The sequence below is a fragment of the Lissotriton helveticus genome, chromosome 11 (genome assembly GCF_964261635.1).
Source record: "Lissotriton helveticus chromosome 11, aLisHel1.1, whole genome shotgun sequence".
NCBI classification, from domain to species: domain Eukaryota; kingdom Metazoa; phylum Chordata; class Amphibia; order Caudata; family Salamandridae; genus Lissotriton; species Lissotriton helveticus.
In genome coordinates, this window is record NC_136072.1 from 654,492,974 (window position 1) to 654,565,062 (window position 72,089).

A 72,089-nucleotide genomic window follows, 5' to 3' on the forward strand; every position below is an offset into this window, starting at 1 on the left:
GTAATCCTCCAACAAAGAAGAGTTAGCAGAGATAACACTACCATGAGAGGAGTGCGATTTTGCCATAAGATAAACCACCAGGAGCACCCCATATCAAAAGACGCAGTTTGAGGTAAGTATCATTGTCCAAAGTTGTCAGGAGCTGAGAAGAAAATAATTCTTTGTGACAGGGTATTTCCTCAGTAAAAGCTAAGTGCTACAAACCATACATGAGGGAAACATAAGATAAAATAGACACATTGTGAAGGAATACTCAAGGTTTGTCAGTCAGCAGAGGGCAGAAGGGCAGAAGGCATATGTGGCAGAAAATCCAAAACAGGGAGTCTCAAAGGAACTCAAGCGGTAAAAACTGCATAATTGGGTTTAAAACAACATGTGGAGAATGTCCGGTCGGTGGCAATGAAACAAAATGGCAGCCATGAGTATCGGTGCGGGCCGTCCAGTGAGGAGAAAAGTATTTTAGCGCTTCCCACAAATAACGTAAAACAGCCCAAAATGTGCTGCAGGGCTTCATGAGCAGAAATATATGCAGCTGAAAGGTCCCAGGAACAGGAAACACCCCCAGGGGAGAACTTGTCCCCTCACGTCATATTGGAGCTCCAAGGCAGAGCGGTCATCTTCGCTGGCGCCGAAGCCATGCCCCCATTTTTAACGTTTTAATAACGTGGATCAAATTCACCTTTTCAATAAAACGTTTTTCAAAACAGCGCTATCATCTATCATCGGGGATAAATTTAATTTTTTCACTTACTTTTTTACTGTTTGGATTATTTTGCAGTAAACAAAGCAACATTAAATGAATGACTTCTTTAAAAAAATCACTTGCTATAAATACGTCCATTGTTCATTGAAAATATTTCCATGCTTTAAAACAATTCTTATGATTATTCATTTGCAGTGCATATCATGATTTGTATAACATGAGAATATGCATTTTATCCTTCCAATCTATTAAGGTTGATATCGCTAAAGATGTCCATTTTTGTGTAATAAGAGAGTTAGCGTTGAAAGCAGCAATGAATATAAACACCCCTGAATTATCTAAACTTTGTTAAGTTTTGAGCAATTTTGGGGGAGGGTATAACTTGACAAGCATCTTGCATAGAAATGTTATACATCTAAAATTAGCACCGCAAAATGCTTAATTTCTGAAGTGGTAAACCTCTGTCCACATCTGTTTGCAAAACTCTGACCCTATAATCTTTGCCCCATTTTTGAAAAGGTCTTGATCAATATTTTGTAATGTTATTGTGGGGTGGACCCAAAAATTCATTTAACAATTACATGGGAAAAGGGCCTTAACCATGTACAGGTGGCACTTCAGAAGCCTTTCATCTGTTGGAAAGTAACCGGTTCCAAAAACACTTATGGTGAAAGAAAACCCTGGTTTGTTTCCAAGTTTTCTTTATCCCTTCTGAGACAAAATCTGGAACCCAGCTAAAGCTCATTCCCTCAGTGCTCCTTGCTCCAAATTGAGAACCATGAGTTTATTTACAAGCCCCGTGTACCGTTGGAACGTCATTTTTCTTGACATTCCGGCAGCACACTGGGCTTACCTATATCTATGAGGTCACAAATACACTCAACCTTCTATAGCCCTGACTGGTCTCCAGGAAGCAATTGAGACTACATCTGGACTTCCAGGGCAGCTGGGATGTCCACTTCATGTCCCTGCATGCTCTGGGGGAAGGTAGGCTCGGAGGAAATGCCTATTGGGCAGGGATGGGAGGCAGGCACGGACCTGGGCTCCAGGGGGCCCAGTGGGCAGGTCCAGGCCCTGTCTGCATCCAGCTCAGAATTGCTGGAGCTTAAGGGAGTCTGAGGTAACATCTACCTAGTAACAAGAAGGAAAAATATCACCCTTTCATGCAATCTGTGCATACTGAGTGACAGAGGGGACCAAAGGCGGTAATGCCTAGACCTCCTGGTGCCCTGGCTGGGATCGGGGAAGCAAATAAGCCCTCATCAGGACTTCTCGGGCAGCCCAGCCCTCTTGTAGTGCCATTGGAAACCATTGTGAATGACCAGATAGCCAAGGGGCTCGACGCGGCCAGATGGCCGGGCCCGAAGAATATCCATCAGATCGCGCTGTGCCTCAACACAAGGGCTTCTGCTTGTTCCTATGCCAAGCAGCGGGCTCAAAGAGGTAGTCCAGGATGGGAGGGTCCGAGGAGATAGCCCAGGATGGGTGGGCACCCGGAGGCCCTATCCCAGCAACATAAGGTGCCTCAGTCAAAGCTTCTGAACCCAGCCAAGCAGGAGAAGACTCCCCGGGCCTGATGTACCCAAGGCCCAGGCCATTGGCAGGGTGACAGGCCTTAGGATGGATCCTAGGGTGGAATAGCCTGCCCGGGGCCCGGTCGGAGCTCCTCGACCTGGCCGAGCAGGTGAGGCCTTCCCAGGCCTGCAGGAGACCGTCCCAGGGGCTTGGCCATGCAGTGGGCCAGAGGACGGAGCCCAGGATGTGGATCAGAGCTTCGGAATCCAGTAAAGCAGGGGGAGCCTCTCCCGGCCCAATGGACCCACATCCTGGGCCCTTGGCTGGGCGGCAGGCTGGAGGACAGAGGCAAGTCGGGGTGTCCACCCTGGGCCTGTCATGGACCCAGGGCACAGTCGGAGCTTCTAGACCCAGCCAAGCCAGGGAGGCCCCGTCAGGCCAGCGGGAGCCCATGCCATGCAGTGGGCCACAACCGAAGCCCAGGATGGTGGTCAGAGCTCCAGAACTAAGCCAAGCAGAGGAAGCCTCAGCCCTTGGCAATAGAGCAGGCTGTAGGATGGAGCCCAGAGTGGGTGCACCCACCCTGATGCCTGGCCTCAGGGTGGGTCAGAGGTCCTGGACATGGTCGCACAGTGGAGTCCTTCCCTGGCCAGCAGGACCCTGTTTCGGACACTCTGACACACGGTAAGCCTGAGGACTGCAATCAGGATAGGCCAGTCCCCTCCCCAGGGCATTGTGGACCTGGTCTTGGGCCATCTTGTTGCTGACTGAAAACCGTTAGACCACAAGTGGGTCCAGGGTACCCTGTCCCTAGCAATCCGAAAGAAAGCAACCCTTCTTTCTTGTAACTGTACACGCAGTCGGAGCTCCTGGACCCAGCCACGTAGGTGTAGGCTCCCTGGGCCTCGAAGGATTACAAATAACATTTTGGTTCCTTTAGATTTTGAACCCTATCTCATGGAGGCACCCAAGGAAACATAGCCAGCCTAGGGCTATCCAGGGTGGGCTGGCTTATTTCTTTCTTACCAAATTACCTTGCAAACCTAAAACTTTGACTATAAAACACATTTCTGTGATGGAAAAGTTCAGCATTCTGCAGGGAGCCACAAACTTCTTTTCAACTAGCATTTCCCCAGGTCTCCTGATACAAGTGGCAGGGGAAGCACTTCCCCTGCTCCAGAGGTTGAAATAAAATAAAATGAAATCCCACTGATGTAAACAGCAAAGTGATTTCCTTGACATGTGCAGAGGATGTAACAGTTACGTATACCGGACACGGCCAACGAGGTGGAGGACATAATTGTTACATGGAACAGAAAGGGTTAAACTGATCTTGATTACCTTTGTTTGTATTTATTGATTGTCTCTGTGTAAAATGGTGAAAAGGAAGGCTGCACAACTCCCCACTTCAGAATAGTCATGCCAGTTCTACCCTAGGCGATGTCAGTTTACTATTTAAACCACTTCGTACAATACGAGCAACAGGTCTACAATATGTAGTCCAAAAGACTAACTGGCTCTATTCTAAGCTCTTCCCTCACAAACACGTTCAAAGTAATATCAGGCCAGAAGAATGCTTCTAGTAGCCTAGGTATAGGAGCTGATAATATAGAGGTATTTAAACATTTACATATGTTCTTGTGGAATGCTGCAGGTTTTGCCACAAAATTGATGATCCATCTTTGGGAGTTTCATCAATTATTTTTATATAATTTTGTTCAAGGAAAATATGGGTGCTGAAAACCCATATTTCAGGGTTTCTAACATTTACCATTGAAGTGACTCCATCTAGAGATGGACGGCTTTCCTGTGGTCTTCCAATTTGGCTGAAAATATCTTAAAATTGCTCCATCAAAGATTTAGTGATTAATAGAACAGATGTATTTGGGTTAAACACCAGGAAACTAATTGCTTTGAAGTGAACCTTAATAACATTTACAACCCTACAAAACCTAGGAACAAAGAATCAACTATCCTCCATACCTCTGACAAGCATATGTCCAAATCAGGAGTAAGCACACCCATATGGCTTGGTGGAGATTAAGGGGCTAATTAGGATGTTGGGGGGGCAATGCGCCCAACTTCATCTCAGTCCTGGGACCGACCGACCTCTGGTCAGCGGTCCCAACCGCCAAGTTAGAATGCGACCGAACACTATTAGGTCGCATTCCTACATTTCCCTATGAGAGCATGCATTACGGCTGTAAACCGGCCATAATACATGATCATATAAGGAAATGAGAGGTGCTGTTCATCCCTGCACCCCGTGGCAGGCACCTCAAGGTTCCCACCACAGGATACAGGGTTCAACAGGGGGCGCCCCCTCATCCCCCAACTGGAGGCCGCACACACAAGGGAGCCCTGCTGGGGGTTCCCAAACACACTTTCTGACATGGTTTCCATGTCACACAGGCCAACATAGAAGCCATGCCGGCAGCATGGAAACCATGCTAGAAACCGTGCATTGTAACCCCAAGGGCATAAAGGCCCGAAATTTGGGATTAAGAGCCGGTTCTGACTGGCTGACAGGCTCCTTGAACCCATCAGAAGCTAGTCGTAATGACCAGTCAGTTTAGTTTCCGACCGCCAGCATTGTAACGCAGCGGTCTGAAAGTAAACCGAGGGGCCAATTAAGATATGGCCCAGAAGGCTCCGACCATCAGTCGGAGCCTTTAAGGGCCACATCGTAATCAGCTCCTAAATGTCACATGGGAGCTATTAGACTGTATGGATTCTATCACATATTTGGAGTTGGAAGCCAGGGATATACAAAGATTGGATGTGGATCCAATCAAATTTGTCATCAGTCACTATCCAATAGGCATTGATTACTTTCTTATGACCTACGCACCTGTATTGGTCACACTGCCTGACTCACACAGATCCTAGACGTACTGAATGGGGGGTGTGTACTGCAGAATAGATTGTACTATTTTAGACCTAGGGCATTGGCACAAACTTGTCAATTTCAGGTTTACACCAAGAACTGAAATGAACTATAATGCACTTCATCTACCAGTCTGAGAAGACATGATGATGTCAGAGCAAGAAAGTCTAGTATCAGAATCCGACATTTCCCAAACTAGATTACCAATTGAAAAAACACAACAACCAAGCACTTCAACCAAAAAGCAGTCTTTTTTAGACATCAGTCCAGCAGCCAACGCACCACCTACCGTCGCAATAGGAGGGGTAGAAGAATCACCAGAAGAAATAGCAAAAAGAACAAGGAGTCAGAAGACACCAAAAACGACTTAGTGATCAACATTTCATCTAAACATGTAACCCCAGCTCAACTGGCGGTACTAAACAAAGGTACATCTTTTGTCCCAACATACAAAACGAACTTGGCTGAAACAGAAATTGCCCTATTTAAATTTTTCAGAATCTTGAAATTGAAATATTTTTTTAAGGATGCACCAATCACGTCTATATCGACGCAAAGTCCATTTAAACCAAAAAGTACATTTTGTGCACCGTATACACACAAAACGATAGAAGTATTTGAAAGATCTACAATCTCTGATATACAGAAGATCAATTTCAACAAAAACAACAAAAGCAATTTGTCTAAGACCGAATTAAGCACGATCTTAACATTAGCGAAAGATCCAGAGCTCACATTTCAGAGAGCGGACAAAGGGGGAGCTCTAATTATCATGGACACGATCTTTTACCACAATAGTGTTAATCAACACGTGAGTGATGTTAACACATATATTCCTTTAGACAATGATCCAACTGAAGAGTACCAAAAAATACTCACAAAAATTCTAGAACATGCAATGGAAATGAATTGGATTGATGAAAGAACACTACAATTTTTGGCAACCAAATACCCACGCAGACCAAGATTATATATGTTACCAAAAATACATAAAGATATCAAGAAACCACCTTTCAGACCCATCGTATCAGCCTGTGGGTCTATATCTGACAGTATTGGTAAATATATAGATCATTTCCTTCAACCAATCGTACAAAAAAGCAAGACCTACATAAAAGATACGACAGCGTTTCTCAATATGCTCAGAACGATACATCTTGAAACTAATATTGAATATTGGTTATGCACGATAGATGTTGTGTCACTGTATACAGCTATCCCTCACAATGAAGGCATAGAGGCATTTGAATGGAACCTACTTCAAGATGAGCAATGCGAAGCCAATAAAGTTTTTCTGATTGAATTGATGCAATTTGCGCTTCATCACAGCTATTTTGAATGGGACTCAAGATATTTCAATCAATGCAACGGCACCTCCATGGGCTTTGGGGGGGCTCCCTCATATGCCAATCTATTTATGTCGAAATTTGAACATGACAACATTCTCAACAACTCGAATTGGACAGACCATCTAGTTATTTTCAAAAGATATATCGATGACTTATTTTTGATTTGGAGAGGGGATAAAAATGTGTTACTTACTAACATCAGTGTACTTAATCAAGTGAACCCCAGAATAAAATTCACTCATACCATTGAAAAAGACACGATCTCGTTTCTTGATGTACAAATCAATATCTGCAACCAGCAATTGAAAACTCAAGTTTACAGAAAGCCAACAGATCGAAACTCGAGCTTACTATGGCAAAGTTTTCACCCAGAAACTTTAAAAAAACATGTGCCAACATCTCAATTCATGAGGTTGAAAAGAATCACGTCTGATTCACATACACTTGACAAGACTCTCAAAGAGCAAGAACTTCAATACAGTGCTCGAGGATATCCTAAAGAAATTCTTGACTTATCACTTAAAAAAGTGGAAAAACACTCAAGAGAAAGCTTATTAACATCGACTACAAAAATTGAAGATCAAAAAACAGTTTGCGTTCTTAAATACTCAACAGCTGCGAATAAAATCAAGAAAATCAATAGCCACCACTGGAGGCTCATCAAAGAAGAACCAGACTTAGAAAACTTGTACAGCGAGCGACTGACATTCGCTTTTAAAAGATCAAGAAATTTAAAGGAGATTCTAACTGCGAAAAGAATAGAAGAAAAAACTCAATACAAAGGAATGTCGAAATGCTTGAATTGCGTACACTGCAGCAATGTCATAACGGGAAACTCATTCATGCACCCGACAAAAGGCCATCACATAAATTTACAGCATAATGGCACTTGTGACTCTAAGAACGTAATTTATGCAATTAAATGCCCCTGTGGCAAAATATATGTAGGCCAAACGGAGAGAAAGATTAAAGTAAGAATATCAGAGCACAAAAGTAATATCCGCATGAAAAACACGAAATCAGCCGTGGCCACCCACTGGCTTGAAAACAACCATCAAATTGCTCAATTGAGATTTACCATACTGGAGATATTACCACAGCGTTGTGACATGGACCCGGTTAAACAACGCCTACAAGCTGAATTTTTTTGGATAAAAAAACTTAATTCCCTACAAATGACAGGGATAAATGACAGAATTGAATTTTCATGTTTTTTGTAATATGCAACCACAACTTGGATCCTTGAGTTCCTTTCCATTCCCCTGATCACCTGATCACCTAAATGCATTATATAGTTCATCATACTGCTGTGTTATACATGATTGAATTACTACAGCACAATTAACTCTATTCATCATCATAATAGTTTTTGAATGTTCAATTTGTATACCTTTCTAGTATTATGGAATTCACAGTTTTGACTGGTTAAATGTATATACTGTCTATACATTCTGTAATCCATAGCCTTTTAGATATCCACCTTACATTGCCACAGATCATTCTATTTTCCTCCACTCGCATTGCTTTCGACTCATTGCAGTTTGTTTACTTTTTCTTCCGCACCACGTGACAGAACCCTTTGACCCATTAGGAACACGCCTCGCTAGCCGGCAGGTTTTCATCACCGCCTTTGTTACTTAATTCTATTTTGCAATTTTTTATTTGATTGTTTTTAATTGATTGTATTTTCTATATTCGTGTTTGAACCACTTTTGTTCATTCATTTAGAGCACCATGGGTTTCTTTTATATATACTTTATCTCGTCATTTAGAAACCACGTGACTTGTTCACGTAGCAATATCACCAGCACCGATAGGTCCCGCTCGACACAGACCCGGTTCCGTGTTCGAGACGCCGAGAAGCTTAAGCGTTCGTTACCTAGTAAGTTCACTTCCCTATTTTCTTTCCCCACTTATCTTTACGTTTCCTTACTCGTGATTTCCATGAGTTTGAACACGATTACACCGCAACTCAATAGGCAATTCACTTTATGTATGTTTAATGATGAACTGTTCGCTAATACCTTACCTGTAGGATGCATTTCACAATCAATTGTTACTTAGTGACTTTGAAGTTTTAATTTAGACGAATTATTAACTGGGCTGGTACTAGTCACGAAATATATGATATATAATATATGCTAATAACGTGGAACCTAATTTAATTGAATGTTAATGTTTTCGTAAAATTGCATATGGTTCTTTCGCTGATTGCTAAGGTCCTGTATGTTCCCATTGTTCACAGGCCCCTGAGGAAGGGTTATTCCCGCAACCCGAAATGCATCGGGCATGACGTAATGCTTTTGAAATGATATAACTTAGAAATGAAGTTGAAAAACATCGTATCAAGAATGCAATAAAACATATAATGAATTCAAGATATGGATCAAGCGTTTTCAATTAAACAAGAACATCAAATTATGTTTTAAAAAAGTTTAGAAACCTTGGTTTCATGTTGAATCAGCGCGTCCTTCGTGATTGACATATCACATATTGTCTTGATTAACCAAGGCACTGTTAGACACAGTGCGACAAGGTCAGCGCAGACATCAATCTACTAGAAAAACAATTGTTTACTGAAGTGAGTGCTCGGAGATAACCGCCATTTGTAGTCAGAGCAGTTATGCCATACTGATCACTCTTTAAAATGACCTACGCTGATTTCGAATCCTAACATCATTGAGCAGATTTATACATTTTTTTGCAGTGTTTTAGCCCCTTCCATATTTTGTTCTATTGCTGATATTCCAATTTTGCAATTCCACCTTCCATTGTTTAAGAAACTGAAGAATCTTAGCGCAATGATTAGCAACCCCCCAAATACTTATATCAACAAATTTACACCATTGTGTATGAACGAATGTCTTAAGGCAAAAACCCAATTGGTTACAGCTATCAAATTATATAATCCCTCATCTTTAAGAGAGGCCAGGCGCATCTATAAACTCAAACTTGCCAATAGCAAGCAGATTTAGTTGGATGCTAATTGTTAGGCTCTTCAAGATGCAGCAACAATCGGACAGTGCTTCTATCTGGCATATTATATCACATAATAGTTTAGCCAGTAATAATGCCACTGAACATTTAATTTAATCCCACACTTAGGAAAATCATTTTGCCAGGCTTTATACCAATGTAAACACTCATATTACTCCATTAACCCATGCTCTGCAACCCAGGGGGTCTGCTCAATAAAAAAACCCTGAACCTTTAGTTTTCTCAATGTCAAAGACCATTAAACCAATTGAGTCTCTGGAACCGGGAAATGAGCTTTGCCCTGACAGGGTTCACATGAAACTATATGGCACAGAGGCCAATGTTTGGGGTCCTTATATTAACCATCGTTCTAACAGTATAATTTCTGGTGCCAGTGATCCGGATTCCTGGTGTGGTGCAGAAATAATCCCTATTTTCCAAAAAGGCAATAGCTTTGATTCAGGGAACTATAGACCCATCAGCATGATCAATCATTTGCAAAAAAAACTTTTGAAAACAAGTATTGGGTAAGCTGTTAGGATGGGTCAATGAAACCCGGTTATTATCTCCTTTGCAAGAGGGTTTTAAACCAGATGTAAGCATGGTTGATCACATTCTTCATCTCTCCTTATTAACATTTAATACATACAGCACAATAATAAACAATTATTTAAAGCCTTGCTGACTTGTGGAAAGCGTGTGATCTTGTGCCCGGGAAAAGTATGTGGGATACCCTCAAGTCAATGTGTGTACAAACGCCTCATATTGAATATTGTAATAAAGCTCCCCCTAGCATAATTGTAACCCAGTCCCATGGGACAAACAGGATGAGCTTACAAAATGCAGTCCTGTATATCCAGGAGTACGATACGGCTGCACTTTGTTCTCATTACATATTAATGATACAATGCAATTCCTTAATGAGTTTGTCCATTATAGTCCCTCACTTAAGTTATGCTTCATCCTAGACACCCTCTTTGCGGACAACACAATCCTTACTTCAAGAACTCCTATTATTCTTCTTAACTTAGGTGATACTTTTCTAGACATCAGCAATTAAAGAGGCATGGAGATTACCATCCCAGAAATAAAATATATGACCCATAGTCCCCAAAAGTTCAATAAAGGTTGTATTAGCAGGGGGATCTAGCTACAAGAAGTTGATTACCTAAGTGTTAGGGTTGATGGTAACCCCATATTCAGAAGTGTGGTTAAATATTGCTTCATGGATCTGCTGCAGTCATTTAAAGCTACAACTTCCAGATCTGCATCCTCAGCAATTGAAGTATATATTGAGCCAAGGCTCAAAAAGCATCTTTATTTAGGGAGAGATTTGGGGACTGTGGGATGTTAACAACATGCCCGGGAGAGAGACATACTTCCTTAAGTCCCTGTTCAATCCGCTACAAAGCACACCAAGCCTACCCCTTTACCTAGATCTGGGTCTCAAAAGGATAGGGGACATGGGTGTTTTGAGAACCCTAATTCTATGGATGAGACTGTGCACAACCCCAACAATTATTTCCTAAAGGAATGTTCTTTTTTAGGTAATGAACCTCGACACGGGCCATAGTATAACATGGTTGAGACAAGTCAAATCTTGGTTAACATTTTTGGGCCTGGATCATTTTTGGCATAGCTCCCATTTAATTAATGGTGTGCCACAGGCCACCATAACATCTGTTTCGTGAAATTATGTTTTAGAACAATGGCATAGAACTATTAAACAAGATAGTCTTACAGATAAATTCCTGGTCAACCACCCAGTCCCTAATTTGGGCTATGAATAGAGGAGACTGTTCCCCTCCAGACCAGAACTTTATAAATCAGATAATGAATTGGAAACGTATACCATAACAGTTTCGAATGTAAGTGGAATCTCATGTCAACTAGTTATGGATTCTGCAAAACATTTAGCAATGTACTAGAAAATATCATGTTTTATTCCTTTGCCAAGCATACAGAACAACAACAACAAGGTGGATAAGTCCTCTATGTTTGAATGTGGGCATAAGGCATTACAGTGATTCATTGAGAATATTTAAGTCTGATTTAAGTAGATTGATTGTTTTAGTTCTCACTAACTTTTTGCACATAGGGTGGATCTTAAGGAACCGTCAAGGGTTTTTGTTGTGGCAACCTGTTAGCATGATATCTCTGATTATATATGTTCATAATTATCCATGTATTAATGTACATCTTTTTACCTACTGTTTTTTTTTCATTTAGAATGTGTCATGTGTTTTTATGTGTTTTATGGCGTCAAACCCCAAAATAAATTTAAACTATGAATGAATTTCTATCCACTTGGTAAATAGCCACTATGTTCATAGTGTATCAAGTCATGGGCAGCCTTGGCAAGCTGATAAAAAAATGTTGTAAATAAAATTGTAATTATGTAAAAATAATCATGATTGCTTTGTAAAGTGAACGGCAAATGGAGACCACCAGTATCAGGTCATTATATAGTGAGCATAAAACTTTTTTAAAATGCGACGAAATTGCTTAAAACATTCTGATGAAATACCAAAATTACCATAAGCTATCCCATTATTGAGACCATCTAAGAGTAATTTAGGGCCTGATTAGGATGGCCAGAAATGAGACCACTGGACTAGCTGTCAGCAAAAACGCACCCTGAATCATGACGCTGCCGCCTTCAAGGTGGTCGCAGAGTGCATATTTTGTATTGCGGTGTGTGCTACAGGCTGCAGCACACACCTCAGTACAAAATATGCATCTGTGAATATCCCTGCACTATGTGGCAAGCACCCTGCGATGCCTGCCACATGGTGCAGGGATATGTTGGGAGGCACCATAGGTGCCCTCCAGGGGCCATGTTGGAGGGTAAGGAGGAAGGGGGGCCCTAAGAGATGGCGGAGTGAGGATCTGTGCCGAGCAGCTCACCTGGAGGCTCCTCTCTCTCCCTCTTATGGAGTAATGTTCGCGATGCAGAAGCTGTATTAAACTCAGTGCTTAACCCCAGAAAGACAGCGGGAGTTTTTTTCGAAAAAAGAGAAAGAAACATAATCGGCTTCTGGAGCTTTAGTGTGGCGCTGTCAGTGGCGTTCCTTACCGATGCTCAGGCTCCGGGACACGGCTTGGCTTTTCCGGCGGACGATTCGAGGTCTGCTTGGGAGCTCGGGGCTCGGCTGGCTAAGCCTCAATCTACGTGCTGCTTCACACACCTGGTGGCTAAGGAGGATGTCTCCGAAGAATCCGCCACGAACAACGCGGAACAACAGACAACCGACAGGAGCTGCGGCGCCTCCTCCTCCTCCCCCCCCCGGCTGCAATCTTACAAGCCACAGCAGTAGCAGCGCTTTCCCCAGTCACCGCGGTTACAGGAGATGCCGGAAATCCCACACTGGAGAACGATGCACGTCCTGCCATGGAAGGGGAGAAGACGGAAAAATCGGCAAACAGGTACAGAGACCTTCTAATTTACCACCGGGCACGCACATTAAGAAATCTGGTCAGACTATAACCAAGATTATAACCAAGACGGTGGCTAAACCAACGGCAGGAAGGGGGGCCGACTGGGGGTGAAACAAACTGTGCGCCTTACGCTCCAGAGGCTGGAAAAATATATGACACATCGGGGCGCAAGCAATTAAACTCATATACCTGCAACACTCTTGCAGGCTCTGAAGGGGCACATAGTAGCCCCTCAACAGAACAGACACTGATACTGACTGATGAGCCAATCACTGCCGAAAGGGTTGAAACAATGGAAAACCTATGTTCTGACTTAAAAACAGACACACAGATCTCGACAGGAGGGGTGAGCGCTGCCATCACGGGTTTATCACCTCTCACTGAACCCGCTATTCCTTGCCTCGCAGCCGAGACAGGTGGACTAGTAGAGGAAAGTGTGGTTCTTATCGCTAGCGGAGGTCAGGCGTTTCTTCAGGAACCTTCCCGCCTTAAGGTCATTAAAAACGGACGCACTTATTTCTTTACTGATGTAAAGGAAGCTGAAGCATATCTAACTAGCACCAGTGCGGGCAAGAGCAAGACTTAAAATTAATCTGAAGAATTAGGTCTAACTGCACGCGCAAAGTGCTAATCACAATTGGAGGGTTCGGTACTTAGAAACACTGGTTGCACGGGGGGGTTTCTTTTTCTGATGCATTACTGAGAATATGAAAAGTATTTATTTTGTTTGGTAAATTGCTTAAAACAGAGGGAGGGCGGGGGCCTCTTAAGGTGACTTGCTATGCATGCTGCCTCTCCAGCGGCAGCTGTTGCTGAAGGGGGGCTCTTCCCCGGCTGGGGTAAGAGCTAGGGGGGGGGTTCTTTCTCCGCAGGATGGGGGGTTGGGAGGGAGGAAAAATGTAGCAAAATTTGCTTTCAGGCTGATGGGGTAGAATGTTGCGAGGACATTTTAGTTCTTTTTGTTTTGTCTACTAATGGTATGAGGAATAGGAAACTCACCAGGATACCTGGACACCTGGAGATGGGTTTAAGGTTTTTTTATTATTTATAAAAGTATGAAATAAAGTGCTTAGCTTGGAACGTAGCGGGGCTAAATAGCAAAAATAAGAGCTATTCGGTTACAGAAGAACTAAAACTACATAACCCTCATTTTGTTCTCCTATCCGAAACACATATTTCTGGGAAGGACAAAAAGTTACTTAATCAATTGGGATACGACATTGTGGTTTGCTCCACCTTCGGCTATTCCATAAGAGGGGTTGCTATCCTTAAGGATAGGCGATTTAGGGCTGAAGTAATACAGACCTCCTGTGGCAAGGGCGGCAGATGGGCAGTAGCGCAGATTTGCTTCGAGAGCCACAAATATGTCCTATGTGTGGTGTACGGCTCCAATACAGATAAACCCATGCTTTTTGATCAGCTGAATATTAAACTTTTGGACTGGGAGGGAGAACTTATCATCATGGGGGATTTTAATTGTATCATGGACTACAGAATAGACACAACTAGGTCTGGTAGCTATCAAAGGATGCACAAAACCAGGTCGTCCATCCTTGACCTATGCCGTATCCACAACATTACAGATGCTTGGCGGCATTTATATCCAAAAACACCGGGGTATACTTACTATTTCGCGCCCCATAAACTTTGTTCAAGATTGGATATGGCATTAACAAGCGATAACCTACTGAAGGTCAGCTCCATGGTTTTATGCCCCCAAATTTCTTCGGATCACAATGCAATAATGCTGATATTTACAATAACACATACTAGGACTTCTCCCAGACCATTCTCCTTCCCTAGACATTTAGTTTCAGACACATTCTATATGATGCAGCTTAAATCACATCCTACAGAATTTATAGATATTAACATAGACTCAGCTGCATACTGTATGGTATGGGATGCTTGTAAAGCAAGTATTAGGGGTTTTACTCAGGCTTATGTGATTAGACAAAACCTGGAACGCAAAAAGCACAACGATTTGCTGATCTCAAAAATAACCACCCAAGAAGAGTTACTGGCCTCAGCACTATGATTAAATCTGTCAAGGACCACAGAAATCAGCCTTAAACTTGGTTTATTAAAAAGTGAAGCAAAGACTAAGTTTATTCAGAAGAGCAGCTCTACTATACATAAATTTAAAATCGCACAATACGAGGGGGGGGTAAAATCGGCAAAATCTTGGCCTATAGAGTTGCTGAGGACAGAGCAAGCTCCACGATTACAAATATTCGGGGGGCCGGTAACAAGATTTATAACCAGCCACTAGATATACTAGAACAATCTGCTGATTTCTATAGAACATTATATACTCCAGAAACTGAGCCTAACCTAGACGATATACGGGAATACGTCGAAGAGCACTTAATAAACACACAGAACATTTTAGAGATGGACTCATTGTCTGACGATATAACCATGGCAGAATTACATCAGGCCATCACTTTATTACCTGTAGGAAAAGCGGCAGGGGAGGACACAATACCTATGGAGATATATAAAGCGTGTTTAAAAGAATTAGAATATTTGTTGCTGAAGGTTATGCAATCTGTAGGGTCAAATGGAAAAGCTCCTAAATCATGGAATAGGGCGAAAATAATCTTCTTTTTGAAGAAAGACAAGTCGAAGGAGGAGAGAGGGTAATATCGCCCTATCTCTCTGATAAATACGGACGCAAAAATATTTGCAAAAATGTTAGCATTAAGACTGGCCCTTATCATGCCTCAAATTATTAACCCACAACAACATGGGTTCATAACCGGGAGAGATACCACAATACACGTCAATATGGCCATCACGGCATTCGATGTAGCAGAGACTGAATCCACCCCACTCAACATGATCCTATTAGATGCTGAGAAGGCTTTTGATCGAGTGGGGTGGGACTACCTCTGGTGCGTCTTGTCCAAAATGGGGTTTGGGGGGCTATTCTTGCGGGGCATACAGGCGCTGTATGATAATCCAATGGCCTGCACCAGCTATGGGGGCCTGACCTCCCCAGATTTTTCAATCCTACGTGGCACTCGTCAGGGATGTCCCCTATCACCTCTTTTATTTGCCCTCTCACTAGAACCTTTTCTGTTTGCCCTTCAGTCCCAAGCCCAGATTGTACCCTTTAGATCAGGTTCACAGGTGCTAAAAATAACAGCATATGCTGACGATATCGCGCTCTACTCACAGGATATTGTGGAGGCACTACAGGGAATCCCCCTAGAGGCTGGCAAATTTGGGAAGGTGTCTGGTTACAAACTCAACCTACAAAAGACACAAGTTTTAGCTAACTACACTCCAGCCGTGGTGGTTCCTGAGATCTGCAAAATTGCTACATACTTAGGGGTCAAAATAACGGCCAAAATACAGGAAATCAACAATATAAATTACAATGAACTAACTAAATCTACTATTCTACTATTAAAAAAGTGGCACGGATTACCCCTGAATCTAATCGGCAGAATCAACCTAATTAAGATGAAGGTACTGCCTAAATGTGTGTACTTATTTCGATCTATCCCACTGGCACTAAATAATCAGTTTTTTAAACAACTCGATGGAGCACTCAGCAGCTTTATCTGGGGCTACAAAAAAGCGAGAAGGTCGCTGAATCTTCTGAAAAACAATACGAGTGAGGGAGGGCTAAACTTTCCCGATTTTAAGCTGTACTTTTGGTCTGCTTTTGTTATTCGCCTCCGTTCTCTACTTAACAGAGGAGGGGCACTGTTTTTCCACTCTTTTATGTTAAAACTTGATTCAAATATGTTTTTGCTACGAGCTAATGACCCTAATTACTACAAAAGGGTAAATTCAAGACCGCAAGGGAATTAATAAAGATTTGGGGCAATATACTAACTTTCTGTAAAACCACTTTTTTCCATTAAAAGCTACCGCTGTGGGGCAATCAGGGGTCTTCAGGGAATCTTTAATGACAACATCGCACATGGTTGGTCTAGGTCAGGAATTAGCGTTTTAGGGGACCTATATGGCACACAAGGGTTCTTAGACTTCAACACTCTTAAATTGATATATGACTTACCTGAAAATAAAACATGAGGTACAAACACTTACAGTTGCACGACTACCTGATCAACAAAAAACAAGTTCAGGAGGATTTTGATTGTGATATATGGACTTGTCTATATTCCCTAAAAAGCAAGTCAGTAATTAGCGAAGCTTATAGACTTCTAATCGATCTTAAATCAAATGACTGTCCTAAATTAGCTGACAAGTGAAGTAGATTACTGGGTTTAAATATAACATCAAAACAAATAGAGTGTTCCTTGATAAATATTAATAAGCGAGTACGGTCATCTAGTCTAAGGCTCCAACAATTTAGAACAACTTGCATGCTATACTACACGCCCGAAAGAATCTCCAAATGGTCCCCTAATAACTCCTACAGCGATCGCACGAAATGCCCCAAATGCTCCATTGACGCAGCCGATCTGGCACATATGTTGTTTTCTTGTCCTAATCTTAAGGTCTTCTGGGGTGATATTCAGAAGGTTTTGAAAATTAAGCAGATCCAGCTGCCTGTATTCACTGCTGCCTCTGTTTTGTTAGACACCTATCCCGTCCCTTTCCCACAGGCTGCCTTGGTTACTATACTTATGTCTTGCGCCAAACTAACCTTGGCCAGAGCTTGGACTTGCTCCGACTCACCCTCGGTCTGGGACTGGTGGGCACTTGTAACCGAGATTCACTCGATGGAATTAGCCTTAGCGAATCTTAGGGGAACACGCTCACTGAGCAAATATGGAAAAAATTGGGGAACTTTTGTGGAATGATGGTGCTATCTTCCCTTGTTGGGCATAGACAAACATTATGCTCTAATGATATTAATAACGAGTGTCTCTAGGGCAATTCATTTTGGCCGTGCGCTGAGGGGGGGGGGGGGGAAATGTTATAACTTTTTTAAACATGTATTAGTGAATTTTATTTATTATTTTCTCTTTCTTTTGTATCTTCCCTTTCTTTTTTTCTTATCCTTTTTTCTTGTCCTGTTTTCTTTAATATATTATATATACATGTCCGCTAATATATGTATTAATGTATTAACGTATTTTTTTTCCATGTCAGCCTGTTAACAATAAAAATACTTAATAAAAAAAAAAGGAGAAAGGGGGGCCCACTACAGGCACCCAATGTCCTTTTCCGCCTTCCTTTTCATGGCGGGTAAGCCGCCATGAAAAGAAAGGTGGAAAGGGACATTGTAATCCCTACGGTTGTGCCTTGCAGGCATCACCACTGTTGTAGGGATACAAGTCGCTCTGACGGACCGACGGGCTCCTTGAGTCCTTCAGATCTGTGGCAGTCGGTCTCTCCGACCGCTAACCAATCGCCCGCTAACCTAATGTGGCGGGCGGTAATCACAATTATGATGGCAGTGAGACCGCCCATCAGTGGCGGTCTCACCGTCATCGTAATCAGGCCCATAGTATCGAATATTTTTTTTCTGACCTGTGCTTTCATTTTCTCAAAAGGTAATGTGGGAAAATGTGCATGATTTAAATATTGTGTAATCTGGCACATTGAAATCTTATCATCTGCTTGATAGAGTGACTATTAGTGTTTTAAATAAACTTTGCCTGCACCCTTTTTATCATTTATTAGTTGTCGAATAATGGGATCAATGTTGTGATTAGAAGCTTCATTTGAGACTCATGCTAACAATAGTATTATGACTGCATTCTCCTCATAAACCTGTTGCCCAGCTGTTTTATTACTAAGTCTATTGCTTTTTTAAATAAAAGTTGTTAAAGGTTTGACAACATTTTTCCCATCTTGGTTTGTCTTCCGCAGATCCTGAAATTAATATCCGGGAGGCAGCTAAATCAATATCATCCTGAATGTGTGCTATTTGCAATTGCTTTGTCTTATTTAATGTGGAAGAGTATTTTTGCAGTTTCTAGATTTAATTAAAAGATTCTTTAAAAAAAACCACATATCTCATGATAATCCATCATCTTAGAACAAGAGCTTTTTGTCCGCTTGGGCAGTACAATAGTCTGCAAAGGAATAGAAAAACAAGGCACTTTTGTAGAGTGAAAAAGTATTTGTAGAGCACACGCATACTCCAGGGAGGGTCCCGTCTCTAGAAAGAAAGGTCACCTGCAGACTAAAAGAATGAACATTTACGCACTTTCCTGTAAAGTCAGGGGCCTTATTACAATGGCGGACAGCTATCATCTCGGAATGGGGACCGGCTGCCCACGAGGCCGCCTCCCCACATTACAAATTACGATGGGTAAGATGGGACGCATCATTATATTTTGTATTGCAGCAGGGTTGCGTTCATCAGCCCCCGCCACAATGCAAAAAATAGAGTGTGTGCATTTCCCTGCACTACGTAGCAGGCACCATGTGGTGCCTGCCACATGGTTTAGGGATATGGTGTCCCCCCAGTGCCCACGTCCCAGGCCCAGGGGAGAAGGTGGGCCCACTACGGGCCCCCAAATCCGTTCCCGCCTGCCTGATCATGGCAGGTTAACCGCCGCTGACAGACAGGCGCAAAGGGATATTGTAAGCCCAAGGCAGTGCCTGATAGGCACCGCTGCCATTCTGGGGATGGAGGGCGGTCTGCCAGGCGGTCAGAATGCATCTGACCATCTGGACCGTGGCGGTTAGTATTTCCGAAAGCCACTGGTCTGACCACCATCGTAAAGCGGCAGTCGGATCGGACCTACCCAATGGCAGGGGGACCCCACTGACGGCCTGGTGGTGGTGGTCCTCCCACCATCGTGATCAGGCCCCAGGTTTTTAGCCTCTTCCTGACATCCGAAAGCTCAGGGATAGTACGCAGTTCCTGAAGGGAGTTTGTTCCAGGACCTTGTTCCGAGAGAAGAAAAGGATCTTCCACCAATTCTTGCCCGGGCAAATTTTAGGGCTGCTGGCTAGATGGCCATTGGTGGGAGGGGTATAAACACAAATTCTCTTTTTAATGGGTAGCCGGGGGAGTGATTTTAGATGCAGGGTTATATGGGTTCTAGGAGCAAGATTGAGGAAAATTCTGGCCGCCTCAATTTGGACCACGTACAGATGACTCAAAAGATAGTCAGGAAGGCCTAGATGAAGTATATTTGCATAGTCGAGCCTGTAAGTAATCAGGGCCGGGATCACCGTTTTTCTAATTTCAACACACAAATAAGGCAGAAAATGGTTCAACATGCGTAGCAGTCCAAAACAGAGCCTGAATTTGGGTTTGAAAGGACACACACTGTCAATTTTGACTCCTACATTTTTTACAGAGCTGGGATGAGTGGCAGGAGGAGGGACACCCTGAGGTCACTAAGACCTCCAAACCTCCTATGGGGTAGAGCAAAAAAACACATACTCTGTTTTACAGGATTGCATTTTAGTTGGTTAATGGACAGCCAATTGAACAACTTAGTAAGACAGAATTTAATAACTCCTCCACCAAATTCTGCCCCTTTTTCACAAGTAAATATCAGCTGAGTATCATCGGCATACTTTAGTCCCCAATGCCGCAGCAAGAATGGCCATAGAGGTAAGATGGCATTTAATAAAATAGGACTCAGTGCCAAGCCCAGAAGTACTCAAACTTTTAAGTCCCGAATTGGGGATGCAAATGGGGGGCATCTGTTGTCCAAAAAGGAAGTCATCCATTTCAAAGCCAGACCTCCAATCCCAATGGAATGTACCAGAGCCAACAGTTTTTCATGGGGCACGGTATTGAAGGACATTGATACATCCAACATAATCAGAATGGCCTTGCCCCCATTACCTAGCTTGTCTTAAATGCTGTCAGTTCCCTCCAGATGAACTGTTTCAGTACTGCAGTTGGCTCTAAAATCTGTTTGACTTGGAGGCCGAAGATTGTTACTTTCAAGGTAACCTGAAATAAGGGAGTTAACATGTTTTTCCAATACTTTTGAAATTCTGGAAGAATTGAGATCAGTTGGTAGTTAGTATGGACCTTAGGGTCAGCCGACAGCTTTTTGAGGAGTGTCAGAATATTTGCATGTTTCCATTTGGAAGGCAGTCTTCTGGATGACAGTGAAACATTCAAGACTCTGTTTACAATGGGGTTGATAGCCAGGGCCACTTTAGCAAGCAGCTGGGAGGACAAATATCAGATGGGACCCAACCTTCAGACACTTGTTGGGCAATAAAAATGTGTCCATAGAGATAGGTGGAAAATTGAGAAAGGTAGGCGCCTCGCAGGAGGTCACCCTGAAGTGAGGCACCTCACTAGAACTGTCAGCCTCCTGGGACACACTCAACAGGAAAGCTTGAGTAGTGGTTATTTTATCATGAAAGTACACAGCCAGCTAGCAACTCAGTTGGAGGAGGGTTGTTGGTGTCTAGTAGCTGCATCTGGGTTTAGAAATGTTTTAAGAATTTTGAAAATGTCTTTAGATTGTTTGCCTGATTCTTTAATTTCCTTTTGAAAGAAAGATTTTTCTCTACACTGACCTTAGAGTAATAGAGTGTTAGTACTGCCCTTTAGGTATAGTTTGAAAAACAGGGGACCCCTACGCGAAATAGATTTGCTATAGGTAGGGCATTAACAGTTTTGAAAAGAAATTATAGCAAACAATTAATAAGAAAATGCCAAAACCTCTCATTCAAATACTCGTGTATATAGCTACGACATTCACACAATCCTATATATTTATGATAACAGAGAGATGTATATTTCGATTTTCAAAAATCTTTTTATTTTATTTTATAACAATTGTTGTGAATGTCGTAGCTATATACACGAGTATTTGAATGAGAGGTTTTGGCATTTTCTTATTAATTGTTTGCTATAATTTCTTTTCAAAACTAGTACTGCCCTTTAGGTGCATTTGTCCTCTAGATTGTAGTTTATCCACTATTTCCTTTCACTGCAATTACAATATTTTTTACATGTCCTGAGATTCTCATCAAACCAAGGGGCCGACTAATTAGTTCTGAGGGATCGTAGTGCAGAGAGTGGAGCTAGGACATTTAGGCTGCTAAAAATCCAATCAATTATACGCACGGCACCTACTTCAGGATCGCCAGACAAAGAAGGGGGATCTGTTTCCAAGATGCTGCTAAGGTTTAATGGAAGGACTCAATGTAAGGCTCTAGCCATGATCTTAGTCTCTTTGGAGAGAAGCTGATTGTGAATAAGTTTTGACCAATTAAACCTAAATAAGTGATGGTCTGACCATTCTAATGGGAAAACGTCCAGCGACACAGTTGTTATGTTGGAGAAAATTTGGTCTAAGATATCATCGACCTAGTGGGTGGGTATGAACACCTGTTGGACCATGCCGAGTGAAGACAAAATGTCTGTAAAGGAGGCTACCTCTACATCTAAAGGCTTGTCCATATGGAGGTTAAAGTCACCTAACACTAACAAATGTGCATATTTAAGGGACCAAGGTGCCAGGATATTATTTTATGATCTCAAGAAAGGGCCAGCATGGCCATGGGGTCTGTAGATCAGAGCACTACCACGGACTGTTGAGGCAACATATTCAATGTGAGATAGTAGAAAAAATCTAATTGAACTGCAGTATTGACCCTTTGAGAAAAGCAGGAATATTTACCAAAAGACAAATTATCAGTCCTCAAAGGATCTATCAACCTGGGTTCCTCCTTTAGAAAAGAAATTATTCCTGAGCTTCTAGGTCTGAGTTGTTTCTTGACTTTGAGCGTATCTTATTGCAAGAAATTGAAATTGCCTAGGCAATTTATTATCAAAATACACAATTTTTGAAGAGATTTACATTCATCTTTGATGGTGCTTGATAACTAACCAAATTATGGGGCCTATTATGATTGTGGAATTTCCACATCCTCCGGGCCGGCGGAAGCCACCGCCGGCCCGGAGGATGCGGAAAAACCACAGCGGACCCACCAAAGACCCACCGCCACATTAGGATGGCTGGTGGGTCCTGATTTCCGTCCGCCGCTTTCCCGCCGCGGTTGGCTTACAACCGCGGCGGAAAAGCTCTTATATGGTGGCGGTGTCTCTCAGACACCGTCCACCATATTAGGATTGCTGCCAAGATATGCTTTTCCGCGGCGGGTTTACCGCCGTTGAAAAGCATACGGATCTTCACTGCAGGGGCCCGTTGCGGGCCCCCTAAGTGAAGGGGGGTTGGGGGGTGCACATGGGCGGTACTTAAGGTACCCCCCTGTATTTGTATGCAGAAAGCGGCAGGCACCGCGCGGTGCCTGCCACTTTCTACATATAAATGCAATGCGTGCATTTTTAACATTGCTGCGGGTGCAGCTTGAAGCTGCACCCGCCGCAATGTTAAAAATAGAGGATGTGACCGCCAGGGTGGCGGTCACATCCTAATAGCACAGGAGGGAACGCCGCAGCCCATGCGGACGTTCCCTCATCCTCGGTGATCGCGGACGGACTCAAGTCCGTCCGCGATCATAATCGGCCCCTAAATGTGGTTTGAGTAATAGAAACTATAATCATTACATATTTCAATCTGAATTAGACTGTGAAATTCCTTAATTGAGAGAATGATTGTACGAAATTGCTACTCCCCGATGTACAGCCAAAGCTGCAGAAAATGCACTGTGGTACCTGAGTATACATTTTTTTAATATTTAAATCATTAATATTGTTTGCAAAAATATAGTTGTTTAAAATAACATTTTTCTATTATTATGTATTTTACTATATACTTTAAATGTATATGATGTAATTTACTTATATATTTATTGTTTATGTTTTTAACGTGTTACATTTTTAGTAGGTATTAAATTCAATTACATTTTCTGTTTTTTAGTTCTGTAGCGGGTTGTGGGTTTAAAGGGGTATAGGGTGGGAAGTAATTTAATTATTTGTATTATTAATTAATTATTAAGGAGTTGTCAATTAAGATTAATTAATACATTGATAATTATTTTTAGGTGCGGGTTGTGGGGTTATGGGGTAAAGGGTGAAAAGTAATTTATTTTTTAGTAATTAATAATTAGTTGTTAAGTAATATTAATTAATTGATACTTAATTGGGTTTGTCATGTAATTATTGTTTATTTAGGTGTGGGTTGTGGAGTTTTATATGGCTAATGTTCAGCCACGGCCGAGGGGGAGGGGCAGGGTGGGGGGTTGTAATGTATGGATTAGGACTTTAACAGGTAAGTAAACATATAAATAAATACAACGAATTTCGTTGCGAGCACTGCATCGCATTTGGTGATGCAGTGCACACAACGAAATTCGTTTTATTAATTTATATGTTTACTTACCTGTTAAAGTCTGTGATCCATACATTACAAACCCCCAGCCTGCCCCTCCCCCTCCCTACGTCACCGCCCTGCAGTTACACCTACCACCGGCCGTGGCGGGTAATGTTTGGGAAGTAAGTTTTTTTTAAATTATTTAATAAATAGATGTTAAATAATATTAATTTTTGAATTGATAATTATGTCAATTGTTTAATAAATGTTTTTGTAGGTGCGGGTTGTGGAGTTTATAGGGGTAAAGGGCGGGGAGTAAATTAATTTCAGTTCAATAATAATTAGTTGGTAAATACTATTAGGTACTTAATTGAACACATATTATTTTTATTGGGTAAATAATTTTTGTAAAGTTTAAATTTAGGGGCATGTTGTGGCATTTATGGGGCAATGGTTGGGAAGTAAATTAATTTTAATGAATTTAGATGTAGTTTAGAATTAATAACATTTGTTTAATTGATATTTAATTATGTTAATTTTAAATTTACATTTTTCTTTGATTTTAGATGTGGGCTGAGGGTTTTGTAGGGGTATGGGGTGGGTAATAACTTGATTTTTAGCATTTAATAATTATTTTTTTAATAATATTAATAATTAATTTATAATTAATTATGTTAATTGTGTAAATAATTTACTGTTACATTTTATGAGTGTGTTGTGTGTTTTGTGGGGGTATATTGTAGGAAGCACATTCATTTAATAAATAATCTTTAATTAATGTTAATTAGTTTGTTGAAAAATATTTATAATATTAGTGTGAACTTATTTTATTAACGTTTAGGTGCAGGTTGTAAGTTTTATGGTGTTTTAGGTTGAAAAGTAACTAAATTAAGTGTATGTAATAAATTATGTTTTTGTTAACAATTGTATTTAATTTTTTTATTGCCATTTTGCAGGTTACAACATCAGCAGCAATACTCGCATCAAATCATATAACAACTAGAACATCTAGCGGCAACAAGATACATTAGTACATACATTCTCAGACAGTTCAGACAGGCAGTGCAGAGGCATATACGTTTTGTTCATATGCAGTAAAGTTGCACATAAGGGTTCCTTGACGTGTCGTATTCTTTAGATCTTAGATATAACAATATTGGTTCCCAGATATCCTTGGGCCTGGCGGTGGCGGGGAGCTCTTCTGCATACAGTGCTAGAGTGTTGCAGCAGTACAACATATCTGTTATACATCGCTGCATAGTGTCTGTGGTGGTGCCCTCAACAAGCACTCGGGCAGTGGGTTCGGTGTATAGTAACCATATCCAGGTGACGTAGAGCGGAGTAAACCCCATGCGTTGGAGAATATAAAAGAGCTACCCCCATTCAATGTAATTGAAGGCTTTGGCCATGTCGAGCATCGCAGCCGCTGCCTTTAAGTCAGGGTCAAGTATATGGTACATGGCGAAGAGAGTTCTTAGAATATGTGAGGTGGACCTATCAGGGATAAATCTCGATTGATCCGGCATGACCAAGTTAGGCATTAAGGGTTTAAGTCTGGCAGCCAAGATAATCACCAGGATCTTCGCATCTGTGTTTATAAGCGATAGCGGGTGGTATGTATCACAACTATAAGGCGGCTTGTCTTTTTTTAATGATTAGAGCCTCCCTGAGCATTGGTGGGAGCATGCCTGTCTCGTATGCCTCTGCATACATCTTAAGCAGATGAGGAGTCAGCTCCTCAGTGAATGCCTTATAGAACTCTTAGGTAAGTCTGTCCCGACTTGGTGCTTTTTTGTTAGGGAGAGTCTTGATCGCTGTTAGGATATCATCTGCAATTATCGGTTGACATAGGCATTCTCGCTGGCCGTCGGAGAGCCATGCAAGAGCAAAGTCAGACAGATAGTCATCCATGACTGCAGTAGATGAGTTGGTCCGCGATGTATACATGTCTGCGTAGGTTTGTTTGAACTGCAAGCCAAGGTCTTGTGTGGTGAAGTGATCTGCACCGGAAGAGTCAGTTAATTTAGTGATGGTATGCCTATCTTCCCTAGCTTTCATCGTGATCGCCAAATTATGACCTGGCCTGCCGCCTTACCCACATGCCCGGGCAATATCTCTTCTTGACAAGTATCAGATTTAGTCGTTTGCAAGATAATTATCCTTCAGTATTGATTCTTTGATTTGTGCAAGGAGTTGGGCGCTAGGGGAACTCACAAATTCCTGTTCTAATCGAATTAAGGTATTTTCAGTCATGGTCAGCTGACCGCGAATGTCCCTCAATAGTCCCGCTGTCGTGCTAATACAAATGCTGTGAATCAAGGATTTAAAGGCCTGCCAGAGGGTTGCTGCACTATCTACCGACCCCTTGTTCTGCCCGAAGTATTGGAGAATGGCTAGGTGGATGGTGTGCGTACAGAGTGGGTCCAGTAGCGCCTCAGAGCAAAACCACCACATGAACTGCCGGCAAACTGTTTGAGGAATGTGAAGTGTAAGTATGACCTGATTGTGGTCAGACAGTGTCCTCGGTAGCCCCCCCATGTCTGAGACCCATGATGTCACCGACTCACTCATTATCCAGTAGTCTAGTCTCGAGCAGCTACCATATGTTGTGGAAACATGTCTACCCTCTAATGTGTCTGTGTGTCGCAGGCGCCATTTATCTGTCAAACAGAGTTCCACCATCCCGTTGTTAATAACCCAGGCCGCTTTAGGTGATTGCCTGCCCGTGCCACTTGACTTGTCCTTGCTTGGGTCTAGATGACTATTATTGTAGCTGTTGGTCAGTTACTCAGTATCATACAACTCAGGGGTGTCCGTGTTGGGGCCACAGACATTTACCAGGGTGATGAGCTCCCCTGCAAATTTGCCGTGGGTTATGGCATAGCGACCTTCATCGTTTTTATGATGAGGCCCGTTGATAACCGCCCCATTTTAACCTAATGTGTGCCTCATTATGGCGTGTCAAATGTGTTTTTTGGATGAGGACGATTTTTACCTCATGGCAATCCAAGTATGCTAGTACCTGACTTGCACGTTCCATGTCAAGAAAACTATTTTTTTGCTACCCTTGTGTGGCATGTACCTTCTCACAAGTAGTGTGCAAGACACCAATGCTTTACTGTAATCCTGCCCTGTCAGCAGCTGGTTATATTAGTAACTTGTTGCCACATGAACAAACCCCACAGTCTCCCACACCCCCCACATCCCCCACCCACTCCAGCAGCCCCAACATGCTAAAGCATCCCGAACTACCCAGAACAATAACCAGAAATGAAACTGAGCTACACCCCACTGTGGGGAACACCCGTCGGGGAATGCTGGAGCACAGGTAGCATCCCAGATTAGGAGGGAGGTGGACGGAAAAGCAGTGGTGAAAGCAAAGTTACCTCACGCTTATCAGCAAAAGTAAGAAAGTAAACAGGCAATGACTTGTACAACATAATAATAAGAATCAAAAGGAGAGGTAGAAAAGGTACTGGAGCCAGTTCACTTCCCCTGGTATATATGTTTTATCAGAGAGAACTAGCTCTGGAGTGGGTGATCCTAGCGTATGTTTGTTTTGGAAAGAAAACACAATATGTTTATAGTAAAGCCCTCACTCACCAACCTAGTTGGTAACAAGCTTCATCATCGGGCCCCACCCAAGGCACCAAGTGCACCTTGGGTGTGCTATAACGCCTGGATACAGAGGAGCTGGTTTTGTGCTGTGAGAGTACAGAAAGAAGGAGTGAGTGAATGTTAAAAAAGCTGTCCTAAGGGTCCCTGGGATGAAAAAGACTATTTTAATCAATGGGCCCTTGGCAGTTGATAAAAACGAGAGGCGGATTTTCAAGGAGATGTTAGGTAACTCCAATATCCAAGTCAGTCAAAATGTTTCAGCTATGCTCTCTTAGTGGTATGACTTTCTTCAGGACCTATGTGTAGTGCAGAGTGAATGGCCTAAAACTGTGTTATTTGAAGTCCATAAATGTGACACATGCGCTAAGGTGTGGTATGTGGTAGAGGAGGATTTTCTCTAATGGCGCAAACATACAGAGAAACATTTAACATACTGGTATAGATGTTATTGGAGCGGAGTGTCCGTGCTCCTATGCGGTCAATGGCACAGTGAGGATGGAGGGTGGCATAATTGGTTAAAGTAGACGCCTGGTAATTTATGGGGTACCGAGTGATAATCAAGGATGCGCATAGCATGGTCCATCGTATGACTTGAACCGAAGACGCGAAAAGCAACATATCTTACTCAGACAATATCCGTAAAATGCCCCATGAGTTCCATGTGGGGGCCTGACCTATAATCACACTTTTTGTGACTAAAGTTAAAAGAGAAGACAAAAGTGATTTAAAAACTGACCCTCATGTTAGACTGTGAGGGTCTGTTAGAGCGTACCCATTAGGAAATTCCCACTTACTTTGTCAAGGTCTAGGACCCTCCTCGATACCTGCTTCAGCCGCCTTGCAGCTTCGTGGTAGAATGAGTGGAGCTGAGCAGTGGTTTAAATACTCTGCTCGTTTTAACAGGTGTCAGCGAGTTTGGTTAATTGGGAACCACTCTGACTGGTTCAATGGGTTTCAGGTGCTGGTTTAAGCTATCTTCCCGTGAGTCTGTAGGAGAGAATAGACATAGAGGAAAGACACGTCCCTGTGGGAGTGTAGATATAGAAAAAAAGCACGCCCCTGTGGGAGTGTCAAGAGCATGTGTGTGCAAAAAAAAAAGATAAAATGTAAATTTATAAAAGACCTGGAGGTACCGCTAAAGTCAGCAGGTGTTGATATTATCAGTTTGAGTGTGCCTTCTTAGTATGGCTGCTGAAAAAATTTATGTTAATTTAGAACATATCACAAAAAAGAGAAGAAAAGTTGGGTGTAGTGTAGACATACACTTGAAATCACACTGTAGTGTGGAAAGAGGATATTTCAGTCAATAGGTCAAGTAGTACTCTTGGCACTCAGGTGGTAATGTGGTTCCTGATGGCCAATTGGGAGAAAAGACAAGGAGTTTTATAGTGTTATTTTCACAGTAGTGATGGTATGATGTCCAGATTTGGCCTCTTTGGAAGTAGGAAGTTCCGACGTGCATGATGCTGTGGTTTTAGGTAGGATTCAGGCTATTCCAGGGTATGTTGTCATTTAACCCTGTGACATTCGTGGAAAGGTGATAGATTCAACGCTGCCCCTTAGGAAGAAGAGTCCTGTTGTTTGGCTGGGTCTGTCTGTCCATTTGTTCTATGACAGTCCAGTGTACGTCATTTGGGGTATGGTTTGCTTGGATGAAGTTGTCTGTTAGTTTGCTTATGTTTTTTCTACTTCGGATGGTGCTTCGATGTTCCACAATGCGGGTTCTGCTTTGCAGCTCGTCATGTCTACCTACCGTAGGCTGCACGCACAGGTAATCAAGTAGATGACAGTGTTGGAGTTGCAGTTAGTGTTGCGAAGCTGTTGCCATGTTTTACCTGTCTCCAGATTCAAATTTCTGGTTGCTTTTGTAAGGTGGCAGACACTGCAGTCACCATAGGGATAGTGACCTACGATGCCTTGGGGCCCCCACGCATTAAGAACAGTGTTAGGTGCTGGAGTTCTGGGTATAGGTGGTCTGGTGAAGACTAGATGGTCTAGAAGGCTGCCAGCTTTTTTGTATGCCAATAGTGGGCGTTCCCATTTCATAGTGACACTGTTTATTATGTGCCAGTTCTTGTTAAGTATCTTGGCTACTTGATTAGAGGCCATGTTGTAGGTGGTGACGCAGGTCAAGCGTGTCCTGGTGTTGTCTCGTGGGGTGTCCTCTAGGAGGACGTCCCTTTCTTGGTTGGGGGCCCTCTTCTTGGTAGCGTTAATTATCTTCTCCGGGTACCCGCGTGCTCATAGTTTGTCCGCTAGTTCAGAGGATTGCTGTTTGTAGTCTCAGGTGAGACTGCAGTTACGGCGTATCCATAGAAATTGGCAGTATGGCAGGTTTCTCTGAGGGCCCTCAGGTGGACACTATCGAACTGCAGCAAGGAATTGCGCAATGTAGGTTTGGGATATGTGGTAGTCTGTAGTTTACCCCCTCTGTTGCCTCAATGTTTAGGTCCAGGAAGGCTATTGTGGAGTTGCTTGCACTACTAGTGAACCATAGGAAGGGGTCCAGCTGGTTTAGCCACGTCAGGAAATTGTCGAGGATGTTGATCTGCCCTGTCCATATCATAAGGATATCGTCAATGTAGTGTCGCCAAATTTGGATATTGGTGCTGTATGGGTTGGTAGCTGCCAGGATGTGTTGTTTCTCAAACTGGTATACGTAGAGGCCAGCTACGCTGGGGGCAAAACCATTGCCCATAAATGTCCCATTTGTCTGCAAGTAGAAATTTCCTAAGAATTCTAAATATTATGTTTAAGAGCTAGGGTGGCGCACGAATTCCCTCTGTGTTGTAGGCTCCCAGGTGGTTTCATGGAGCATGTTCCTGAGCATTTGTAAGGTATCGTCCTGTGGAAAGCTTGTGTATAGACTCTCGATATCCAATCCTATTAGGAGTTGGATGGTAGGGTCAAAATCAGTATTCTTGATGAAGTTAAGGAGATGTTTTGTGTCCTTTATGTAGGTGGAGGACGCTTGGACCTTGGGGTTTAAGAAAAAATCACAAAACCTAGATAGCGGTTCAAGAAGGGAATTGATCCCTGATACTATCGGGCGTCTAGGTGGTGGTCTTGTCTCCTTACGGATTTTTCGGGACCGTATAAAAATACGGTACCTTCGCCTTCTTAGCACAGATCTGCATGGCCAAAGTTCAGGTCTTTGACTCAGATGGCAATGGCCGGAGGCATGAATAAGATAGTGTCGGTGTCCGGATCGCACGACAGAAGATTGTCAAACTCCATCACTAGGAGCCTGAAGTTTCCCCAATATCAACAGTTTCACACTCCGTGGCTGCATGCGAGGAGCCATCGCTGTCATCATCTGAGGGACTGGTAGATGATTTGTTATTTCGCTTTAGAGTCTTTGTGTAGTCCATCGCAGATTTTGGCATGGTGAAGATCTTTGATTTGCCATTCAGGTCAATGCGGCGTCGCGCCAGGTACAGCATCGTGTAGGGGACCTTTTCGCCATGAGGATCTGATTCACTGGTTGATATTCATTTCTCACAGCCTTCAGTGACGCAGTGAAGTTGGGATAGAAAGCCAGGGAGTTCCCTTCATGGACAACGTTCCCCTGTTCTCTGGCTAGTTGTGAGAAGTGTCTCAGTCTCTGTAATTGAGTAGCCATGCAATTATAGGTTGTGGTGGAGCACCCAGTGGAGGACGGGTCGCCAGGGAGTGGTCTGCTTGCTCCAATATGAGCATTGGCGACAAGTGTTCGGCCCCAAAGAGTGTCCAGAGCAAAGTCTCAATATATGTTTCAAGGCCGCCGGTGTTGGTGGACTCCGGAAGGCCCGTAATCCGTAGGTTGCTCCATCTTCATCTGGCTTCCAAGTCTTCATTTTTGGCCTGTATTACAGCCAGCACTTTCTCCATCATCAGTTTGTGGACATCTGTTGCAAACCATCCTCAGCATCTGAATACATGTTTCTGCTTCGCCCAAGCGCAGAGCGTGTTTGTCCAGTTTGGTGGACATATGATCTATTCTTAAATTTAAACTATCTATCTTGTCATCAATAGTTTGTAGGCTAGTCTCCACCGCCAGCAGTGTTTTTTCAATTGTGGAAAGACTGTCAGAGGGGGCGTCCATTTCTGAATCAGAGGTGGCCTGCTGTTGTGACTTGGTGGATCTGCGGGACTCAAATGTGAGGTGAGGCTAGCCGCGTTCAGTTTTGCACCTTTTGCATCCTTAACTCTCACTGAACGTATGTAGATAAGAAAAGCACTTGCCCCAGTGCCCCAGTCAGTTAGAGATCTGCATGTACCTGAGCTTACCACCTGTTGTGTTGTCAGGTAGAATCGTCTGTTAAGCGAACAGGTGTAAGGGCGCTTCAGGGTTGGTACCAAGTCAGTTCCAGAGAGCTAGGGTTTCCTCGTGGCCTGACGGTGCAGGAGAGTAGGCAGATCCCTCAAGAACTGTCTGATTTAGCAGGTGCCACAGTTAAAGGAGGTCCCAAATGCCAGTCAGCGAATTTCAGCCGGGGCAGAGATGTAATGCAACCCCCTCACTTGTTGGGTGGGTGTCACGTTGGTGCAGTGGCCTTGCAGTGGTGAAGATGTTTAAGCGTCCTCCTCTACTACAGGGCCTGTCTGGGGAAGGCCTAATGATGAGGTTGAGTGGGGAAGGCCAGTGCCCACCTCCAACATGCCAGTGTATTGTGTACCACTTGTATTGAGCTTGCCTCAACTGTAGTGGTAGTCGCGGTGAGGGGGCTCGCCGCCTTTGATGTTCTGGTCTGCCCTGCGGCATGGGGTTAAATGTTAGTGCCCCATGGGGAAATCTGAGGCCCAGGTATGGGCGTCGATAGTGAGAACGGGCTCTGGTGGCCTCCCCAGCACCCAGATGCGCTGCTAGTTGTCTCCGCAGCATTTGTGTTACCTTGGTGGCAGTAGGTCCTCCACGGTCTTGTTCCGCTGTTCCTGGCAGGGTCTTGCACACTTCTTTGAGGGGCCGCTCTAGTCCGGAGGTGAAGGGGCTGGGTCAGAAGGGCAGCTAGGTCCGCTGGTGCTGCCCCTTGTCCTCTCCGCAACCAGTCATCAGTTCCTCCGGAAGGGTGCCGGGTAGTGATGCAAGCTTCCGCTGCCTGCCGCCAGTGTCAGCCGCAGCATTTCCCCGTCCTCTGGGTATCATCACTTCGCTCGATTGTTAAGCCGTCATTTTGTGGTCTAGGGCCCGAGCCGCGAATCTACAAGTTTTCACCACAATCAGGGGTGCTTTCAGAATTCTACACTTGTTGACGGCAGCCTCGAAGGTAGTGCGTACTCGTCCCGCCGTTTATATTTATTTTTGTTGCAGGGGATGCAGGATTATTGATCGATTAGTTTCTACCTGGCAGAGCTGCACTAAAGTGCAGCCATTTCACTGAGTGCCCTCTAGGGCCCCCATGTTCTTGTTAATTATTAATTTCTAAATAAAAATATTTATTTGTATGAAAATTGTTTTTGTATTTTATTTTTAACAATATTTGTAGGAATTTGTGACACATATTTAACATTGAAATATGTTTTCATGTTTACATTTTTTTAATATTAAATATATTTGTATTTTAGTTTTCGACATATTTATATATTTTTTTATTTACTTTGGTTTTAAGTTAAAAAAATGTGTTCAAGATATTTTGCTTGTCTTTAATGTTGAACTAACTGGAGTGGGAATAGTACCTTTTACCCTTCCCCTTTACAACACCTTCCATACTGTTGTATTTATTGGAGTGAGAATAGTAAATGTCACCCCTCCGAAATCAACATTTCACTTACTGTTGTATTGACTGGAGTGGGAATAATACATTTTGCCCCTCCACTATCAAACACTTTCCCTACTGTTGCACTTATTGGAGTGGGAATAGTAAATGTTACCCCTCCGCTATCCAACACTTTTGTAATGACTGGAGTCGAAATACTAAATTTTACCCCTCCAGCAATTCAACATTTTCCCTCCTGTTGCATTATTGGAGTTGGAATAGTAAATTTTACCCCTCTGCAAACCAATACTTTCCCTACTGTTGTACTGACTAGAATGGGAATAGCAGTAGTAATTAGTAATTGTATTTGATCAATTAATGATCATTCACATAAAAAATCCAAACCAGCTCACATGGTACAATAAAAGCTTATAAGAAAAAATATTCATATAGGCACATTATAAAAGCATCAGGATTATAGGGCCAGATGTAGGTAGCCAAATACCGGTCGGTAACGGCCGATTTCGGCCGTTACCGACCGGTATTTGGCTTTTGAGATGTAGGTGGGTCTTTATTTACAGAATCGGTATATTTGCCGATTCGGTAAATTTACCACTTCGGTATTTTACCGAATCGGTAAATATACCGATTCTGTAAATCCATATGTAGGTGGCACAGTTTGCAGTGCCACAGGCCCTTAGGAATTCTTATTTTACCACCCAATCCTAATTGGTGGTAAAATACCGAATTCCAGTGTACATGCACATCTGTGCATGTACACCTATGCCATGTGACACACAGACATGCCCTTAGGGCATGTATGTGTGCCACATGGCACACAAGCCTGCAATTGGGGTGCTACAGGGTGTCAAAGTGACACCCCGTTCCCCCTTGCCAGGATTCGGTATTTACCGATTCTGTAAATACCGAATCTGTATTTCCCATTGATTCCTAAGGGCTTCAAGGCCCATAGGAATCAATGTGAAATACCGATTCGGTATTTACAGAATCGGTAAATACCAAATCTTACCGAATCGGTAAATGAAAAATAAGAATTACCTACATAGGCCTCCTTCCTATTTACCTACTCTTAAATACCGAATCGGTATGATTCGGTATTTAAGAGTCGGTAAATAGGAATTACCTACATCTGGCCCTAAGTCTTAATTAAAGAGATAACACATAAAGTATTTATCAAGCAGAAATTTCTGTGGGGAAAGCCTCTTATAGAGTCAGGAAAAAAGCATATGAATTCCATCATGGGGGATCACCAGTTTTGTTGCAGACTAATACAATCATTCTAACAGGTATTGGGGAGGAGCCACTCCTAACAGCATTTATTACACATATTGGTTACTAATTGGTAGATAACAATTTAATCCTGATGTGCCAAGCATATTGCAAACATATCATTATTGTAAACACAAACCATTTAGTTGTGTTGGATTTAAAGACACGTACGGCATCTGTGGATTATTTGAAGGAGCATAATTGAGGCAGATAAACATTAGGGGGCCTTATTTGATCTCGTTCATATAAGCCTCTGACCTTAGGTCAGAGCCTTTACGACCGAGATCGTCGGTTTCAATTCCGACCGGCTGACTACAATACAGCCGTTTGGAATTGAAACTGGGCTGTTATTCCTGCTGGCTTCCGACGGGCTCAAGGAGCCCGTCGGCCAGTCGGAAAGGCCCTTAATGCAAATGGTTGGCATTTTATGCCATGCAGATTATGATGCACGGTCGAAATTGAAACCGGGCGGTCATCCCGGCTGGCTTCCGACGGGCAGTCGGAACGGTCCGTTATCCAAATGGATGGTGTTTTACAACGTGCATATTACGATGCACAGTTTCTGGCAGGTTTTGCATGCTGGGCTTTCCGACATGAAAATCTGTCGGAAAGCATGTTTGGGGGCCCCTTGCAGGGCCCCCTTCTGTTTTCGGCCTCCAGTTGGGGGCAGAGGGGGCACCATCATCCCTGCACCTTGTGGTCTTTACCATGAGGTGCAGGGATTAACACAACCTCCCATTTCTCTATGGGAGCTTGTGCTACAGTCGGTTTACTGCTGTAACACGTGTGCCTATAGGTTCAAATGTGGGAATACGACCACACCATGTGCGGTCGCAACAAAATTAGACGGTCAAGACTACCGACTGGAGATTGGTCGGTCTCGTTTCTACCTCTGTGTCATTCAGTGGAACCTCAGACCAACATTGTAATAAGCCCCAAAATGTTCAATTGATTCTGAACTTAAGCTACACAGAGGGCACAGAGGGGTTACAGGCACATTTTTCCATTTACTTTTGGTGGCATTCAGTGGTAAAACCCCAACCCTTAATTGTAAATAATGTGCACATGAGTGTGGAGGTTCAATTTCATCTATAAAAATGTGGAACTGACATTTTTTTTAAATATAAAAATCCATCAGTTTAAGTGTCTGGCGTAACATTGTTAAAACATGCGAGCTCAGTATAATCCCAAAATCTTTTTTGTTTGTTTGGGGAGCACTTTATCAGTCCTGGATTTTGGATCCTCCCACAGGACCCCCGTTCATTATTTATACAACCACTGCTTAACCTCCTTAAACCAACCAAGTAGCCCAACTTGTTTTTCAAGAGTATGTAATTCATCTACAGCTTTCTTGACAGGGATCTGAGTATTACTCGTCAACAGTCTAACCAAGAACACTAGGACCTTCAAAACTGTAGTGAGTGAGATCGTCTTTAGCCCTAGGTCTATGTGTACCGGAAGCAGTGGCATATTTATTGTTAGATTTAGGATTGATTCTACAAATGTATTTTCCGCCACCTCTAATTGTTTCAAATGTTCCATGCCCCACAGTTCGGCACCATAAAGGGCAGCCGCAAATCCTCTTGCCGATCACAGGGTAAATTGGGCATAAAACAGATTGATTATGTTTCTTAACAATTGCACTGTCTAACTGCTGAATTGTATAGGTGCTCTTTTGTATCTGCGATGACCATGTCAGATTCCTAGTTAATCAAACTCCCAGACAGTCAAAAACCTTAACCTGATCTAAGATATTTAGACCCAGCCTCAATTTCCCTTTGAAAGATTTATGTGAGTTAAAGACCATAAACTTGGATTTAGAATAGTTGGTTCGAAGTCCCTGGCCATTACATGCTAATACAAACCTATGCAAAACATTCTGAGTGCCCATTGTGGTTTTGAAGATAAGCAGTGAATCGAAGGGAGAGAATTAGTCAACCTGCTAATTTGGGAGGATCATATAAAACATTGCTGAGCCATTCATGTATAGAGTAAAGGAGGTTGAGGCCAAAACACAACCTTGTTGTACTACTTTTAATACACTTTCATTCTTGGATTAAACTCCTCCCGTGCTCCATCTCACGTGGGCATAGTTATCTTGATGCAGACGCACTAAAAGTTATAATACATCACTAGGCAACCCAAGGTCCCTAAAGGCAGCCCATAGTTTAACATGATTGATGGATCAAAGGCTGATTTGAGATCCACAAGCAAAAATACAGGTGTTCCTTCTTAATTGTACCTTCCTTCTGTAGAAGCAGTAACATTTGAAACACCAGGTCCAAAGTGCTTCTGGATGCCCTAAAAACAGATTGCAATTGAGACTGAATGTTTTTTCCTCTATCCAAGATTGTAAATGATTAAGGATCCATTTTCAGAAGACTTTCATTGCGCTATCTATGAGGCTAGTAGGCCTATAATTGGAAGGGTCTAATTTTTTACCCTTTCTTAAAAATGGGAATTCTTTTTGCAACCGTCCAGGTCTCTGGGATATCCTCCCCTCATGCAATAGCATTAAAAGCTATATAATAAAAGCAATAATAGGCCCCATATATTTGGCTCAGAATGGTAGAGATCTCAGGGTATTCTGTCTAGACCTGGTGCTTTTCCAGGTTGCAGTGTACTAATTGCAGCCACAGTCTCTTTCATGGTCAAATTGACTAGATCCCCTACTACTGGCCCAAGAGAAGAAACCATGCCATCCTTGATGTTATCATTGTCGGACTCTCAGTCATCCCCAATGTATAATTTTCGGAAATTATTTTTCCAGACATGTTGATAGAAAAAGAAGTCCTCCTCTTTGACCAAATTGGTTTGGAGACTAGATGCCAGAATAACTGGAAGTCCTTCAAGCTGCTAGTTGCCTCTATTGGGGTGCACAATTCTCTTCCTCCCGGTTTCTCTTTGCCTCAGCCTGCGATTTGCTATAGACGTTTCTTCTCTCTGCATAATCTCCACTGATTCCTTTAATTACATTTTCAAGGAACAAAGGTCCTAAGCAAATAATCATGTACACAAAATAATTAGAATTTAACCATCGATGGGTTACTCTTGCCATCCAGTGTCCAGCCGGACAATGGAGGTTTATTTTTACAATGGAGAGAATAAAGTCAGAAATACTTTGAACAGCATAAATAGTGAGGCACAAGCCTGTACCTTTAAAGAACCGGGAAGTGTGGGGGAATGGGGGAACAATACAGAAAATCGAACCAAAACAGAAATACAGGCAAAGACTTTGAGCTTTGGCCACCTGTATTCAGTTTTAAATAACAGCAAGTTTTGACCAAGAATAGATACCACAACAGGTAGGCACAATGGACATTTGTGGTTCTATTTAGAAATGTCAACGTTTCGATCCCTTGCTCATGGTTAACTGGGATCATCATCAGGACTAGAAAATAACATTTGCCTGGTTCAGAACATGTTTGTGCCTGTCAGGATAAACACAAGGAGAACAAAAGGAAGAAATATGGCCTATAAGAACCAATGACAAACATTTGAAAAAAAAGTTACACTGCGGCAGCGAATTTAAGGCATAGACAATTCATCATTCTCTTTCAGACATTCGTGGGCAAGCAAGAATGAATGGTGTGTGGAGTCCGGGATTGGAACACATGGTACTGATTGTGACTAATAACGGCGTGGAGCCGGATGTGCCGCAGGGTGTGGGGTGTGAAGTGAATTGAGGCGTCAAGCGACTAAGGCCCGTTGGCTTAGGTCGCAAAGGGATCTAAAGTGAGGATGACTGGGCACGGATGTATGACGTTACAACAGGAACTTTTACATCGCATACCATTACAACGCAAATTTTACAACGCAGGATCATTTACAACGACTACCTTTACAACGCATGTCATTACATAGCAGATGCTATTACAACGCATGCAATTACAACGTAAGTATAGGTAAGTATATCATTTTTAAATATATAATAAGTAATAATAATGTAATTTATTTAATTTTATTAATTTAAGTAATTTTGTTTGTTATTTTTTTTAAATGAACCCTTAAAATACCCCGTACCCCAAAACCCAAACCTAGCCCTGAACCCTTAAAATACCCCTGTACCCCAAAACCCATACCTAGCCCTGAAACCTAAAAATACCCCGTACCCCAAAACCCAAACCTAGCCCTGAACGCTTAAAATACCCCTGTAGCCCAAAACCCAAACCTAGCCCTGAAACCTAAAAATACCCTTGTACCCCAAAACCCAAACCTAGCCCTGAACCCTAAAAATACCCCTGTACCCCAAAACCCATTCCTAGCCCTGAAACCTAAAAATACCCCTGTACCCCAAAACCCAAACATAGCCCTAAAACCTAAAAATAGCCCTGTACCCCAAAACCCATACCTAGCCCTGAAATCTAAAAATACCCCTGTACCCCAAAACCCAAACCTAGCCCTGAAACCTAAAAATACCCCTGTACCCCAAAACCCAAACCTAGCCCTGAAACCTAAAAATACCCCTGTACCCCAAAACCCAAACCTAGCCCTGAAACCTAAAAATACCCCTGTACCCCAAAACCCATACCTAGCCCTGAAACCTAAAAATACCCATGTACCCCAAAACCCATACCTAGCCCTGAAACCTAAAAATACCCCTGTACCCCAAAACCCATACCTATCCCTGAAACCTAAAAATACCCCTGTACCCCAAAACCCAAACCTAGCCCTGAAACCTAAAAATACCCCTGTACCCCAAAACCCAAACCTAGCCCTGAAACCTAAAAATACCCCTGTACCCCAAAACCCATACCTAGCCCTGAAACCTAAAAATACCCCTGTACCCCAAAACCCATACCTAGCCCTGAAACCTAAAAATACCCCTGTACCCCAAAACGCATACCTAGTCCTGAAACCTAAAAATACCCCTGTACCCCAAAACCCATACCTAGCCCTGAAACCTAAAAATACCCCTGTACCCCATATCCTAAACCTAGCCCTGAACCCTTAAAATACCCCTGTACCCCATATCCTAAACCTAGCCCTGAACCCTTAAAATACCCCTATCCCCCTAAACCCAAATTAAATAAATTATTTAAAAAGGATAAACTTACCTATACTTACGTTGTAATGTCATGCGTTGTAATAGCATCTGCTATGTAATGCCATGCGTTGTAAAGGCAGTCGTTGTAAAAGATCCTGCGTTGTAATAGTAGCGTTGTAAAAGTAGTCAGTTGTAAAAGTTGCGTTGTAACTGTTGTTTCTCCTGGGCACGAGTGGTGATGACTAATTAAAAGTGTTGAGCTCGGCGGAAGAGGATTGTGGTCAACAGGCACACGGGTGAGAGTTACCGAGAGTGATAGTCTATGTGCCTAATACGTGTTGTTGAGACCGCAGCAATGTGACTGCCTTTTCGGGCGTACGATGGTGCCGCAGTGAGTGTGTGACCATAACACGCTTACCAGTTGGCAGAAGTATAAAAAAATTGGAGTTTGTGATTTCAAAATAGCCGGAATAAGATCGCCACAGCTGAAAAGGGAAATTAAATTAAATTAAATTGAAAAGAATCATCCGGGTCGTGGCTGTGAAAGAAAGTGAGCCGCAGTGAACCGGCGCAAGGGAGTGCATACCTCTGTAAGTAGCGATAACAACATGAATGGTTGTCCTGGAGGTAATGGAGGGAGAGGGCGGCGGCCGCTCTCCTCAGTATGCTCCTGTATCCAAGATTGGGGATTGATTGAGTGCCGTACCGGACTTGCTCCTGAAAGTGAATTACGTGAGCGGATAAGTCTTTTAAAAAAAAATGTAAGAGGAAATTGGACAGAAAGGGGCCATTCACGGGCTGGGATTAGGGCTTACTTTAGGATTGCATGATGGCTGGAATCAGGAGACACCAGCGATGTGCCGTGGGGTTCCTGGCGTGACAGCAGGTACTCGAGAGTGTTCAAGGAGCACTGATTCAAGTAGGACTAAACAGGGCGCCATTTTGGATGGTCAGGAAAAAGAGAGGAAGGACTAATATGCACTCGGTGTGTACTGAGGCAGCCATATTGGAATGGTGTGAAAAAGAGAGGAAGGACTATAGTGCACTCGGTGTGTACTGGGGCAGCCATATTGGAATGGTGTGAAAAAGTGAAGGGTCCTGGAGCAGGGGTGATACTGGTGAAGTGCCCGGCGCGTGATTTGAACATTCATTAATGTCTCTCACATTTGGACAGTGTACCTTGATCAATACATTTAGAGAAGCAATTGCGGAAGCAATAGATATGGTAACAGTCTGGGTGAAAAATAACAGAAACCAATGTACATAAATTTACAAAATTAAAAGACATGAATGTAATGGTGATCTGAACTAATGAATACCTTTTGTTGGGCAATTTTGCCAGAAACTGATTAACAAGTCAGGAGTAAGAGTCTTAATGTTTTGAAATACTTATAGCAACGTGGCCCAATCTTCGTTTCGGTTCAAGCCATTTCTGATTGAGTCAAAAAGGATTATGGATTTGAATTCCTCACGGTTCAGTAGTTGCGCCATATTGCCTCCTCTTTGTGGCAATTTGAGGGCTTTCAAGACAGTCCACCGGATATCGTCTTCATTGTGGTTGGCATCCGTGAAGTGCTCGACCAGAGGAGCGTTGGACATTTTGCACCTGATTCGACTTCTATGTTGCCCAACTCTGGTTTTCACCTTCTGCGTGGTTTGACCAATATAAACTTTCAGACAGGGACAATGAATTAAGTAGATCACATTACAGGTGTTACAATTAGTGAATGTACGGCAGTTAACAGTGATGTTATTGAAAGTTACACTTTTTACTTTAGCCGCATTTTACATGTCCCACCATAGGTGCTAAACCCCAGACAGAGTGGAGTGTGGTATTGGGTTCAGTATTGGGTAGTGCTGCTCTAACCAGATGGTCTTTCAAATTCCTGCTCTTACGGAATGTGACCACTGGTTTTTCAATACTGAGGTTACCTGCATTGATGATTGGCCAGTGCTTTATTATCATTTTGCGGACTTGGTTAGATACTGGCGAGAAGGTGGTAACACAAGATATCCTTTCCAGATCAGTTTTGGGTTTGGGGGTCAGCAGGACGTCGCGTGGACAGTACCATGCCCTTTTGGAGGCGTTTTTGACTATCCGCTTTGGATAACCTCGATCTTTGAGTTTGGATGAAAGAATGGAGGCTTCTCTAAAGTAATCCTCTTTAGAGGAACAGCTGCACCTGATTCTCAAAAATTGGGAGTAGGGGAGTGAATCTCTGAGGGCTCTCGGGTGGTTGCTGTCATAGCTCAAAAGTGTATTACGTACTGTGGGTTTTCTATACAGTCGTGTCAGCAATTCTCCCTCAGAGTGAAAGATGGTTAGGTCAAAAAAGGCAATAGAGGAATTATCTGAAGTGATGGTAAATGATAAACCAGAGCAGTTATTATTTAGCCAATGGAGAAATTGGTGTAATGTACTGATGTCATGTTTCCATATGATGACAATATCATCGATGTATCTCCGCCATAAGGCAATGCCAGGAAAGAAAGGGTTGGTATGGCAAAGAATGGAGCCTGTCTCTAATTGGTCCATGAACAGAATGGCCAGGTTCGGCGCGAAAATTGCGCCCATGGAGGTCCCTTTGATTTGTTGGTAAAAAAGGTTATCAAAAATAAAGAAATTTCTTGTAAGGCAGAGTTCAAGAAGTTGAAGAATGAATAGTGTTGGGACCGAGTGGAGACGGGGACGTGTGTCGAGTACTTTCTGTATGACCAGTAGGGCAGCTGTCTGGGGAATATTTGTGTATAGAGACTCGACGTCCATCGTGCACAGGGTATCAGATGTGGGGTCAAAGGGATAGTGTTCAATGAGATTTATCATAGCCATGCTGTCCCTAACATAGCAGGCAGTGGTAGGTACAAAATCCCTGATGAAAAAATCAACATAGGAGCCAAAAGGCTCCAGGATTGAGCTGCACGCTGAAACGATAGGTCGTCCAGGTGGGTTGGTGGTGTTTTTATGGACTTTAGGGAGGGTGTAGATGACCGGTGTGCGTGGTGATTTGATGTTTAGAAAATGATATTATTTTTACTCAAGAAGCCGTCATTGACAGCTTCAGTGGTAAGTTTGCGTATAGTTGCCTGTATATCTTTAGTTGGATTGCTGGGGAGTCTTTGATAGTGTTCAGAGTTTCCAAATTGGCGCAAGATTTCTGCCTTGTAGGTGTCTATTTCCTGAAGGACTATGCCACCGCCTTTATCGGCGCTTTTGATGATCAGGGAGTCATTGCTTTTGAGCATATTATAGCTTGTTTCTCTTGAAGGGATATGTTGTAAGGGATAAACCTTCTTTTGTTCTCCAGGGTGGATAGATCTTTCAGTACTAGCTTCTCAAAGGTTAAGATTTCGGCCGGTAACATACTACCAGTGGGTGAGAAGGTGGAGGGGGGGCGGAATGGAGTGTTGGTAGTGACACTAGGAGAGGGGTGGAGTTGGAAAAAAGCATTAAGGCGAATGCGTCTAAAAAATCCAAGAAGTTCAGTTTGTAGCTCCTTGAAGTTGGGGCGGATGGTGGGTACGAATGAGAGCCCTTTCTTGAGCGGAGAGAGTTCGTATTCAGCAAGTGTGTGTCTAGACAGATTAAAAATAGGGATAATGTCCGTCGGTGTCATGCTGTCAGAAGAGGGGTCTACCATTGGTAGAAATTGTTGCGTGTTCTGCGTTCCCCTGATGGATTGTACCCTCTCTGTGTCTTCTTCACTTGCCCTCGCTGGGGTGTATCGGATTGGCCTCTCCCTAAAAAATTGCTAGAATGAGTGCCTCCCCTTCTTGCAGTGCTTGAGCTTTCACCTGGGTCTGAGCTGTCGGAGGAATCAGTAGAGGTGTCTGAAAAGCCCACTAGATTCTGGTGTTTATTGAACCTTCCCCAGGGCCTGCTGTTCCGGGGGTTTGAGTATGATCTATTGTGGTAAAAATCTTTCTGAAGGTAGGGGTAGTTATTTTCTACGTTGTAGAGTTTAATATCTTTTTTAATTTTGTTTGCCTTTTTATTCTGCTCTATTCTGTGAAAGTAAGCAATGTTTTTTTTAACTTGGCCTAATAGTTTTTTGACATCCAATGTACTGCTTGAGTCCTGAATTTGCTTTTCAATATCAGCGATTTCTAATTCTAAGCTTTTTAGGGGTTCTGTGGCTATATCAATGCCTAACACTAACCAGTGTCGGGATCAGGTGGTCCCAATGTAGCTGAAATTCAAGATATATTTTGCGTCATCGTTGAAGATACCCGGGATATTCCTGACTTGGAGGCCCAAGGGGATTACTTCTGCTTTCAAGTAGTCTGTGAGCATTAAGATCATCAATTGTAAGCAAAGTTGTTTCTTTTTTAGTTTTTCAAGTTGATCAGGGAGGGAAGAGTGAGTGAGAGTAAGAGTATCTGCAGTATCTGAGAGAAGAGAGGGGCCTGTGCATAACTGTTTAATAAGGTTGTCTGAGTAAAGAGGTGCATGAGCTGCCATGCTGTGGAGAAGGAGTATAAAGGTTTAGTTGGTGTAAAGACAACAATAAGACAGAAGGTACTAGGAAGGCCCAACCTCTATGGAGGTAGGGAAGGGTAAAAAACCCTTGCATTACCGCAGAAATTAACTCTGTTCTAGCTTGTCGACAGTTCTCAGTGTATCAAGGCGCATCACTTTGCCTATTTATATTAATTTTGATGTCCACAGAAGTGGCATTTTATACTTGTTAATAAAGTGAAGAAAATTGTCATAATTCTTGCATCATTAGAGAAGGAATCTCCCATAGCAGTAAGAATTTGAGCTACCGCCGTATAGATACCAGCTAGTGAATTCTCATCTGAGACTCCTTGGGGCCATTTGATCCTCCTGTTATTGTTTGTAGTGACCACAGGGGACCGACATTGAGCTAAATTATTTAGTCAGAATTAATTAATTATTTAGGCGTGCCAACTAACCCCATAACAAGTGCATTGTGGTCACTATCCTGTCCTTTATGCCATAGGTCTAAGTCAACAATTATATATTCGATCCTACTCTGCGCATTCACCCTTTTGAAAGTAATGGTTGCATCTTGATCATAGGGCGTCCGTCCATTACAATCCCGGACCACATGCGTAAGTGTAAAGGACAGTTGACTAAAATTTGTACATCTTTTAATGAGGGGTATCTGCAATTTTTTTATGCCTCTGTCCAATTCTTACTCCTGGACGATATCCTGCGCATAATCCATGGGTTCATAAGTAACATTAAAACCCCCATCAACTATGAGATAATGCTCCCTTCTAGAACTCTCAAGAAAATTGTATAGAGTCGAGATAATAATTGAGTCCTTATGCTGACTACTGAAATAATTATAGACATTAATTAGTCGTATTTTGAACTTCCCTTCAAGAGATACTATATCAAGACCCTAAATATCAGAGGAGCCAATTTTGAGCCTACTTATTGTGCTAGCCACGCTTGTCTTAACCTAGACAAGTAAGCTACGGGCGGGTAAGCCTGCTGGTGGTGGTCTGGCTTGAACACTGAAAGTGGCATACCCGACCCTGTGAATTGGCTCAGTAGCCCAGGTTCCCTGAAAAAGGGAAATATGGCATCTGTCCATCAGCTTGCCCCAAATGGAGTCAGTCAGTTTGGACCTTAGCTCAGCCACATTCAATGAAAGGTCTTTAACTTGTTGCTCGTCCTGCATATGGAAGCCAACTGGTGCGTTATCTCTACCTGAGGTTTTATTAAACCCATATAGGGCTGGTGGAGAGTTTGAACTATTCTGCCGATTGGTGGACAGGTTGTTACTGTGTAGAATAGCCCTCAGAGGGCGACTAGATAAGTCTATGTTGGGCATCTTCTCAGTTTCGGCATTGCCATCTCAAGTCAGTCTGGATTATCTAGTTCAGCATGTGCTTTGAACCTATTACTAGTTGTTAGAATGAATTGCTCTTTCCCCTGCTGATCTGAGCAAGGCAGCGCTAACTGGTGTGGTTGCACGATTGTGCATACAATGTCTATCAAAATATCCCAAAGGCATAATGCCAATACCCTGACCAAAGCCCTGCTAGCATACCCCTTCACCATGTTTGATCAGTTTTGCCACAAGAACTGGGGATTTACCCACAGTCACCATGAGTAAGATTGCACAAAGGATCAACCCATCCCACTCTTCTAATGAATAAAATGTCATGGTAACTGAAATTTGTAAAATCAGTGTTGCAAGATAACCAGGGGAAGACTTTGTTTTTCAATTGGTTTGTTGACTGATTACTGTTATCAGGGAGACGGGTGACTTTTGTTAATATTGCCACTTATGAGTAGTACTCTTGGGGTAGATCCAAGTTTGCCTGGTTTGATGTAGCTTGTGCACCATTGGCTAGTGTATTTGAGTGCCCTCTATTAGGTCTAACAGTCTCTCTTTGTGTGGGGCAGTCCTTCCTATCCCTATCCATTGGTTCATTTTTATTACACCCTCCTGCTGTTGGTAGGTTGCCAGGCATCAATCCTCCGATTTGAGCAGAACCCTCTCTAGTACCATAACCTCTATTGCAAACAGTATCTGGTAGGGGGCACTATGCAGCTGTGCTATGGTGTTTTCTTTTCTGTGAATTTGACCCATCTTTCCCTGGCTCACCCCCACAATTACTTCTTTCCAATTCTGTAGGCCTCTCGTGACCTTTTAGAGTACTAGTATTAAAAATAGATTGTTGAAGGGTCAGCACAGTAGCCTCTAATTCGAATAGTTTATCTTTTATTGGATAAAGGCTATTGGACAATACACTAACGAATCTGCTCATGATTTTGTCCATATCAAAGTTTAGCTGTGGTGTGGGTCAGGGTTCAAAGTCATAGGCTTGGGTGTATTGGTAGGCAGTGGTAGATTAACATTTTCCCCCCATGCTGTTCCGTGTCCGGAGTTTTCTTTTCGGATATGGTTCTTTTTCCTTTGGTTGGTGCCACATGTTTAATTCTCTTCTTCCTTTTTAGAGGGGGCCCAACAACTGATATATTTAATTGATAGAGTAGAGTGGAGTATGAGTGAGTAGCGGGGACTCAGATGCTATTTCAGCCCTTAATGAATTGCCAATTGCGGTATCTCCAGAAACATTGCATTGGTTAAGATCTATATGTGGTGCAGTAAGATCCCCTGTATCCAATGATAGGCAATGTTCAACTAGAGTAATATTATTATCTATAGCGCTGGCGGCACGTACGAAAAAAGTGTCAAGAGTGGTGCATCGATAACTCTTGGGAGTGCCCTCCTTATCCCCCATTAGTTTACTTTTGACCATTTTGCGACATGATTGAAGACAGTTAGACAGATGGTAATTGAAAAAAATTATTAAGTAGGCACTTACTAATTGAAGCAGTTAAAAAAACTGGAACCGGGGGGGCCTGGCCCAGCCTCATTCGGCCGTGAATGGGCACATGCGGGCCCGCTCTTGTCCTGCACTCTCTCTGCGCACTTCCGCGCTGTGGGAGCATAGCAGATGCCTTTAAGGTGTTGGAAGGGCTGACCCCACCTCCTGCACCATCATAAACACTGGGGACTGAGTCCCACCCCAGCCAGCCGAGGACCGGAAAGACCAGCAGGAATCTGGCCTCCGACATACTGTTGAAGTGCTTCCCATGCTGCAGGAGCATAGCAGATACCTTTAAGGAAACAGGAGGGCTGACCCCACCTCTCTTGCCATCACAGTTGCTGGGTGACCGAGTCCCACCCCAGCCAGCCAAGGAGCAAAAAGACCCGTAATCATCTGGCCTCCGACAGCCTTGTGAAGTGCTGGGTCCTGGGAGTGGGAATAGTAAATTTTGCCCCTCATCAATCGAACACTTTCACTAGTGTTGCAATAATTGGAGTGGGAATAGTGAATTTTACCCCTTCGCAATCCAACACTTTCCCTACTGTTGCACTTATTGGAGTGGGAATATTAAATTGTACCCCTCTGCTATCCAACACTTTTTCTACTGTTGTACTGACTGGAGTGGGAATAGTAAATTTTACCCCCCCCGCACTTCAACAGTTTTCCTACTGCTGTAGTGGCTGGAATGGATATAGTATATATTACCTATTTTTTGGAGGGAGATTGTATATTTTATCCAGTTTTAATATTTTTGCGTTGTTTGAGTAGTATATTTTTTCTATATTTTCCTTAATACTTTGCATAGTTTTGTATACATTATAGTGGGAATAGTGTATGTATTACATTTTATATTTCATAATGTATTTGATATTATCATTTATATTATTATGTTTTTTAATTAACAAATATATTATTTATAATTATTAATATACTTAGGGGTTGATTCCGATCTGGTAAAAAGCGCTCCGAATCGTCGTACGGAGCGTTTTTTCCCCGTACGAATCGTACCTGTAAACGTCCCGTACGTACGACGAAGTACGATTCGTACCAGGAGCCGTACTCCGTACGAGTCGTACAAGACACCGTACGACTCTAATCTCCGTACGATTCTCCCTCGGAACCCGCTGTACGTGACATCTGTATGGTTCGCGGCTGGTATTTACGACCCAGCAAATACGATACGTGTCGGGTACGCACTGTACGACCCTTTTTCTATGGGAGCTGAAAACAGCCGTAAAAGCAGAGTGCGCACCAAAACAGGTACGGAACGGCCCCCCCGTGTACGGTGCGTACCCCCCATGATCACAGGGGTACGCACCGTACCCCTGCCATCAAGGGGTGTACAAGCCGTACCCCCATTGTACGATACCCCCATTGTACGATCGGTATATGAGCCGTACCCCCATTGTACGATCGGTGTACAAGCCGTACCCCATGTACGATCGGTGTACGAGCCGTACCCCCATTGTACTATCAGTGTACAAGCCATACCCCATTGTACGATCGGTGTACGAGCCGTACCCCCATTGTACGATCAGTGTACGAGCCGTACCCCCATTGTACGATCGGTGTACGAGCCGTACCCCCATTGTACGATCGGTGTACGAGCTGTACCCCCATTGTACGATCTGTGTACGAGCCGTACCCCATGTACGATCGGTGTATGAGCCGTACCCCCATTGTCCGATCGGTGTACGAGCCGTACCCCCATTGTACGATCGGTGTACAAGCCGTACCCCATGTACCATCGGTGTATGAGCCGTACCCCCATTGTACGATCGGTGTACGAGCCATACCCCATTGTACGATCGGTGTACAAGCCGTACCCCCATTGTACGATCAGTGTACGAGCCGTACCCCCATTGTACGATCGGTGTACGAGCCGTACCCCCATTGTACGATCGGTGTACGAGCTGTACCCCAATTGTACGATCTGTGTACGAGCCGTACCCCATGTACGATCGGTTTATGAGCCGTACCCCCATTGTACGATCGGTGTACGAGCCGTACCCCAATTGTACGATCGGTGTACAAGCCGTACCCCATGTACCATCGGTGTACGAGCCGTAACCCCATTGTACGATCGGTGTACGAGCCGTACCCCCATTGTACGATCGGTGTACGAGCCATACCCCATGTACGATCGGTGTACGAGCCGTACCCCCATTGTACGATCGGTGTACGAGCCTTACCCCCATTGTATGATCGGTGTACGAGCCGTACCCCATGTACGATCGGTGCACGAGCCGTACCGCCATTGTACGATCAGTGTACGAGCCGTACCCCCATTGTACGATCGGTGTACGAGCCGTACCACATGTACGATTGGTGTACGAGCTGTACCCCCATTGTACGATCGGTGTACGGCTCGTACACCGATCATACATGGGGTACGGCTTGTACACCGATCGTACATGGGGTACGGCTCGTACACCGATCGTACATGGGGTACGGCTCGTACACCCCATGATCGCAGGGGTACGGTGCGTACCCCTGCGATTATGGGGGTACGGACCGTACGGTGTGTATGCGTTTGTGTGCTTTCCGTACGACTCGCCCTTACCTGATGTGGACCGTACAAATAGCGTCCTCATACCCTGGTCCGGATCGTACTCGTCGGGTCATACGGCATGTGTACGAGTCGTACGGTATGTGTACGAGTCGTACGGTTCACGGTTTCAGCCTTGCAATACGTACGGATTGCGACGATTCAGACGGATTCACGGAATACGGATCTTACTTCGCGACTCGGACGGATGGGTACGATTCGTACGGAGAGGGCTCGGGATACAAATCGTAGGGACGGTTTTTTTCCCGAATCGGAATCAACCCCTTGATGTGTAAAATAGGTTTTACTAAATTTAAAGAATTTTAAGTTAAGTTTTATTTTAATTTATATATATATATCATTGCTATGTGTTTATATTATTTTAAATTATAATATAAATTTAAATTATTAGTTTACTAATTGTTTTTTAAATAGATATATGTAAATATATGTTATTTATTATCATATATGTGTGTTTAATTTTTTTAATTAAGTTTACTTGTGATATTTGTTAAAATATATATTACATCTATTTTTTTAATGAATGCTACTATTTAATATATTTAATACTTATTATTTTAATTTTATATATATATATATTTAAAAATCGATATTTAATACAAATATATTATTGCCATTGATATTTTTGTTTCAATATTTTTGGACTTACCATTATAAGTATAGGATGACGATATCTTTTACATCAACATTTTGGTAATACTATTTTCTTATGGGGATATTTTGAGGCTCAATATTTTGTTAGTGAACCGGTGAAAATCAGGAAAAAACTGGACTTCTATTAAATACCATTGAGGACAAATAACAAGAAAAGTCAGGGGTACATAATGAATTTGAGGAGAAGCTGGCTGAAGAGGCCCCGATAAAGAAAGAAGTGGCGAGCTGGTACTGGGCAATTATTGAGATGGAGGACGGATCATTCACACTGCCGGACCACCTGTGGGGAGAGTGCTTGCCAAGGATCGCTACAGAACAATACTGGCAAGTAACTATGTTGATTCTTTATAAGGTGGTAAAACCTGCAAATTTAAGAAGGAACCACTTGTTCACTCTCCACAGGGCGTATTGGTCACCAAAGAAGCTGGCTAAATTTAAAAACGGGGGGTCGGTGAGATGTCCTAAATGTACCAGCTCAAATGAGGATGATATCCACATGTTTGTCACATGCCCGGCGATAAAAGGCTTCTGGGGAGGTGTGAGTATATGCCTGTCTAAGGTACTGGCCCAGGATTTTGAGGTAAGCCCTGAACTTGTTATTACTGGCAGGCTAGATATTCAAATCAGGGATGTGGACGATAAAGTTAAGTTGGTATTTTATGCTATTCTGTTGGCCCGAAGGGAAATATGTAAGCTATGGGTCTCTGCTGATCCCCCGACATGCTTAGCTTGGATTAGGACTATGAGGGCGGTGGCAAAGTTGGATATGAGTGGTCGGCAGGAGAAAAGATACAAATTTTGGAATCTCTTTTTAAATCACTATGGGTGAAGGGTATAGGGGAAAATTTAAGGCAAGGGTGCCAGTAAGTCCTATGATTAAGCTTCTCTGAAATCTCGGTGGAAACTTTGCTCTACGAAGGCTAGGTAAGGGAGCGTACTCCCTCCCAAATGGGTAAAAGAATTTCCTATCATATGAGATGAAAACACCCTGTGGCGCAATCGTTAGAGAAAAGGGTGAGTAGGGGCAAATGAGGACAAAAAAAAGAAAAATAAAAAAAAAGAAAAGATATCACATGACCTTGTATGTATGGACTTCCTTAAATTGTGTCACCTGCTGGAATTTAACCATTAACTGGCGTAGAGAGTCCTGATAAGCTCTGTCCTGCCCTTTGCGAAATGAAATGTGGGCCCATTTCATTTTGCGAAGGACAAGACAGGGCTTATCAGGACTCTCTATGCCGGTGTCACCCATGACTGAATTGCTACAGCACTTCGTTGTGAGCTGGGAAATATTGATGACAAACAAATGAGGACAACCACATTTGTTATTAGGAAGGATATAACAGGTGAATAGGCCACAGTAGAGATCACCTAGAAGAAACCTGTATTTTGGCATCTATATTGCCTTACTTCACTTATTATTGTTAAAGGCATAAGAGATACAGGGGCATCTTAACAAGTCCAGTACACCACCAGAACGTCACTTTTCTTGACGTTGCGGCAGAGTCCAGTGCAGACCCTTATCTATGAGGCCACCGAAAGCCACCCTGCATAGCTTTTCATGACCTTGTCTATATGGTGTACGGCAATGCAGCACAAGTCGCTTTGTTGCCTCACGCTTTGTCAGAGAGACGTCCTATGGGTGTTGTGGTGGATGCTCCCAGTCAACACCCATGGCTTATGACACATTCCCAGGTTTACAACATAGCTTACATCTGAGAATGGGTCAAAATCCTGTGTCTCCCCAGGGGTGGCTTTACAGTTGTTTTTGTGAAGGAAGATGTCCCTTCCTGCACAAAAACAACCTGATTTCAATGCGTGCACCCTTGGGCCATGGTGCAATTGTACCTGCATTGGTGCTAGGCAGCCATGCGTGCACCAGCTCAGTGTAGGAGGACAGGAATGCTCATTCCTGCCCTTTCCTGCCGTACCCCATGTATGCTGGGTGTACGGCACGTACCCCCTATGATCGCAGGGGTACGGCGCGTACACCCCATGATCGCAGGGGTACGGCGCATAGCCCTGCGATCATGGGGTGTTCCCGCCATACGGTGTGTAGGTGATCGTGCGCTTTTCCGTACGAATTGCCTTACCTGACGTGGACCGTACGAATCGCGTCCGGGTAGCCCGTCGGGATCGTAATCATCCGGTCATACGGTGTCCGTACGAGTCGTACGGAAACGGCTCCGGATGCTAGTCGTACGGACGGTGATTTTAACGGATCGGAATCGACCCCAAAGCCTTGAATATTTGTAGCATCTCCTTGACTGGCCTGCTCTTTAACTTTTTGGCAAAATTTACTAGTGCGCCTGTTGCTCTGGTAAGTGCTAAAGCCCTAGCGTTTACCGCAGGCTTCCATGAGCCCTTTCTTTCAAAATGAACCCCCAAGTAGCAAAAGATGTCCACGAGCTCCACCTGCCTGTCGTCCAATGTAAACAAACATGGTGCTCTGCGTTTGTTTGGCCCACATGACATGGTAAACGTCTTGGAAACGTTTACACATAGACCTCTTGATTTCATGAAGTGTGTACATTTTTACACTGCTTTTTGGAGGCCCACCCTTGTCTGCGAGAGAATAGCCGCATCATCAGCATAAAGGAGTATGGGGATAGGTTTCCCTTTTACTGTGGGGTAGTCGTGGTATTGATTAGCAAGGGAAGATCCCACATTGTTTATATATAAGTTAAAAAGCAGGGGTGCAAGTATGCACACCTCTCTTACTCCTCTATGAATGCGGAAGAAGTCTAAACATTCCCCCATTCTACCATGTCTTACACGAGCACCTGCCCCTTTGTACTGTTCTCTAATGAAGGTGAGTATACGATGATCCAGGCCGATGTCCCTTAAGGTTTGCCACAATATGTCATGATTTACACAATCGAATGCAGAACTGAGATCTACAAATGTTATGTACGAATTGTTTTTTTTTTTAGTGGATATATTTAGATGTGATTAGGGATAGATTTATGCCCTGCTCAAATGTCCCTCTTCCTCTTCTAAACCCATATTGTAGATTAGATAATATCTGTTGTTCATCCAAATAGTCCTGGATTCGAGCAAGAATGATCCTGCCTGCTATCTTCATGAGGCCATCAAGAAGGGATATTGGGCGGTAGCAAACAGGATCATTTCTGTCCCCCTTTTTGTAAATCGGGACCACTATTGCCTCTGACCAAGTGGAAATGAAGCCAATTTTATTTGAGGAGTTCAGGACTCCAGTAAGGATTGGTGCCCAGAGGTCTGGTAGGTTTTTAAAAACATCAATGGGAACACCGTCAGGAACCGGGGCCTTGGCCGCTGGACTTTCTGCTAGAGCCCTATACACTTCCTCCAACTGAAACTGTATATCCAGTGGGAAGGAAGTGCATAAGTCCTCATTGATAGATGTTACTGAGGAAGAGCCTTCTAAGGGGACTAAATTGCTATATAGGGCCTGAAAGTGGTTCACCCATTCCTGTGATGAGATGGCATTATCTATCCTGGGGCCCTGGCGGTCTTGAAAAAAAGGGGCGTTTACCGCCTTCCAGAAAGCAGTACTATCCTTTAACTCAGAGGCTGCGTGGAGAGCTGACCACGCTTGCAGTTTTAAATCTTTCTTCCTGGCTGTTAGGGCACTGCGACATGTACGCCTTGCCATTTGTACATTTAATCTGGAATGTGGTGAGGAGCGCAGGGCTGATTTGAGTGCCGCAAGTGCCCTGGTGCAATTTGCATCAAACCAACCAGGGGAGGCCCTAGCTGCATTGCGTGGGGTTCTAACCAGGAGCTGTTTTATGGAGGAGCAAATTTTAATAAAGGATCCAAGAATAAGATGGGGATCCTCTTCAGATGTCAAACAGATGTTAATTTCCTCTTGGGTATTAGTAACCAGATTTTTTAAGAAATTCGCGGGTATGACCTTCTCCCATTTAATACAAAACCCGTTATTTTGGGGGAGAATGGGATTCAGGTCATATTTAGCGAGGTTTTTTTGACCAGACGTAAGGTTAAAAGTTACAGAAATGGGGAAATGGTCACTCAAACCAGTGAGGACGTCTCCCATTTAGTCACCAATGAGGCATAAGGTACATATGAAAGAGGGGTCAGTGTTCATTTCTTTCAAATACAATTAATGTCCGCAATATATATTACGTAACACAAATATTAATCAGTCCAATGTTCAATGCACATTTAATTTAGCACAAAAATAAATAAGTAAACGGAGACTTAGCATCAATCAATAAGCCCCTTACATTTTTAAACAAGGTTATACATAACTTTTATCAATCAAAGTTACGAAATAGTATCTACATGGATATCGATGCACTCTCAGTGAAGAAAAAGAAAGGTAGTTGAGTGGGATAGGTGTGATGGGATAAGTGTGGGGACTGGGTAAAGGTGTTGTGACCATAACACAATCACAATTAAAACTCAATATGCCCTTTACAGTCTGAGTTAGATCCACAGTTCCTTACCCAGTCCCCACACTTATCCCATCACACCTATCCCACTCAACTACCTTTCTTTTTCTTCACTGAGAGTGCATCGATATCCATGTAGATACTATTTCGTAACTTTGATTGATAAAAGTTATGTATAACCTTGTTTATTGCCATTGAAATTTTTTGTTTCAATATTTTTGGACTTACCATTATAAGTATAGGATGACGATATCTTTTACATCAACATTTTGGTAATACTATTTTCTTATGGGGATATTTTGAGGCTCAATATTTTGTTGTGAACCGGTGAAAATCAGGAAAAAACTGGACTTCTATTAAATACCATTGAGGACAAATAACCAGAAAAGTCAGTCCATACATACAAGGTCATGTGATATCTTTTCGTTGTCTTCATTTTGTTTTCATGCTTCTAACCAAGTACATGATCATCAGTCAACACGTTTCAACCCCAATGGGACTCTTCAAGCTGTGTGGCTGGCTACAAGCTGTGGGCCACATTACAACAATCTGATGCAAGGCAGCGCTGCACTTCACTTTGATGTTCTGCCTTGCATCAAAAGAAAAGGGCAGGAATGAGCATTCCTGTCCTCCTACACTGAGCTGGTGCACGCATGGCTGCCTAGCACCAATGCAGGTACAATTGCACCATGGCCCAAGGGTGCACGCATTGAAATCAGGTTGTTTTTGTGCAGGAAGGGACATCTTCCTTCACAAAAACAACTGTAAAGCCACCCCTGGGGAGACACAGGATTTTGACCCATTCTCAGATGTAAGCTATGTTGTAAACCTGGGAATGTGTCATAAGCCATGGGTGTTGACTGGGAACATCCACCACAACACCCATAGGACGTCTCTCTGACAAAGCGTGAGGCAACAAAGCGACTTGTGCTGCATTGCCGTACACCATATAGACAAGGTCATGAAAAGCTATGCAGGGTGGCTTTCGGTGGCCTCATAGATAAGGGGCTGCACTGGGCTCTGCCGCAACGTCAAGAAAAGTGACGTTCTGGTGGTGTACTGGACTTGTTAAGATGCCCCTGTATCTCTTATGCCTTTAACAATAATAAGTAAAGTAAGGCAATATAGATGCCAAAATACAGGTTTTTTCTAGGTGATCTCTACTGTGGCCTATTCACCTGTTATATCCTTCCTAATAACAAATGTGGTTGTCCTCATCTGTTTGTCATCAATATTTCCCAGCTCACAACGAAGTGCTGTAGCAATTCAGTCATGGGTGACACCGGCATAGAGAGTCCTGATAAGCCCTGTCTTGTCCTTCGCAAAATGAAATGGGCCCACATTTCATTTCGCAAAGGGCAGGACAGAGCTTATCAGGACTCTCTATGCCAGTTAATGGTTAAATTCCAGCAGGTGACACAATTTAAGGAAGAGTGAGTAATTTAATGCACCTGGTAATTACCAGATACACTAAATACCTCCAATTCATATTCTGACCCCTACACAATTAGGAGTTTATTCACGAGTTCAGAAAAATTCTGAACAACTCATAATTAGGGCCCTTTGGGTGATTTCGAATTTGACGGACAGAGCACTCTATTACAAACATGACAGAGGGGTGTATCTCTCAAAATTATTGTACACCCACCTTATTTAGTGTCAGGAGTTCCAACATCATTGGCTCTATGGTCAGTTAGCTACCCCTGATGTCCTGATGAATTATGGGCTATCGGAGGAAGGACATTAGGTTGCTCTTTTTATTTAGGGTCAATAGTTTGATGTCCTTTTTTAATGTCCACCAGCTCCAGTTAAAACCTGTAAGAAAAAAAACATATAATGACCCCATTCCAGGGGGAAAGCAACTCCCTCTGTATAGGAGTAATACATGTTTTTCTTTTCAATAACAAAACCCTTGTTAGAAGTCTTTTTGTGTAAAACAAAACAATTGTAAAGGTTTTGTGGATAGGCATTAAACCTGATGGAGGCCATCCACCAAATGTTTTGTACCTTTAATGGATTTGCCATGATGGTAGTTCCTGTCAAGGTACTGAGATCACACTGGGCCAGCAGTGATATCTAAATTTGGTGGACAGGAGCTTTTTAGGTTGGCAGACGTAATGTCTGGCATCACACTGGCAGAGTACCATCTGTCAAACTCTAGAACTGGCCTTTATTTTGTGAATTAGTCCCCTATGACAGTACTAGCATTGGTCACCGTGCATTTGAGTTCAAGGAAAGCTTCCTGCATTAGAAAGTGAACTTTTCATGATGTCCCCATTTCAGAGGCTAAAGGGACAAGTGCTATAAATGTACCACCGGGAATCAATTACTTTGCCTCTGCTTTTAGAAGACTCAGAGTTTGGCCTGACTTTAGCAATAGTTCCTGGGCTGGAGAGGATAAAAATTCCTTGGAGTTGCAATGCTCCAAATCATCTAACCACTTCATGTCTGATATTAACCGGTTTCATGCTTCACCTTACGAGGGGTACCACACAGATGGGGCATGATAAGCTTACATTCATATGATGGAAAAGAGGCCTCTCTATTTACAGGATAAAGGTGGTCTTCTGCAGAGTGTGGCATTAGCTAATTAGAGAGTAAAGGTGATTTTAAACTCCTACAACAATGAGGTCCAATCCCAGCTCCCTGGGAACGTTGCCTGACTTACTACCTTGGTCTCCATCAGCTCTCTCCAATGAGTTGGTTCATGAAGTTTCTTTTTATCATTGTATTGTGGAGCAGCTTATATGGATGGAACACACCTCACTCAATGCCAGGTAATAACAAAATGCGTAATAAAATTGACTGCTGTGAATAGGAGTATTCATTAGACTGACTTGAAAGTTACTGCACATCAGTATTTGTGATGGGATATTTGAGAAAGCATATTGTTTCAATAATCTGAAGAAAGTAGAGGAGTTGTTTTGCTTTCTTGAATGCTTCTTTTCTCATCGTTGAGTGTGATTGGAAATTGAAAATAACATCAGACTTAATTGTTTTTATCCAGAAGCATTCAAGGGGTCCTTTACTGTGTCTGTGTAGAACAAGGAGTTTTTCGGTCAGTGTAGATTTATTTATCAGTCTGTAAATCTGCCAAAGAGGTGGCTAGTTCAAAGTTAGCAGGGAATTAAGTGTATTATAAAGAAATACCCTACAAAATCAAGGGGATGATTACGATGGCTGGCGGACTTGGTCCGTCCGCCACCGTAGCTGTGATTGGGACCGCCTGCCAGACATGTGGCGGTCCCACCACTGCGATTAGGATGCGCCCGCCATACTGGCGGGCACATCCTGGGCCTTTAACATTGTGGGCGGTGCTGCTGGCTGCAGCACCGTCCGCAATGTTAAAGGTGCTTGCACCGCATTTCCCTGCACCACGTGGCAGGCACCACGTGGTGCCTGCCACTTGGTGCACGAAACTACAAGCGGTACCCATACCCCCAGTGCACCCCCCACTCACACAAAGCTAGTCTCTGCCTGTCTTTTGCGGTGGGATATCCGCTGCAAAAAGACAGGTGGAAAGGGATACCGTAATCCCTACGGCGGAGCCTGCATGGCACTGCCATAATGTTGCCCTGCTTCCGGGTTCCGCAAGGCAGCAGAAAAGGACCACCTTGCAGAACTATGGCGGGCGGACTTTCCGTCTGACGCGGAAACATTGGGTTTCCCACCGGCATACTAATTTGTCAGTATGAATTTTCTGTATGATGGCGGAAGGACCGCCATCGCTGGGCCGGCAGTGGCGGGACTTCCGTCATCATAATGAGCCTCCAAGTGTTTCTCATACTAGGTGTAGAAGTAAGCAGGAATTCTAGTCCTCCCTACTCTTCTTACTACTCTGGTGGACCCGCCTTCCATCAACTGATATAAAACTACTCATTCCAAGGCATCCGGTTAAAGGATGGAGAGGTAAAGCAGGACTTGGTATTCATATCCTAAATAAGGGTTGGACTTGATTTTGCGTATTATAGAAAAATTGTCCAACATCATAAAAATAAGTGGAGAAAGAAATGAAAGCACTGAAATTCCAAGGTTTTAAAAGAATATGCCCAAAACATTGGAGGATTCGAACACGCATTTTAATCAATGTACTTTGAACAATATAATTGAATTTTGGTATTTTTTCATTTCAAACTAATTTTAAAAACATCAATAAAAAAGAATACATTATTGAAAATCCAACTCAGATTTAACCTTCATAATGGATTACATTTAAATATATTATCATATTTTGACTCTGCCGGCACTGTGGAGGAAGACATTATTCATAGTGTGGCTGTACAATTTAAAACATGGTAGAAAGTGTTACCATTGTGCTCTGAGGAAATAGGCAATTCGGGTCTATGTTAGAAAAAAACTTTTTTTTTTGTGACCAGAAACTTGTTTTGCAAGCTGACCTATGTACTAATAATGTACTAATAAGTAGCTTTGTAAAATACCGAATCGGAGTGTGCTGCAGTCCTACCTACCTATTTAATATTATTTAGGGAGGTCACAAATTGCGACTTATTCTAATTGGTCAAAGTGACACAGGTGGCGGGCCGGAAGTGTAAGCAGAGAACCATGTTTGCAACTGATTTTAAATTAAGTAAACCTTTTTTTAAAGCAGAACTAATGTTTTTTTAATTTAAAGTTCTTGTGAGATTTGCAGTGGTTCAACTGACTACTTACGCCCTTTGAAACTTTTACCCCAATTCACGAAAAGGAAGGAGCGAAAGAGAACCTCTTCCCTTTAGCAAATGTGTTACCATCCTAACATGGGATTTTATTACTTTTCAGTGGGTTACAATCAGAATGAAAGTCACAAAACATTGATACATCTGGTACTTATTCAATATTTGCAAGAGGTACACAAAACATGCTCCTTCCAAATACCAAACTTGGGGCCAGATGTAGGAAGGCAATTACCAGTCGGTAACGGCCGAAATCGTCCGTTACCGACCGGTAATAGACTTTTCCTATGTAGGAGGCACATTTACCGATTCGGTAAATAACGAATCATCAATTACTGATTCGGTATTCACCGAATCGGTAAATGAAATGTAGGAAGCACTTCAAAGAGTGCTTCTGGGCTTTAAGGATTCGTAACGAATTCCTATGTAAATGCAAATCTGTGCATTTACACCTGTGCCATGTGACAGACGGCATGTATGTGTGCCACATGTGCACACAAGCACTAATCAGGGGTGCAACAGGGTGTCAAAGTGACACCCTGCCACCCTTGACTTTTTCCCATTTTTTATCGAATCGGTAATAACCGATTCGGTAATTGACATTCATTACAATGGGCCTCCAGGCCAATAGGAATGAATGGCAAATACCGAATCGGTAATTACTGATTCGATAAATACCGAATCTTAACGATTCGGTATTTTTTACCGAAAAATTATCTAAATACCATTTACCGATTTGAAAATACCGAATCTGTAAAATTCGGTATTTTCAAATCGGTAAATGTCAATTACCTACATCTAGCCCTTGGTATCCAGTCGCAATCCCGATTTAAGAGTCCATAAATGTTTTCTGACTCCTAAAATTGGTGTTGTACTTGGCCAAAGACTTTTTGGCGGTCGCACTCTGAATTGGAGCAACCTAAAAAAGGTTTTGTATATCTGGCTCTATATTATTAGTCACACACCCCCACTATTGGAGCAGCAGCCCTCAGATTATTGACAGCAAACTGAATTATTAGAGAAAGAGTCATGCACACTTTGGAAGAATTTAGACAAATTATGATATCGCCCCGAAACAGGTACATAACGCCCCCCCCCCGGGTACGGCGCGTACACCCCATGATCGCAGGGGTACAGCGCGTACCCCTGCGATCATGGGGTGTACGCGCCGTACCCGGGGGGGCCGTTACGTACCTGTTTCGGGGCGATATCATAATTTGTCAAAATTCTTCCAATGTGTGCATGACTCTAATTTGTCATACTGACAAATTAGTATGCCGGTGGGAATCCCAATGTTTCCGCGTCAGATGGAAAGTCCGCCCGCCATAGTTCTGCAAGGCGGTCCTTTTCTGCTGCCTTGCGGAACACGGAAGCAGGGCAACATTATGGCAGTGCCATGCAGGCACCGCCGTAGGGATTACGGTATCCCTTTCCACCTGTCTTTTTGCAGCGGATATCCCGCCGCAAATAGACAGGCAGAGACTAGCTTTGTGTGAGTGGGGGATGCACTGGGGGTATGGGTACCGCTTGTAGTTTCGTGCACCAAGTGGCAGGCACCACGTGGTGCCTGCCACGTGGTGCAGGGAAATGAGGTGCAAGCACCTTTAACATTGCGGACGGTGCTGCAGCCAGCAGCACCGCCCACACTGTTAAAGGCCCAGGATGTGCCCGCCAGTATGGCGGGCGCATCCTAATCGCAGTGGTGGGACCGCCACATGTCTGGCAGGCGGTCCCAATCACAGCTACGGTGGCAGACGGACCAAGTCCGCCAGCCATCGTATTCATCCCATTGATTTTGTAGGGTATTTCTTTATAATACACTTAATTCCCTGCTAACTTTGAACTAGCCACCTCTTTGGCAGATTTACAGACTGATAAATAAATCTACACTGACCGAAAAACTCCTTGTTCTACACAGACACAGTAAAGGACCCCTTGAATGCTTCTGGATAAAAACAATTAAGTCTGATGTTATTTTCAATTTCCAATCACACTCAACGATGAGAAAAGAAGCATTCAAGAAAGCAAAACAACTCCTCTACTTTCTTCAGATTATTGAAATATGCTTTCTCAAATATCCCATCAAAAATACTGATGTGCAGTAACTTTCAAGTCAGTCTAATGAATACTCCTATTCACAGCAGTCAATTTTATTACGCATTTTGTTATTACCTGGCATTGAGTGAGGTGTGTTCCATCCATATAAGCTGCTCCACAATACAATAATAAAAAGAAACTTCATGAACCAACTCATTGGAGAGAGCTGATGGAGACCAAGGTAGTAAGTCAGGCAACGTTCCCAGGGAGCTGGGATTGGACCTCATTGTTGTAGGAGTTTAAAATCACCTTTACTCTCTAATTAGCTAATGCCACACTCTGCAGAAGACCACCTTTATCCTGTAAATAGAGAGGCCTCTTTTCCATCATATGAATGTAAGCTTATCAAGCCCCATCTGTGTGGTACCCCTCGTAAGGTGAAGCATGAAGCCGGTTAATATCAGACATGAAGTGGTTAGATGATTAGGAGCATTGCAACTCCAAGGAATTTTTATCCTCTCCAGCCCAGGAACTATTGCTAAAGTCAGGCCAAACTCTGAGTCTTCTAAAAGCAGAGGCAAAGTAATTGATTCCCGGTGGTACATTTATAGCACTTGTCCCTTTAGCCTCTGAAATGGGGGCATCATGAAAAGTTCACTTTCTAATGCAGGAAGCTTTCCTTGAACTCAAATGCACGGTGACCAATGCTAGTACTGTCATAGGGGACTAATTCACAAAATAAAGGCCAGTTCTAGAGTTTGACAGATTGTACTCTGCCAGTGTGATGCCAGACATTACGTCTGCCAACCTAAAAAGCTCCTGTCCACCAAATTTAGATATCACTGCTGGCCCAGTGTGATCTCAGTACCTTGACAGGAACTACCATCATGGCAGATCCATCAAAGGTACAAAACATTAGGTGGATGGCCTCCATCAGGTTTAATGCCTATCCACAAAACCTTTACAATTGTTTTGTTTTACACAAAAACACTTCTAACAAGGGTTTTGTTATTGAAAAGCAAAACATGTATTACTCCTATACAGAGGGAGTTGCTTTCCCCCTGGTATGGGGGTCATTATATGTTTTTTTTCTTACAGGTTTTAACTGGAGCTGGTGGACATTAAAAAAGGACATCAAACTATTAACCCTAAATAAAAAGAGCAACCTAATGTCCTTCCTCCGATAGCCCATAATTTATCAGGACATCAGGGGTAGCTTACTGACCATAGAGCCAATGATGCTGGTACTCCTGACACTAAATAAGGTGGGTGTACAATAATTTTGAGAGATACACCCCTCTGTCATGTTTGTGAAAGAGTGCTCTGTCCACCAAATTCGAAATCACCCAAAAGGCCCTAATTATGAGTTGTTCAGAATTTTTCTGAACTTGTGAATAAACTCCTAATTGTGTAGGGGTCAGAATATGAATTGGAGGTATTTAGTGTATCTGGTAATTACCAGGTGCATTAAATTACTCACTCTTCCTTAAATTGTGTCACCTGCTGGAATTTAACCATTAACTGGCGTAGAGAGTCCTGATAAGCTCTGTCCTGCCCTTTGCGAAATGAAATGTGGGCCCATTTCATTTTGCGAAGGACAAGACAGGGCTTATCAGGACTCTCTATGCCGGTGTCACCCATGACTGAATTGCTACAGCACTTCGTTGTGAGCTGGGAAATATTGATGACAAACAAATGAGGACAACCACATTTGTTATTAGGAAGGATATAACAGGTGAATAGGCCACAGTATCAGAGATCACCTAGAAGAAACCTGTATTTTGGCATCTATATTGCCTTACTTCACTTATTATTGTTAAAGGCATATGAGATACAGGGGCATCTTAACAAGTCCAGTACACCACCAGAACGTCACTTTTCTTGACGTTGCGGCAGAGTCCAGTGCAGACCCTTATCTATGAGGCCACCGAAAGCCACCCTGCATAGCTTTTCATGACCTTGTCTATATGGTGTACGGCAATGCAGCACAAGTCGCTTTGTTGCCTCACGCTTTGTCAGAGAGACGTCCTATGGGTGTTGTGGTGGATGCTCCCAGTCAACACCTATGGCTTATGACACATTCCCAGGTTTACAACATAGCTTACATCTGAGAATGGGTCAAAATCCTGTGTCTCCCCAGGGGTGGCTTTACAGTTGTTTTTGTGAAGGAAGATGTCCCTTCCTGCACAAAAACAACGTGATTTCAATGCGTGCACCCTTGGGCCATGGTGCAATTGTACCTGCATTGGTGCTAGGCAGCCATGCGTGCACCAGCTCAGTGTAGGAGGACAGGAATGCTCATTCCTGCCCTTTCCTGCCGTACCCCATGTATGCTGGGTGTACGGCACGTACCCCCTATGATCGCAGGGGTACGGCACGTACACCCCATGATCGCAGGGGTACGGCGCATAGCCCTGCGATCATGGGGTGTACGCGCCATACGGTGTGTAGGTGATCGTGCGCTTTTCCGTACGAATTGCCCTTACCTGACGTGGACCGTAGGGATCGTAATCATCCGGTCATACGGTGTCCGTACGAGTCGTACGGAAACGGCTCCGGATGCTAGTCGTACGGACGGTGATTTTAACGGATCGGAATCGACCCCAAAGCCTTGAATATTTGTAGCAACTCCTTGACTGGCCTGCTCTTTAACTTTTTGGCAAAATTTACTAGTGCGCCTGTTGCTCTGGTAAGTGCTAAAGCCCTAGCGTTTACCGCAGGCTTCCATGAGCCCTTTCTTTCAAAATGAACCCCCAAGTAGCAAAAGATGTCCGCGAGCTCCACCCGCCTGTCGTCCAATGTAAACAAACATGGTGCTCTGCGTTTGTTTGGCCCACATGACATGGTAAACGTCTTGGAAACGTTTACACATAGACCTCTTGATTTCATGAAGTGTGTACATTTTTACACTGCTTTTTGGAGGCCCACCCTTGTCTGCGAGAGAATAGCCGCATCATCAGCATAAAGGAGTATGGGGATAGGTTTCCCTTTTACTGTGGGGTAGTCGTGGTATTGATTAGCAAGGGAAGATCCCACATTGTTTATATATAAGTTAAAAAGCAGGGGTGCAAGTATGCACACCTGTCTTACTCCTCTATGAATGCGGAAGAAGTCTAAACATTCCCCCATTCTACCATGTCTTACACGAGCACCTGCCCCTTTGTACTGTTCTCTAATGAAGGTGAGTATACGATGATCCAGGCCGATGTCCCTTAAGGTTTGCCACAATATGTCATGATTTACACAATCGAATGCAGAACTAAGATCTACAAATGTTATGTACAAATTGTTTTTTTTTTTAGTGGATATATTTAGATGTGATTAGGGATAGATTTATGCCCTGCTCAAATGTCCCTCTTCCTCTTCTAAACCCATATTGTAGATTAGATAATATCTGTTGTTCATCCAAATAGTCCTGGATTCGAGCAAGAATGATCCTGCCTGCTATCTTCATGAGGCCATCAAGAAGGGATATTGGGCGGTAGCAAACAGGATCATTTCTGTCCCCCTTTTTGTAAATCGGGACCACTATTGCCTCTGACCAAGTGGAAATGAAGCCAATTTTATTTGAGGAGTTCAGGACTCCAGTAAGGATTGGTGCCCAGAGGTCTGGTAGGTTTTTAAAAACATCAATGGGAACACCGTCAGGAACCGGGGCCTTGGCCGCTGGACTTTCTGCTAGAGCCCTATACACTTCCTCCAACTGAAACTGTATATCCAGTGGGAAGTAAGTGCATAAGTCCTCATTGATAGATGTTACAGAGGAAGAGCCTTCTAAGGGGACTAAATTGCTATATAGGGCCTGAAAGTGGTTCACCCATTCCTGTGATGAGATGGCATTATCTATCCTGGGGCCCTGGCGGTCTTGAAAAAAAGGGGCGTTTACCGCCTTCCAGAAAGCAGTACTATCCTTTAACTCAGAGGCTGCGTGGAGAGCTGACCACGCTTGCAGTTTTAAATCTTTCTTCCTGGCTGTTAGGGCACTGCGACATGTACGCCTTGCCATTTGTACATTTAAGCTGGAATGTGGTGAGGAGCGCAGGGCTGATTTGAGTGCCGCAAGTGCCCTGGTGCAATTTGCATCAAACCAACCAGGGGAGGCCTTAGCTGCATTGCGTGGGGTTCTAACCAGGAGCTGTTTTATGGAGGAGCAAATTTTAATAAAGGATCCAAGAATAAGATGGGGATCCTCTTCAGATGTCAAACAGATGTTAATTTCCTCTTGGGTATTAGTAACCAGATTTTTAAAGAAATTCGCGGGTATGACCTTCTCCCATTTAATACAAAACCCGTTATTTTGGGAGAGAATGGGATTCAGGTCATATTTAGCGAGGTTTTTTTGACCAGACGTAAGGTTAAAAGTTACAGAAATGGGGAAATGGTCACTCAAACCAGTGAGGACGGTCTCCCATTTAGTCACCAATGAGGCATAAGGTACATATGAAAGAGGGGTCAGTGTTCATTTCTTTCAAATACAATTAATGTCCGCAATATATATTACGTAACACAAATATTAATCAGTCCAATGTTCAATGCACATTTTATTTAGCACAAAAATAAATAAGTAAACGGAGACTTAGCATCAATCAATAAGCCCCTTAAATTTTTAAACAAGGTTATACATAACTTTTATCAATCAAAGTTACGAAATAGTATCTACATGGATATCGATGCACTCTCAGTGAAGAAAAAGAAAGGTAGTTGAGTGGGATAGGTGTGATGGGATAAGTGTGGGGACTGGGTAAAGGTGTTGTGACCATAACACAATCACAATTAAAACTCAATATGCCCTTTACAGTCTGAGTTAGATCCACAGTTCCTTACCCAGTCCCCACACTTATCCCATCACACCTATCCCACTCAACTACCTTTCTTTTTCTTCACTGAGAGTGCATCGATATCCATGTAGATACTATTTCGTAACTTTGATTGATAAAAGTTATGTATAACCTTGTTTAAAAATTTTCGGGGCTTATTGATTGATGCTAAGTCTCCATTTACTTATTTATTTTTGTGCTAAATAAAATGTGCATTGAACATTGGACTGATCAATATTTGTGATACGTAATATATATTGCGGACATTAATTGTATTTGAAAGAAATGAACACTGACCCCTCTTTCATATGTACCTAATCATTGGCCCAGGTCAGGTAGTTTTAGGGTATACCCCGTTAAAACTTAACACCAATGAGGCATAGCGCATCGAAAATACAGTAAAGTCAATAGTTGAATTTGTCCCTCTTCCATTGAAAGTAGGACTAAATATTTTTGGGGGACTGCATAACTCGTTTATAAAGCCTAAAGAAAAATTGGCTAGTATGTTATTAAGCAAATCCCCTAACTTAGTATGGGAGAAGTGACTCATGAAGCCCTGGTTATCTTCCTCCAGACCACACACACCCAAGTGCTCCGGGGGCAAAGGGAACAATTGAAGTCTCCTACCCACATCAAGAGCATATCTCCTGGAAGACTTTCTTCTATCTTAGTCAGGGCTTTTGAGAATCTTTTAATAACATTCTCTAATTGCGCTGTGGGATATTGTTGTAGAAATTTACTATAACAAAGTTTTTTAAAGGGCCCCATGATGTAACTAAAATTTGAAAAAAGTTATTGTCAATGACACTTTTTAGCACGGAGGGGCCAGTGGTAATTGAGATGTACAGGGATAAACCTCCCTCATGTCTACCTCTTCTACTTGGTAGTGCTGGGGTAAAAAAAGTTTTATAGCCCAGGAGATGGAGCTCTTCATTTGCCCAAGTTTCCTAAAGGCATATAATGGAATGGGTCATAGTCAGTGATTGCCAGCTTGCGTCATTAATGGTTAGAATTACTTTTCAGGATCAGTAGTGGGCTGAAAGATGCAGCACTGAGGTCTCTCCTGATAACAGGTGAGTAAACGGAATCCGTAGTTTGGCTGATTTTACAGGAATATTTGTACGTTTCAAAACATAGACAGAAACTTTTCTGGTGAAAACTACACAATAGATTCCTATGGAAGGAAATACAAGTTACTGGTAAGTACACTTAGATTTACTTTTCAGGGTCTGTACTGGGCTCAAAGATGCAGCACTGACGTCTATCATGATAACAGGTGAGTAAATCTGAATTCGTAGTTCCGCTTATTTTAGAGGAATATTGTGCTCAATAGTAAAGGAAGGGGGCAGGGCCTGAGGTGACATGTGTGCAAACACGCCCTGTGGCGCGTTTTAGGTTGGGAATTAATTCCTCTTCAATCCTGAGGTCCCCTGTGAGCAAACTAGCCCACCAGGTACCTCCAGTATGCACCAGGGAGCTGCATTGCAGAGAGGTGTTCAGAGGGCAAGCCCCCTTTTTACAACACTCTGCAATGCAGCTCCGTGGCGCTTACTGGAGGTACCTGTTGGACTAGTTGGCCCCTAGGAGACCTATGTATTGAAGAGGAATAAATTCCCCAACTTGAAACGCGCCCCAGGACATGTTTGCACACCTATCACCTCAAGCCCCGCCCCCTACCTTCACCACTGTGCAAACGCGCCCCGTAGAGTGTTCTAAATTGGAGGATTAAGTCCCCTTGCATACTGGGGGGCGCTGGGGGCCAACTAGCCCACCAGGAACCTCCAGTATGCGCCAGGGGGCTGCATTGTAGAGAGGTGTAAATAGGGGCGTGACCTCATTACACCTCTATGCAACGCAGCCTCCTGGCGAGTTTGCAGAGGGGAAACTAATTCCACTTGCATACTGGGGGTCCCTGGGGGCCATCTAGCCCACCAGGAACCTCCAGTATGCACCAGGGGGCTGCGTTGCAGAGAGGTGTAATGAGGCCACGCCCCTTTTTACACCTCTCTGCAAGGCAGCCCCCTGGCACGTTTGCAGAGGGGGAACTAATTCCCCTTGCATACTGGGGGTCCCTGGGGGCCAACTAGCCCACCAAGAACCTCCAGTATGCACCAGGGGCTGCGTTGCAGAGAGGTGTTCTGAGGCCATGCCCCTTTTTACACCTCTCTGCAACACAGCCCCCTGGCATGTTTGCAGAGGAGGAACTAATTTCCCTTGCATATTGGGGGTCCCTGGGGGCCAACTAGCCACCAGGAACCTCCAGTATGCGCCAGGGGGCTGCGTTGCAGAGAGGTGTAATGAGACCACGCCCCTTTTTACAACACTCTGTGACGCCCCCTGTAGGTACCTGGTGGGCTAGTTGGCCCCCAGGGACCCCCAGTAGTCAAGGGGAATTACTTTCCCTCTGCAAACGCGCCAGGGGGCGCATTTGCAGAGTGGTGCAGGGAGGGGGTGGGGCTTGAGGTTACGGATTGCACCACTCTGCAAATGCTCCCCCTGGCATGTTTGCAGAGGGGGGACTAACTCCCCTTGAATACTGGGGGTCCCCGGGGGCCAACTAGCCCACCAGGAACCTCCAGTATGCGCCAGGGAGCTGCGTTGCAGAGAGGTGTAAAAAGGGGAGTGGCCTCTTTACACATCTCTGCAAGGCAGTCCCCTGGCACGTTTGCAGAGGAGGATCTAATTCCCCTTGAATACTGGGGGTCCCTGGGGGCCAACTAGCCCACCAGGAACCTCCAGTATGCACCAGGGGGCTGCATTGCAGAGAGGTGTAATGAGGCCACGTCCCTTTTCACAACATTCTGCAACGCAGCTCTGTGGCGCTTACTGGAGATACCTGGTGGGCTAGTTGGCCCCCAGGAACTCCCACTATTGAAGGGGAATTACTTCCCCCTCTGCAAACGCGCCAGGGGGCGTGTTTGCGGAGTGGTGCAGGGAGGGGGCGGGGCTTGAGGTGACGGATTGCACCACTCTGCAAACACGCCCCCTGGCGCGTTTGCAGAGGGGGAACTAATTCCCCTAGAATACTGAGGGTCCCCGGGGGCCAACTAGCCCACCAGGAACCTCCAGTATGCACCAGGGGGCTGCGTTGCAGAAAGGTGTAAAACGGGGAGTGGCCTCATTACATGTCTCTGCAAGGCAGACCCCTGGCGGCATTTGCAGAGGTGGAACTAATTCCCCTTGAATAGTGGGGGTCCCTGGGGGCCAACTAGCCACCAGGAACCTCCAGTATGCGCCAGGGGGCTGCGTTGCAGAGAGGTGTAATGAGACCACGCCCCTTTTTACAACACTCTGTGACGCCCCCTGTAGGTACCTGGTGGGCTAGTTGGCCCCCAGGGACCCCCAGTAGTCAAGGGGAATTACTTTCCCTCTGCAAACGCGCCAGGGGGCGCATTTGCAGAGTGGTGCAGGGAGGGGGTGGGGCTTGAGGTTACGGATTGCACCACTCTGCAAATGCTCCCCCTGGCATGTTTGCAGAGGGGGAACTAACTCCCCTTGAATACTGGGGGTCCCCGGGGGCCAACTAGCCCACCAGGAACCTCCAGTATGCGCCAGGGGGCTGCGTTGCAGAGAGGTGTAAAAAGGGGAGTGGCCTCTTTACACATCTCTGCAAGGCAGTCCCCTGGCACGTTTGCAGAGGAGGATCTAATTCCCCTTGAATACTGGGGATCCCTGGGGGCCAACTAGCCCACCAGGAACCTCCAGTATGCACCAGGGGGCTGCATTGCAGAGAGGTGTAATGAGGCCACGTCCCTTTTTACAACATTCTGCAACGCAGCTCTGTGGCGCTTACTGGAGGTACCTGGTGGGCTAGTTGGCCCCCAGGAACTCCCACTATTGAAGGGGAATTACTTCCCCCTCTGCAAACGCGCCAGGGGGCGTGTTTGCGGAGTGGTGCAGGGAGGGGGCGGGGCTTGAGGTGATGGATTGCACCACTCTGCAAACACGCCCCCTGGCGCATTTGCAGAGGGGGAACTAATTCCCCTAGAATACTGAGGGTCCCCGGGGGCCAACTAGCCCACCAGGAACCTCCAGTATGCACCAGGGGGCTGCGTTGCAGAAAGGTGTAAAACGGGGAGTGGCCTCATTACATGTCTCTGCAAGGCAGACCCCTGGCGGCATTTGCAGAGGTGGAACTAATTCCCCTTGAATAGTGGGGGTCCCTGGGGGCCAACTAGCCCACCAGAAACGTCCAGTTTGCGCCAGGGGGCTGCGTTGCAGAGTGTTGTAAAAAGGGGCGTGGCCTCATTACACCTCTAAGAATATTGAGTATACTAATGCTGCTCTAGTCTGTGTACAAGAAGTGGAAGTGTTGGACTTCAGAGGTGTTAAACTTACTATTCCTACTCCAGTCACCACAACAGTAGGGAATGTGTTGGGCTTCAGAGTATATTCGATTTACTATGCCTAATCCAGTCAGTGCAACAGTAGTCAAAGAAATGGACTTCAGAGAGTTTAGATTTATTAGTCCCACTGCAATCCAAGCAAGAGTGTGGAAAACATTGTAATTCAGAAGGGTGACATTTACTATTCCCTCTCTTGTCTAAAAAACAGCAGGGAAAGCATTGGACTTCTAAAGGGTTATATTTACTATTCCCATTTCAAACAGCACAAACGTATTGATAGTGTTGGACATCAGAGGTTTAAATGCTACTATTCCCACTCCAGTTTGTGCAACATTAGGGAAAGCGATGCAGTTCGGATGGGTTACATTTATTATTCCCACTCCAAACAGCCCAGCTGTAAAGAAAGTGTTGGACTTCAGAGGGATTCATTCTACTATTCCTACAGCGGTCTATGCAAGAGTAGGGAAATTACTTCACTTCAAACACATAAATATATGAGTAACCCCATGAATGTACAGATGAAATGTATATAAATAATTAACTTCCCACACTATACCCTTATAAATCTAGCAGCCTGCACCTAAAATATAACTAAGCAAGAACTATTCCATAAGTTGCATTCTTAAAAAATCAATTAGATAATTAATTAACTATTAATTATTATTTAATTATAATTTATATAAATCCTGACTCTAGACCCCTGCAAACCTAGCTTAATACAACTCAAATGTAAGTAAAATAAATCAGTGTTCCATAGTTTTCATTATTGAAATCAATTAAATTGTTCATTAAGAATTAATAATAATAAATTGTGAATTAATTATTACTTTAAATAGCTTCCGGCCATAGACGGCTACAAACCAAGCAGCCCACAGCTAAAATATCAGTAAAATAAACTTGGAACCAGCTCAGGAGAATTAGGAAGTTCCAAGAAATTCAAAGAGAAACCTCTAGAAACTTATCCCAACTTCAACGGAGGCCCCATATAAAAGAGTAGGGCACCCAGACCCACTCTTCAGTTTATTCTCTGCTCTGGACCTGTGCAAGGACTTTCAGAGGACTGCCTTCTGTTGTGACCTGCTGTGCACTCTGCAAAGACTGCATTGTTGTACCTGGAAGTACAGCTTTGCTGCCTCGAACTCTCATTGGTCAGCCCTGCTGTTTGAGCTCTGCATCTTCACCTGTACCCAGAGGGACTCCAAGGGTTAGTTTACTGAACTCCTGTTCAGAGCCACAGGGATATAAAAGAATTCCACCTTCTTGATCCCACGTCTGGACACAGCCTAGTCTAGTCTAGTCTAGTCTGGATACTTGTATTGCGCAAAACATATCACATCCCGAGGGAGTCTCATGGCGCATGCAGGCAATCCTGAGGTGGGAGAAAGAGCCGGAGGATGGAACTAGCAGAAGAGCCATGTTTTCAGTTTTTTGCGGAAAGTGGTATGTTCAGTTGTTGTACGTAGGCTAAGGGGAAGTTCGTTCCATAGGGATGGTGCCCTGAAAGAGAAGACACGACCACCAGTTCTGTCCGTTTGAACTCTAAGCGGCGTGAGCTGTGATTTGGTACTTGATCTCAGCTGTCGACCAGGCGAATACCATGTCAGTTTCTGGGTCCAGTATTTTGGTCCTCGACCGTACATGTGTTCATGAACCAGGCACATGGTCTTGAAGATAGTTCTTTTGTTAACAGGCAGCCAGTGTAG